The following is a 70623-nucleotide window of genomic DNA, read 5'->3' on the forward strand; positions in this document are numbered from 1 at the left end:
AAATGGATGATTTTCAGTTTGATTAAAGTGGGAAGCGACACCCGCTGAAGAGTCCCGCGTTGTCACCTCTCTGCCAGCAAACCCCCGCTGTCCGCGCAGGCAGCACGGACCGTTCCTCACGTGTTTAAACAATTAGCAAATTTAACTCTAGGGAAGGATGTGCCAGAAGCACAGGTTAAATTTTTTTAAATTTTTCTTCCAAAAACCTGGCCCTGTTAGTGAGTTTCAAATTAGAAAAGAAAAAAAAATGACAGCAGATCATATATCCCCAAAATATCCTGCTCTTGTTATACTCACAGCTGATACAGTGATCGCTCAAAAAACCCACCCAACGGAGGGCACAATTAATTTCTGTGTGACATGGAGCAGGAGGACTCAGGGACGTTTCCTTGTGCTGCGTGTCCGGTGACACCCTGAAAATGAAGGGACTCAGTAGTGTAGAAAGTCGAGCTGCTGAAATCAAGAATTAATTTCCTTTCACGGAAAAAGAAAATAAATCGGAAAGTAAAATTTGACACAACTTGTCTGTTAAGGTTTTTTGCATCAGAAAAATAAACCGCTTCAGTGTCTCCTACAAACGCTATAGACGGACTCTTGTGAGGAATGAAATTAGCTCCATATAGAGCTGGATGTGAGCAGCAAATAAAATAAAAGGTCAAATAAAAGATGGCAAGCAAACACACTGCCTACTTGTGGCAAAAAAAGATCATGGAAAAAAATCGGCCTCCTGTTGGAGTACTCACGGTACGGTTCAGTAGTACAGCCAATGCCATCAAACCAACAATCTCTCTGTTTAATAGCGAACGTACGTCCACAACAAGAGAGGAATAAACAGAAAGTTTAGGGGAAAGGGGAGAGACCCCAGCTGTGCTGCACGTCGAGTGACTTTTCTAAGGTCTCCTGACACGTGAGATGCTGTAGGTCCAGCACTGAGATCTTCGACATCCTCGTTAACTCCTGTTATTCCTCCTGCAGCTTCTCATCACTCATCATTTATCATCGTTTCGGTCTCCTCAGACTTGTTTTTTACCTTCCCGGTTGCAGAGCTCTCCCAGCTGCAGCACGTGAAGGTCTGGAAATCGCAGGGGCAAACGTGCCCAGGCGTCTCAGCTCTCACACTGGGTCACCAGGCAAAGAAATACAAATTATATTTACTTACTACATTTTTCACTTTGAGACAGCCTTAAATATAAGCGTCTTCATTTCTGGGAGAATTATTGTGTCTTTTAGTCGCGACAGAACCAGGGATAAACAAAACACAGATTTTGAGCCAAATTCTACTTAAGCTCGGCTTTTTTTTTTTTCCCCCTAACCAGGAATATGTAGAAATTCAGCCAAATGGGCGAGGCTCTTAAAATGCCATCCATAAAGGCTGTATTTTGGCTTTCTAACAGTACGTAAGACCTGTTTTAGAGCAATTTTCTAAGACAAAAGGAAGAACCCGTGAGCTCTCCTCGTCTCACAGCCTCTGCTTTCAGCCCCTGCACCCTCCCTGCGTGTGGACAGGGAGGCGGGAGGGAGATATTTGCATTTTATTGGGATGGCAAAGCGAATCTCTCCACCATCTGGCATGGCTGGGACACAAAGAAAACCATTCCTTGTTGTAAAAATAACGGTAGAGAAGAGTTTTGATAAGTTTGGGCAACCACAAGGCTCAACATGTGAGTTGAACCCCCAAAAGAGTTTTGGATTAACTCTAAAATTGCTGCAACCTCAGCTGAGGAGCTGCTGGAAGCGTTGGGGCTGATGCTCCTCCCTCAGCAGCTAAAAGCTCTCAGAATACAGAAAAATAACCTGCCAGAGCAGTAAATAAATGAAAAATAATTCACAAAAAGCCCCTGGGTACGGGGCGGGGAGGGAGGCTGGGGGCAGTTAGTAGCAATTTTTCCATGGTGAGCAAATAGCCCAGAATTCTTCTCAATTACCATCGGGACGTAATTGGCAGTTTCGGTTACTTCTTATTTCATTCAGGGCAACTCCCAAGCGCCCGGTGATTTCTCAAAGGAGAAAATCCACCGTAAATTAATAGGTAAAATAGATTTCTGCCGACCAGAAAGGCTGTATTTTCCAATTAATTCAAGTATAATGAGATTCACGTACAAAATCCGGTTGTGAAAATTAATATTTCTCCCGATATGGCCCCCAGAGAGCTGCGGCTGGGGGTCCCTCAGGCTGCACACCCCAGAACGGCGCCCGTCATCAGTTCCTTGGGGCACAGGCTGCCAACACACACAACTCTCTGCAATAAGTGGAGAAGGCGCCGAGGAGGAGGAGGATGCTGGAGGCAGAACCGCGCTCTGCCCCAAGGGAATAGCCCCTTTGCAAATGGAAATCTTCAATTTTTCCTTCTGGCTGCACCGGCTGACGTGATCAACCAAAAGTCACGGCACTCGCTGGGTATTCCAGAGCATCCAGGTGGATCTGTGTGAGCACAAATGATTGCCTGAGCAGGAGCCTTGAGAATTTGGAATTATTCCATTTGGAATCATTACATCTGGAGCACTGGGTCCAGTTCTGGGCTCCCCAGTTCAAGAAGGACAGGGAACTGCTGGAGAGGGTACAGCAGAGGGCTACAAGGATGATGAGGGGACTAGAACATCTCTCTGATGAGGAAAGGCTGAGGGACTTGGGTCTTTTTAGTCTGGACAAGAGAAGGCTGAGGGGGGATCTGATCAACGCCTATAAATACTTCAAGGGTGGGTGTCAGGAGGATGGGGCCGGTCTTTTTCCAGTGGTGCCCAGTGACAGGACAAGAGGGAACGGGCACAAACTGGAACATGAGAAGTTCCACCTAAACATGAGGAGGAACTTCTTTCCTGTGAGGGTGGCAGAGCCCTGGAAAAGGCTGCCCAGAGAGGTGGTGGAGTCTCCTTCTCTGGAGACATTCAAACCCACCTGGACACGTTCCTGTGGGACCTGCTCTGGGTGACCCTGCTCTGGCAGGGGGTTGGACTGGATGATCTCCAGAGGTGCCTTCCAATCCCATGTGATTCTGTGATTCTGTGTAATTGAGTAGTCATATGTCAGGCTTTTCTTGACCTGTTTTTTTGGCACACTGAGCGATGCGCGGGATTAGTTCACAGTTCATAAACAGGTTGCTTTTTGAGAGGAGAAAACTCACACAAGGAAAGTGCCCTGAAATAAGTTAAAGTCCACATCAGTGATTTAGGTTTAACGCGGGGTGAGGTGGTTGTTCTGGTCCCCGAGTCAAGCGTCACAGAACTTGTCACGTCAGCAGAAAGGAATCCCAGCTCCAGGGAGGGCCCCGAGGACTACGGCTTTGTCCTGCAGTGCCACCAGCAGGAAAACAACCGAACCCCTCTAGAAAACAAACCCAGTGAGAAATCAACAGGTGGTTGTTTTCTCTTTTAAATCACATCGAAGTAACAACTTGCAAAACTTGGCTCAGCAGCAGGAGCCGGTTGAGGACTTTTCAGTCCCCTCTTGATTGGTTTCACAAAACCGACATTTTTCTGCTGGCCACCGTGGCTACCTCCTGCTCCTCGGGCTCTCCAACACCTTTATAAGTTGTCGCAGGGCTGATGTTTAAACAGGACGTTGCGTAAACAGAATGTTGAGCAAACCAGATAGGGAGCGTTGCGGGGATCAGGTATTTACACCGAAGCAGGAACACGGCTATAAAAAGGGCCCTTATGCTCTATCCTGTGGTATAAAAGCCAAAGAGCCACGTACCCCGTAACCAAGGAGCCTCTCGCAGCGCTCCCGCTGCATCTGTAACCCTTGCAATGCTGCTGAAACAGCACATTTCTAGCAATAAATATCAAGCCCAGGAGTGCCTTCTGGAAAGCCAAGCTCCCAGGGAAGTCACGGCCCAAGGTGTTATCATCTCCAGTACAAAACCAGGGGGAGAATGTGTCCTGCTGGAAATGAAGCTATTGCACAGAAGCAGCTTTTACTGGGAGCTGGATCACTCACCCCGGTGACCTGAGAGCTCCAGAGCTCCTGAGCTGGTGAGCAGGGAGGTGCAGGAGGGCTGAGAATGGAGTCGAGGGGTCCAGTTTTGGGGCTATCACTGCAGGAGGGACACTGAGGTGCTGGAGCGGGTCCAGAGAAGGGCAACGGAGCTGGTGAGGGGTCTGGAGCACAAGTCTTGTGAGGAGAGGCTGAGGGAGCTGGGGATGTTCAGCCTGGAGAAAAGGAGGCTGAGGGGAGACCTTCTCGCTCTCTCCAACTCCCTGAAAGGAGGGTGTAGCCAGGGGGGGGTCGGTCTCTTCTCCCAAATCACAGGGGATGGGACAAGAGGAAATGGCCTCAAGTTGCACCAGGGGAGGTTTAGGATGGATATTAGGAACAATTTTTACACGGAAAGGGTTATTATTAAGCCTTGGAACAGGCTGCCCAGGGCAGTGGTTGAGTCCCCATCCCTGGAGGGATTTAAAAGCCGGGCAGACGTGGCGCTGAGGGACATGGGTTAGTGATGGTTTTTGTCAGCGTTGGGTCGATGGTTGGACTCGATGATGTGAAAGGTCCCGTCCAACCTGGGCAATTCTGTGATTCTATGATTTTGGTCTCTGCTTTTGGATGGTGCTATTGGAACAGCCCCAATGGCAGAGGGCAGCATCAGATCTAGAAGTTATTTGTGATATAAAACTCATTCCAGCCACGGCGTCAGGCTGGTTCTGGCTCTCAGGCATGTGCTGAATCTTGCACTCAGGCCGTGCTGGCAGCACCTTGGGCTCCTTCTCCACCCTCCTCGGGCGCTCGCCAGCTGGTTCTCGGTGGGTGACAAGCCTTTGTGGCGACATCTCCTCCTGCAGGTGTTGGTGTAGGGCTTTTAGATACTGGCTGCGTTTCTATAACTCTGTTTTCTTCACCCAGCTTCCTTCCGCCTCGAACACGGAACAGATGGATTTGTGGAGCAGTGGCGAGATGCTGAATATCTGCGTAATGCGGAACCGAGCATCGAGAGAAAGCCTTTCCTGCCTTGTTGCACTTGTTTCCTGTTCTTCATGTATTTGCCTTTTAAGAATTATTTATTTTTAGGAATTAAGTTATTCCTAAGCCTGGGGCTTAAGTGAGGCGCAGGTGGGGCAGGCGGCACAGCCTCCCCTTTATTGCTTCCACGTGGGAAAAACCGTTTGGGATCCTGTGCTCACATTGCCTATAATCATTTTTTATGGCATTTTTAATAGCAGCTACCTGCTGGCTACCGGAGATTAGAAGCTTTTGTTAACAGAGAAAGGAACCGTGCCAAGGGCAGAGTTAATCTTCCAGCTCTGCAAACCAAGGAAACGCGATCTCTGAGTTCGGGAGGAAACAGGCACAGCCATTGCACGGGAAGGGGGAGAGAAGGGAAATTTTACACCCGTAAAACCCTGTGTGCGTTAACCGGGATACACCATCAGGAGGAGAGGCTCAGCCTACAGTCAGTCACTTAGAGATATACGCTTAAACGATACGAACAGTCCCTTCCCCACCTGACGGAAATGGTACACATTAGTCCTGACATGAAACAGGAGAGTCTTAGTTACCCTTCTAGAAAATGGGACAGAGAAGAGATGGTTGTGTGTAGCACCACTCAGAATGATAAGCAGAACTTCCACAAGGAAGCAGAACTTCTCTGGAAGGAAAGGGAGAAGGTGAAGAGGCAAGAAGGATGAGATGGACACGATCCAGCCTTGCCGGTGGCCAGGCAGAGGCCCTGCGGGCTACAAAGCAGCAGCAGGGACCAACGGGACCCGGAGGAGCCGAAGGGAAAACATCTCCCTGCAAAGCTGACAGAAGATTTTAGGGTTGTGGGATAATTCCGGTAGGACCGCAGAAGTCGCCGAGTCCATCCAGGATTCCCGCTCAGAGGAGAGTCAGCCTCAAGGTGGGATTGGGTTACTTGAGCCTCTGCACTCCCACATACAGGCCAATATCCCAGGGAAGTCCAAACACCAAGTGATCCAGCTGAACACGAGTAATTAACCTTTGTTTAATTGCAAAAGCCATGGGAGCAGCTAACATTTTGGGTTCATTTATATGCTGCAGGAGCTTTCCCACTCTCTCCTGGGGGAGACAGGAGACATCCAGTCATCCATCCCACAAATATATTTGGCCTTTGTAGGGCACAGCAAATACATCCTTTTCCCAACCACGCTTTCATTTTTTCCATGCTGTTAAACATTTGTCACAGTTTCTTCATTTTACAGTGATTTCAGGGGTAAAACCCCCAGATGCTACCCATACGAGTAACTCGTGCTCCCTCTGCTCCTTCGAGGCTGACGAGGACGGAGCGCCGGGGGCGGCAGCTTGATAGGACCTTTTAAAATGCTTTGCTGAAAATATACCTGAAATCCATGACTCGGGACTCCCCAAAAAACCATTCAGCAATCCCGGAACTCTTTGCTGCAGGACTGATGAGTGCAGGAAAGGCCCAACCAGAGAGCCACTCCCATCCGTAAGGTACTGGTTTTCACTGGGTGTTGCCGAAAGCTCCGTGAACCAGAAGCTCTGGCCAAAGCCTGGAGTGGCATAACTGCATTTACAGAGGGATTTTTCAGCAATTACAATAGGATTATACGAAATAATAAAGGGTCTGTGAATCCCATTCTCCTGGAGAAAGTATGAGCAGTTGTACAGTGACTCATAAGACCCAAAAGCTACTTTTGCAACGATGGTTTTAAAGGCAGAAGATCCAGCTGATGCCCGAGACCTCTCCCGCTGGGATCGGTGTGAATTTGTGGACATTCAGATCTACGTTTGATAGAGCAACTTCTGCATTTAGAGATCGGGAAGCCGACCTCAAATGAAAACACGGCCAATGCCTTTCAAGAAATATTGACTCAAATGAGTCTGAAGAAGACACGTGAAAGGCAGCTTTGGGAGCTGGCAGAGCTCAAGCTGAGACACGTCAAGGCAGCTGACGGGGAAGTACTTCAGAAGCAGGATGCTGTTGATTAGACTGAGAAACAATGTTCTAATCCAGGTAAACAGACACCGCCCACTCCTGGCTAAAAATTGGGGTAACGTGGACAAACAGGAACAAAGGTTTCATTGTTCAGGTGGCAGCACTGCCAGGTTGTCAACAGCAGGGTTTGCTTTTCTCAACGGTGTTTGAGAACTGGTTCTGGACACCATTACCCTCCCCATCCTCCAAACACTAATTATATTTCAGATTCTACAGCAGAATTTGCAAAACCTGCTCTTTTCAATGGTAAATACGCAAACTGCTGGCGCTGGTGAGGAACTCTTCTGTGCTATGGAAAACTTCAGATCCTTGGGGGTGATTTTCATACGATTTATGATTAATCCCTGCGGAGTGCTCATCTGGGCTACAAATCCAGGATGGATACAGGCTCTGGTTTACAGCCACTTGAGATGGAATAGCCTGAGAACAGGCATTTAATAACACCGTCCTACCCCTAAATAGAGTACAACAAGGAGACTGGAGACAGCATTAATTTCAAAAAAATAATAATTACGGAGACATATCTATTTGTTTTGATTTTTACCAAGTACTCAGGATTTGGCCCTAAGTTAACATTTGTCTTAAACTTGATGTTCTGCATCTCCAGGGAGAGGGGGCATTTAACAGTACAACACTTGAATTCTTAACCAGGAATCAGTCCCACAGTGGGACAGTGGAAGGAAAAAGATAATCATCATCCAAGGTTCTAAAGGCTGCACATTAATTTCTAAGTCTTTTTGATTGATTCTTAGAAAAAGAAGAGTCAGGACCTTGACTACCTGCGACTGTGCAGGATCCAGAGCTGCTGGGGAACATGGAAAACACAGGGTGGAAGCGGGAAGCAGTGGCAGCAGGAGGCTGGTCCAGTTCCTCGGGCGACTGGAGTTGCTGACAGAGCTCCTTTCCTCGCAGCGAGTTGGGATTTTGTCCCAAGGAGAGGAAAGAAATCGGCAGAGGGCAAGGAGCTCCTGGAAGCTTAGAAATTCAAAGGTTAGAAATTCCAGGTTAGAAATTCAAAGCAACAAACCAGCCTTTTTGACTCCAAGATGCCAAAGCGATGGGTTCCCACACACCACAGTTTGGGTTTGTCCAACTGAAGAACTGGGCTGCAAGCGTAGGCACCTGTGCAAGTTTTAGGGTTGAGATGAAAGGGAATGAGCAAGCTGCTATGTCAGCTTTTTATTTAACATTCATAGAATCATGGAATCATAGAATGGTTAGATTTGGAAGGGACCTTAAAGATGATCCAATTCCAACTCCTCTGCCCTGGGCAGGGACACCTCCCACCACACCAGGTTGCTCCAAGCCCCATCCAACCTGGCCTTGAACCCCTCCAGGGATGGGGCAGCCACAGCTTCTCTGGGCAACCTGGGCCAGGCTCTCACCACCCTCACAGCAAAGAATTTCTTCCTGAGATCTCATCTCAATCTCCCCTCTTTCAGTTTAAAACTGTTCCCCCTTGTCCTATGGCTCCCCTCCCTGATCCAGAGTCCCTCCCCATCTCTCCTGGAGCCCCTTTAGGTACTGGAAGGCCGTTATAAGGTCTCCCCGGAGCCTTCTCTTCTCCAGGCTGAACCTTCCCAACTTCTCAGCCTGTCTTCATTCCTGCCAAACTCCCCAAAGAGATGGGAGGAAATTCCCATTCCTCCCATCTCTTTTCAGATCTAAATTTGAAACTGTTGCCACTCAGCTTTGCAAAAGCTCTCTGTGCAGAAGTGAAAAATAAGAGAAGTTTCCTTTATAAATGCCGAATACCAGCCTAACGCCTAGGAGTGAGATCCCATGACCCAGCTGTTTTCCCATGTCTATCTTAAATTATTTTACACGTGGAACAATGAAAGTGTTCACTGCAGGGCTCAGATTTTCTTATTCCTCATGTAGTTCTCAGAGTCAGTGCTTTTTGAGGAGCCCGTGATACCAGACAGATCACTGTCGTTTTCACACTCCCAAGTGGAACTCGCCACCAAACTCCTAGAACCCACAGAAGGGCCCCATTAAGGTGAAACTTTGTCAAAAAGGAGAAAAGACCGTTAAATATTTTGCAGCGTGAGCTGGAATCAGCAAGACGCAGGCTCATCTTCCCCACAGCTTAGAACCTTGACAGTCCACAGGTGGAAGATATTCACATAAATTTTTCTTTTTAGTTCACACCAGCGCAGAGAGAACTGTAGGAAAATTCCTGTGAGCCAGTGAAGCTTTCCAAAAGCGAGCAGGTTACCAGAGCTTACCTTCATTTGATGATATTCCAACTTCTGGTAATCTAATATGCAGAGTCTGATTAAAAAAAAAAAAAAAAGCAAGCAAAGCAAATCCACACTTACGAAATGATTTTTCTCCAGAGTAGTAGCTGGAGTTTTTGTTCCGCTCCAGTCCTCCCGTCACCCTGCAATTTGCTGGATCTGGTTTGATCCCGACAGTGGGAAGTCACAGCAGCATCACATAAAAGGGTAACCTCTGCCTGAAACTTCAGAGAAGAGCTTTTCTCCGCTGGTCAGTCGGCTGTGGTTCCTTAGCTAAACCAGTCTGCCTGCGGAGCACGCTTAGACGGGCTGTCACACACTGCCTGCACTTGGAAATGAAAGAGTTAATTAATCCAGGTTAATACTAGCAGGGTCTGTTACCTTACTTAAACTAATGAAACACAGCTGTGCCCTGCTTGTGCCTACCAACAACCAACGTTCCCTACCTAAAGACACCTCCCATCTGCCTACGTGGAATATTCTTTACCGCTGAATAATATTCTGCAGGAATAGCAGAAAGCCAGGTTAGAAAGCACATTTAAATCTTAAAGGGGAGTGGGGGGTGCAAAAGTAAGAGTTTCACTGAAAGAACAAATTCCTTTTTAAAAAAGATAGCTAATTCTGAACGGTTTGCTTTATCTTTGAGGTATCAGCTACAGTCAGGTCACTCCGGACTCTGTAACGAGGTGGAGACACTGAAAAATCAGAACAATGCAGAAATGAGAGGCTGCTCATGTGGATCTAGCGCTTAGGATTGATTTTACACTTTAAAAAAATACCACCTTTGTTTTCCAAGTAGCTTGCTATTTGTTGAGAGCATAAATATAACAACGTAAACCACAGCAAGTGTGAGAATGCTTTCGACTCTCCAGTACACACCCAAGAAAAAAGTAAGAATGTTTTTGTTGCATTAAATTGTGCCGCTCTGCTCTGCTGCTGGCACACAGGAAGGGTCAATGAGGACAGACATGAACTGGGTATCAGATAACTTATTTTATTTATTCAATTCTCAACTCAATTTTGATGCTAAAAATTGGTCAAAGGCACTTTAAAGAAGGTATTTAAGAAATAAATCCTTATGGTGATCATTCCAGACAAGTCACCAACTCATACCTGCCATGAGGGACACAACTACCTATAACTGCAGTGAACCATTCACAGGTTTGAAGTGGAGCACACTGCCCAGCAGCAACAGGCAATTCTCTTACAGCATTAATGACATTTGTGGAGTATTTTAAATACAATATGGTAAAACAAAGCAAGTTACACTTGTTGAGTTCCACAGAAGTTTCTCTTGGCAGAAAAAGGACAAAATTGCCTTTCCGAGTGGTCCTGTACTGAGGGATCTATGTTCACTGTCAACATCAGTAGTGGGTACATCGGAGAAATAACCCGCACTTTGCTGTCGTACAAAGACAAATCCACCTGCTCAGAGGGCAAACTGGTTATAAGAGGTCTATCCGCTGCTCACTAAAATCCAGACTTCTGGAAGTAACAGAACAAATGGCAACACGTGAAGAAAAAGTGATTTTTAATATATACCCCGACCAAAGGAAACCAGAGAAAGTGTCCTTAAAGGCAACAGGTACTGGGAAGAGAGCTTCTGCAAGATGAGGGATGGTGCTGACATCACCAGCGTTTCACTGCTTCAATAAGACCAATATCGACTGCAAAAATTAATTAGCGTGAAAGAAGATTCAAATTGGACTTTTTCTGCAGAGATTAATACTATCGACTGATCAGGAGCAGTGATCAGAAGGTACCTTCTTGGCATTCGCATTCTCTCTGAACTAAAAACCACTTAGCCCAAGGTTCAAATGGTATTCTTACACGAAGAGACATTCCCACATCCAAGAGCAAACAACCGCTGCTGAGTACTTCCAAGAAAACCAGTTCAAAATTTGTTGGTGGGTCATTTAAATCACTCCAGCGCCAATGGAAGCTTTTAGGTTTTATAGAATTAAGAAACCTCTTTCAGAAGCAAACCCCAAACCCAGGGAGCAATAACGGGTACAGCCTCAGAGAGCCTGTGTCACTGCGCTTCAGAAAAGTCCACCCACCTGAAACACAGCAGCCTCCTCGGGCTGCAGAAATACTCAACGCCAATAAATACTTTCTCAAAGCACAGAGACCTGAGAGTGAAATAACAAACTACTGACAGTAGTGTAATATTGGACATGAAAACAATACCAACTGTTCACATTCCAATCTTGTCTGCTGAAGCTCTGGAAGGGAGTGAGATACAAACCGATTATTTCCGAGGTATCAGCTCATTGTTACGGCAACACAATGCGACAGAGAACAACAGTCCTCTGTTATAATCACACAATGTAAAAACCAACACTTCTCTAGCTTGTCTGGAAGGAAAAAAAGAATTTCTTTGCAGTGCTGTTAGAGAGGCAAACGAAATAGATTCAGAGGCCTAAGAACAAGGACACTTGAAAACAAAGCGAGAATAGATGTTTGAAGAAAAGGCTATTCTTATTTCTCCAGACAGGCCACCTACTTATCACACGGTGGTATGTTCTCAGCCTTATTCCCTCAAGAAATGGAACTTGGCCCTTTCTTTCTCCATTCCCCGTGAGGTGCTGCATGTTTTGTGAACAGGGACATTCCTGCCGGGCTCTGCTAAACCCAGCAGCCCCAGCTGGGCACCGGAGAATAATGAGAACCGCTACTGAGAAAAGGCTTCACCCTGAGCCCAGCGGAGGCTGGTTTGATTTCCCACCTCAGCCACCAACCTGTGGAGGAGCTCAAACATCTCACCACCTCCTGCCTCTCCTCCACCCGAGGCTTACACACGATGAAATCGAAAACCCGCAAACGGGATAGTCAGGATAGTAAAGAACACAAAGAGGAGATGATGTTACTTCACAGGGCAAACACAGGACACAAACCTGCATAAAATACGCAGGATTAGTTCTGCCTATTGTGGTACAAAATCTTTCAATCCCCCGGGATGAAGTGAGGAAGAAAGCAGGAATAAAGCAACAGCCCAGTAGTTCAGTTCATCCTCTACACGGGCTGAATTTACAAAGAGATTAAACTGGGATCTTGATTGCGTTTTATAAACTTCCTGAAGTATTCCAGGAAATTTTAATTGCGTGTTTGAACAATGCCGCTGGATTTATCAATATTATATGGGTTTCTCAATTATTACTGGTTTATGTTGCACATGGGATAAGCACCTAGCTCAGAGAAGGAAGCGACTCTCAGCATGGCCCATTCTCTGCTGGACGAGCATCCTCTGACTACAGCAAACTGGAGACTTTTTCCTTTTTTGAGAAAATACAGTTATAATTTTCTACTTAAGTCAATTAACATAAAATAAAGCTCGTGTCCATTTCAATACTTGAGGCAGTCTTGCTCATAAAAGGCCAGCAGATTTAACCCTGCAGAAACTACTCCTTTAACTAATACTTGATCTATGAACCCAGTCTATATTTAGGCAGAGAAGATGTGAGTTATATTTCAGCCCCGTGAGATGTTTCAGCAATCGCCATCATGCCACAGAGCAACGGTCAGAAAGGAAGTCAGGACTCTCTCCTGTTGGATAACAGCTAGAACCCCAATCTGTACACAAACTATCTTTGGGAAAAAAATTCCAGTACTTTATGGTAACACCCTCTTCCAGGAACATCCTGAAGGACAGCAGCAGTAAATAAGGCTGTCGGCTACCAGTATGTGCCCTTTCCAAAACAATGACTGGAGGTAATTAGGTTATGTCCAAATTCATCAATATGATGAAGGTGAAAAGTGATAAAAAGATGAAGAACCTTTTGTTCAAAGTGTGGAATAAAGACACACTCCATCTCGGGCTTAACCCCATCCCCCCATACTGCTACTCACTCCATTTGAAAAAGAGAAAACCAGAAAGTTTTACATTAAACCGTATAGAACACAGGCTTGGCCTCTGAAAATTGTTCAGTAATTAAAACACCTATTTTGTCCCACACCAAGAAAGTGTTTTCAGTTAAGAGGCAGAAATACTCATAATGCAGCGGAGAAATTAATGCACTTTGAAAGATTCCTGCATTCAGGCTGGCTTACGTGAATAACTACATGCTTCAGCTTCAAAAAGAGTGAAATAAGGATCATTTAACACCTTGTTGTGAAACAGGTAACAAGAAGCAGATACAGAAGAAATTTTAAAAGCGGAGTTAAAAAAAAAAAGTGTTCAGAAAAGTGAAATGAAGTACTTTAGGTGTGTGGGGAAGCAGTCAAATTTGCTTTGCTGCAGTTTTAAAACAAGACTTGTTTGTATCTGTAAATTTTTAAGGAATAAAGTAACTCCACAATCTCAAATATAGTGATGTGAAAACTAAATGGAAACAAACTAATTATAATACTGGCCATAACCAAGTTATTATAATGCCATTGTAACTTCGCTAAGGTACTATTCTTTCTGGTTCACATGGAGGGTGTGATAGAAGAGAGACTTCTGTTTCAAAAAGCATCTGCCTTATCTTATGCTGAGAAATTCTGAGATGAATTTTTATATCCACTCAACCAACGGGGTAAGTTACTACCAAAAAAAAGCCACAGGCAAATATATAAGCAGCTTGTATGACCTCAGCCATTTAAACCTATTTCTGGGTTTCTCCCTAAAACAGTAGCGATCCAACTTCATATTGTTTTGTACAATAGAGACTTAAAAATAAAATTTCAAATAATTCATAGCAGTGAATTCCATTTCTGAAACAATTCAGGTGGATTTTTTGGGCGGATCTCTGCCTATTCAGAATAACCAGTCTGTCGTTAAGGCAAAGCACACTTGAGACTATTGTCACGCCTCGCCCTTCCTTAAAGGGCAAAGTACAGACAGGAACTTCAAGATATTGAGAATATTAGAGAAAGCCATCATGAAGTATCTGACTGTGCAGCATCCGACTGTTAATATTCGAACTGACCCAACAGAACATCTGGAAGGAACCAGACGAGAACAGAAAAAGGAACAGAAATACTGTATGATTATCTTTGAACCCATCCAGATGTTTTTTTTAATACAACTTCTTCCAGATATTAGTGTACCAGAACGACCTCCTATTTCACAGCTTTAGGGCCCCAAATCTTCATGAGCAGGGCTGCAAGGTCACGCTACTCCAAACAGTCAGAGCCAGCACTGGGCTCTGGTGGACACAGACAGTGACAGGAAGTACTGCCAACGTGATTTTGGAAATAAGAATCTCCACAAGTAGTTTCAGTCCACAAGCTTCATGCAGGAGTTTGAGGAGACTCTTATTCATTGTACTGGCTTCTTGTAGTTTTCTTCAAAGTCCAACTAATTCTCAGAAATTTTCTGCTTTAGCTTTTGATTACCCTCCAGTGCTTCATTTTTGCTCTGTTCTTCTGGATTCTTTGACAAATCAGGATTGTACCGATACAAATACCCATATGGACGGAGATGATAAATCAAATATTCTAAATGATACATAGTCACAGAATCAACATAGTGGAATGAAACTGCAAGATCGGAGCAGCATCCGGGACCCTAAAAGACAAAACAAATCAAAATAATCAGCAAAAATTGCAAAGCATGGCCTGGATTAAAGATCCAGGAAAAATTCAAACACGTACTTGACGTCATGGTAAGAAATTCACTATCATCACTCAGTCATATACTGCAAAACTTAATGTTGGCAAACAAAAAGTATAAGGCATATCTGCCAAAGCATCTTTCCAAAATAAAGTTGGACAAAGTCTTTTGCTTCTGCAGTCAAGCCTGTGAACAAACTAGCTGCCCTCATTAATGTCAGAGGTTTTTTGCTTTTCCATTCTTCTTTTTTTATGTTGGTGCTTAAATAAAACCAAGAAACAGCAAGCAAATCTAAATGCATTGTATTTACATACATTTACATATATTTACATATTGTTCTTCTTTCAATACTTACTAAGTTTGACCAACAAAGCTTAGTTTGGATACCAAGAAGTCTCTCTCCAAACACCAATACGACAGGATCAAATGTGCGATTTCCATTCTAGATCCCCACCACCACTGCATCAATTATGGAGATAACCGTCCACAGCTCATCCACCCATGAACTGCAACTGTACCTAAAGCTGCTGCATCCTGACGCTAATTAATACACTATCGTAGCTAGTTTAAGCTACAGAAATGCTCTAGCCGCTGAATACAAGTATAAAATAGATGCTTCAAAATGAAAAGAGTCTATCAAAGAATTAAAGTTTAGGGTGTTTTTCCAGCTTTACTGTGTAAAAAAATCCCACATCCTATCCTTGATTTCAGCCACTTACACTGATCTCAAAGCTTGCTGAAAAATAATATCTTTAAAAATGAGATTATAATCCTAACAAAGAAGTCACATCACAGATCATATGAACATCAAATGCAGAATACTTTCAGATCGCTTTAATTCCAAGCAGCGCCCTGCTCCCCTCTCCCTGCGTTTTTTTTTTTTTTTTTTTTAAAACTGGAGATTTCAGATGTGAAACACAAAGGACAAACTAAAGTTCTTGCAGTAAGAATGTTTCAGCTTGTAAATGCTCCTTTTTGTTGCTACAACAAAATAATTTTTAAAAAATCAGCTTTGCCAGCTGTCACGCTTTGCCTCCGCTTCTACAGAAGGTAGACGAGAGTCCAAAACAATTACAGAAGGAAATCTAATCATATTTCCGTGTTTGGGTCATGCTTTTATTTCACTCAACATTTACTCTTCTATAATCTTTTCAACGTAATTCATTTACATGTACATTTTAACAACCTTCAATAAAAAAGTGAGGGCAGGGCAGCTATCAAGTCAACACTGCCCACAGTTATCAGTGATAAGGGAAATATATTGCAGCACATTTCCACAGTTGCAGGGGAAAAGCTCAGCAGGCAGCACAGGGGCGCGTACCATCAACCAACAGCCCCTTCAGGAACTCGGAAATCTCTTAGATGTGATGTGGGAATCTTTTGTGATTTGGGAATCACAAAATCTTCTTTTCTAAAATATGTTGAGTTGTTATGAAACTGCTAATTCACACATCATACACATTCATACACATTATCAGATACACTCTATAAAATAGGTACCAGGTTCCTAAGGACTTACCTCTACAGCAGGATAATAATTGTAATTCCAGTACCAGAATGTTTTCGGTAGGTATCCTCTGATTAAATGATGTTCTGGAACAAAGGGATGAAAGGTTTCTCTACCACTTGTATCCCTAGAATCTCCTGCTTCCACATTAATGATCTCCATGCATTTTCCGAGTGCGAGGTCTTCAATAGAGGAACTGTGAGAGCATTTGTTCGTTTTAAACGCAGCAACAAATCTCTTCAGAGCTTCTTTGCTCAGAACGTATCCTGCTCCGCCACTCATGTAGCCCTGTTTCACGTAAGGCTTAAACCTTCTTCCGAAGTATATTGGCTGTTCAGGACTGTATTTTGAAAGAAGCCACCTCAAATTGTCCAATATAACATATGTATCATCATCTGCTTTCATAAACCAATCAGCATCATCAAAATAATGGTCATATACATATTGAAAAGCTTTAATAGTCTTCCAGTACAGTTGGTCCCTGCCTTCTTTGGTTTCTAGGCCCACAGTTGGGAAGTCTTTATTTTCCTCAGAGCTCATAAAAAGTACTTTATTACAACGTTGGGCCCAAGTGGCCTTAACATGCTTGGCTTTCTTTTCGAGATTTTGAGGTCCAGTCATGACCCAACACAGTATTTTCACCTTCTGATACAGTCCCTCTGCAATATTTTTATTCTCATCTAAAAAAAGAGTAAAGTTCCAAAAAAAAGTTCCATTAGACTTCATTGCAAAACAAACGTAAGAGCAACTTCCCCCCAGACATTCCGTTTCTAGATCAGAGAGAAAAGAGGCATTTGCTTCCAAATGTACCAGTTAATGAAACTGATGTTAGATTTAGGAAGAAAACAAACAAGACTCCCAAAACCCAGAAACCAAAATTCTTAAAGCTACTCCAACTTCACAGGATAAAGGAGAGCATAAGAGCCATATCAAAATGGTTATCTGTTCAGGGAAGTATGGCTTTAAAAAACCTCGATATGAGTATAAAAACTGTTTGGAGGCAACCTCTTTATGGTCTTGGAGGACTAACGAAAATTAAAAAGCTGAATATTTTTGCCATTCACAACGAACACAATTTAAAAGCTAACAAGCTCTGTTGTATATATAATATACATATATATGTATATATAATATCCATATAGATATGTGTAACAAAACCTAATAAATATTTCTAAAACAGCAATGTATTTTTGAAGGAAAGAGAAGCTAGATCAAAAGTTAGAATTGGCTTCTTGAAATTAAATTAGCTTCTTGAAGCTAAAAAGCATTTCAGCCACACCTGCAGCACTAGCAAATATCTCTGCTTAGCAAAACCACCATTAGACGTCAGTACTTCATTTGAGAAATTCCTGCTCCAAACAAGCCTGGATACAGAAGCTGGACAAACACTTGGGCTCTAAGGAAAAAAATCATTACTGTAATAAAATTGTAAAGAAAGAAAACCACCATTCAGTAGGCCTCAGGAGAAAAAAAATTATTTAGATGTAACCTGAACACGGGGAAAGTGAAAGAAAAGGATTCATACAAATTCTTGGCAGTGAAGAAAGCAGCATTTTGCAATGCATGAAAAGGGAGGATATTATTTAATTAGTCAGGCGTAACAAAATACCTTTATGCTGTCCAGAGTCTGCATTAAAATTCATTTGTCCTTGCAGCTGATTGTTATCGATATCTGCCGAGTGTTGACCGTGTGGATCATTGTGAAGGATGTGAGGCTGGATCTTAACCTGTTCTTCTAGTATAATGCTGAACAGAAGATAGCATACAAAAAACCCTATCGCTGATCCAAAAGTGAAGGTTAGAAGGTTCATCCAAGACTTAGAAGAGGCCATCTCCTGAAGGTGATACACTGTCAAAAACAAATGAAAAACACCTTAAACTTAAAGCCGCTTAACGCAGAAATCAAATCTACAGGAAGAAATCAAGGACTACATCTCTGGAAGTAGAGATCTCAGTTCTAGCTCAGATTCAGCTCCCCTGGGCTTGCATGGAAGTTTAAGTACAAGGGCAACACAAATATTCACATAAAATTGTACAACCATTGATAAATTTAGCAAAAAAGGGCTATCATATATTCTTTCAGCTTAAAATATAAAGGTCAGAAATCACAACAGTGACTGTACCTAAAAACCCATTAATTATATTTATACGAGAATGTTTACATTTAAAGTGCAATACCTTAATCATAAAATTTAAATAGATGTTCACTTTGTTCTCTTCGTCCCCAAAAATACGTGCTTTAAAATGTAATACCCAAGTCTTTTACAAAGCTAAAAGATGATGATCAAAGGACAATCTACAGGTCAAAATACAATATGGTCATGAGATGGACTTAAACTCCAAGAGTAAGTCTATTACAGGAATTCTTTAACAGATGTCAAACACAAGCAGATTTTTAAGAATTATAAAAGCAATTCTACTCTTAAAGTAGGGCAGTTTTCCTTCCACTTTTAGGAAGTACTGAGGGTAAACTTGCAGAAGAAAGAGTAAGACAACATCTGAATTTTCATACAGAAATGCCCGATTTTAAAAGGCATGTGGAGGGAGAGGAGAAGAAAACACATTAGCCTCAAGGCCTCTTCTACACATCAGAAACCTTGTATTTCAGGAATAAAAAACACCCTTCACTTCAGCCACACCCTTGCTCCTCAAAAACTGAAGGATTTGGCAACCATTTTTATAAAATTAAACAAAACCAGCATCTACGCCTGAATAAAGCAAGCTTTATACATCCGAAACAAGCGTGAATTTTTATATATTAAACCCTTGCAAACCAATTTCAGGCTGTTGAAGCTCGAGGCCTTTTAATCTTTGCAAAGGGTTGAGACATTTTCTAATAATTCATGACTAAACTACAAAAACATTGAGTGTGAAAATATATCCTGGATTCAAGCCAGAGCCTTACAAACAAGTTGATGATGTTCCCTCCGTTAGGATCATTCTTAACGTCACTGGGCAGGACCCAATTTAGTTAGTTAGGGAGCCAAAAAAAGAAAATTATGGAATGTAGGGGAGCATTGATGAAAACCATCGATCAGGAAAGAGCTGCAGCCACCAAAACAACTCATTCAGCCTGCACCCACTTCCCTCATTGGCTATGCAGAGTCTATTGGAAATAGAGTGTCTCCAAGCAAATTAATCACTTCGCAGCAACACGTGCTCCAAATACCAGTTTTCTCTCTGTCTAAGCGCTCTTTAGCGCTTTAATATGAAAAAGCACATTATACAATTTTCTAATCATACATTGTATTCCCTCAATTCAGCACTACATCTTGGTGGAGACTAACGATTGCCTTTAGATAATGCACCGTAGAGTATAAAATTGGCTCTATTATCATTTGTGACCCAGGCCTTGGAAAAATGACTTGGTTTCCAGCTTTATTTTCTTATAAGCCACTAATTTGGGAAGAAAATATGAGGACTTAGATGAGGTGCCTTCCAAAAAAATAAAAAATAAAATAAAGCTAAACCCCAAAACATTTAAGAACAAGCCTATATGCACAAGCAGCCTGTGACAATGAAAAGTACCCACTGTACTAAAATGATTATTTTTGTTTTCACTTTCCTCATCTATCACCAGAAAGTCCCCTCAAAATTTGCAATACACAAAGGGAGAGGGCCAGAATAAAACAATGCCTTCCTTCAGCATATTAAAGGGGGAATAAATAAAAATCCATGCGTGCACACAGCATTGCTACAGCACCTTCTAGAAGTAAAAGTCTCCATTGTTCCACTTTTCAATATTAGTTGTCTCTTTGCCATACAATTTCAGTTATCTGCTCTAACAGCTGTTAAAATTACTCTTGCTGGCAGAGAAGAAAAGAAAAGCACTTGAAAATAACTGCTGCTTATTAAACTACGGAATTACGTTCAGTTAGATTCTTTAGGAAAAAACCTTTAAGTGTACTGGAAATGTTAAAAGATAAAAAAGTGCATTCATCACATTTGGAAATCAGAAGTTCATTTGGCAGTATTCCACAAGCAAAGAGGATTTTTGGGAGCAGGTAGGGACAGATGCACTTCATATTTGATATGAAATGGTTCTAGTTACAGTTTTCAATCTAAAATAATCTGCTCATTGTTCTATCAATTTTGTATCAACAGACTGGACCACTATATACATGTGTATCCTTATGTTTATAAACTCCATCAGTAAACAGGGCAGAAATCTTCATTTTTTACATTACCTTGATATTTGACATAAGTACAGTCTTTTAACTTCCCAGCGAAAACAATGGAATTCTACAGCATTAAACTAGAACCAGAAAATGTCTAAAGGGAAGGTCAGTTCCGATTATGACAAGCATCCCCACTCAGACGCTTTGTTGACATTCTTTTCTATACAGGGATTTATTCAGGGGCAAGACAAGCAAAACGTCTAAGTGCTGAGCAACCCGGTGTAGTGAAAGATGTCCCTGCCCATGGCAGGGGATTGGACTAGATCATCTTTAACAGTCCCTTCCAACCCAAACCATTCTGTGATGCTATGATTCTGTGACATACAGAGAGGGAAAAGGCAAGTGCACAACCTACCAGGTCACTAAAAGATTCCCAGTTTTATTTCTGTTTTTACATCTGTTGAGTTAAAAACCAAACACTACTTTAAAAAAAAAATCACCTACAACAAAAGTCCAGGTTTAAATTTAAATCATGCTCCACTGCTCAATCATGGCAGCTTAAACAAATAGATCTATTTAGATATTCATGTAGGTAGCCCTATTCACATCAAGAAGACCAACAAATGTTTTAAAATTATATCACAACATTCACTGTAGATTTGGCTCCAAATTTAAGTTATAAGAGTCAATGATTTCTGCATCTTCAAACTGACAGAAAAAGTAATTTTCCTGTGTTAGGGGCTGCCGAACGCGGCAGCCCAATGGAGACAAGGCTGCTGTGACTCCACATCCCCAGGTCCAGATACACACACAGAGCTCTCCACAGGCGTACCATGATCCCCCAGCAATCGCCTTAAACACTCAGTTTACTCAGTAACCGGCCCTTGGATCCTTTTGTCTCCAGTTGCCTCGCTCAGAGCCTCCAAAATGACTCACAGATCTTGCAGTCCCTCCAGTAGCTGGCTTGGACCTCCTGAACTCTCCTATTGCCAAACTGAAGACCCTCTGATCTCACTAGTACCTGTCCCACACTTAAAGCTGCCTCAAAACCTGGCTCCGAAACCTCTTGTCCTACTCACTGGCTAGTCCTGTGTGATATCACTAGCCACCACACACTGGTATACTTGCCAAGACAATACACATGCTCTCTGGTCTCCCCAGTTACTGGCACTGCAGACATAAAGCCTCGATGACTCATGGCCTCCACTCTGGTTGCTGGCATTTTAGACCCTCAGTCACTCCAGTTTCTCCAGTTGCTGGCACACCAGACGCAGAGGTCCCTTTAACTTATGGTACCACTCCAGTTGCTGGCACTTAGACCTCAGCATACACACAGGAATACAGCAAAGAGTCCCCTCTTCCAGAAAAACAGTTAGAAATGGAGCTTACTGAGGAAAGGGGACAGGCTGTGGTAATCTGGCACAGGGCACGGCCAAACATACTGACCAGCCATTTGTTCACAAGTCACCAGGCCCTTTTATGCCCCATACCTGTTCCTCCCCAAACCACCTTGTTTCCTCCCTTTGGTCCCTCCCCTGAGCATCCCATAATAGGTTCTGTACAATCACAGGATGCTCTTCTCCTGCACTCCATAATATGTCCCATATTCTGTAGATAGTTTCCCCCCTCAATCTTGTAAACTGTCCCAGAGAACAGCTTTCTGTTGACTCATCTCTATGCCTGTCGTGCCCAGGTAATGGGGCTGATGGCTCCCCGGTGACGGAACCAGGGGCTGCTTCCTCTGACGAGATTCATGGGGTCCCCCCACCCCACTGTGTGGTCCTGGTGATGAGCCTTTTAACACATAATCTAAAATACTGGTCTCGCTCCGCTAGCTCATTCAACAGGGGGTAAGGTCACCTTCCTAATCCAAAGCAAATTTAGGGAATCCCCACGCAATAGGAATATATGATACTGGAGCTTGCCTCCACCCCTCAAAAAACCCAAATCAAGCCACCTTTAAAATTGATACTTTTAAACAAACTCAGACCATGTAACTTTCTGAATTTATTTCAAGAGGAAAGACATTCAACAACAACAACAAAAACCCCAGCAAACCCAAACCTGAGATTTTGAAATTTACGGAATGCAGGACAGAATTCTAGATATTTTTTGTACCTGTTTAATCCCAATATCATTCCACAATCACTTTAAGATTTGATAAATTAACTATGAGAAATATGGCTAGCCTACCCGCACAGCTGGCTCTCCCTTGTATCCCTTACTTATGAAGCGAGGAAGGGATTCATGCGCTGAGGCCCCAGCGTGAAACAGAATGTAAATGTCCTCTGAGAGCTGCATAATTAGCAATGAAATTGATCTCTGCTACCATGTACTTAACAGTTGAGCAACACATCAGAATAATTAAAGTCAAAACGTATAAAACACAGTTAGCTGTGCAATGCCCAATAAAGGCCTTCTGCTCACTAAATCCCATTATTTCTAGAAGCTATATATGCACATATTCATATGGTTCTAAAATGAAGCTATATTCAAAACTCGCTAATGTTGCCTGTATCACGGATTACCGTGAACTGCTGCAGTTTCCTATCAACTAAGCATAGATTATATTTTTCCCTTTTAAAAAGTCATTGTATTTTTTTTTTCAAATCTAACGTTGTAAGCATTTCTTTGGAGAGGAACTTCTTCCACCAAAACCTCTTGGTTGTTCTACCCAAAAAATCTAGACAACGGCAGCAAAGTACGTTGGTCCAGGTGGCCAGCAACAGCACCCAAACGAGATGTGCACCAACGTGAGAGGGGAGAGGGATCCTGGCAACCTCCTTCCTCATTCCAGCCGCTGACATCCTCTTTCAGCAACAAGTCACCGCGTCCAACGCACGCAGAGGCTTTCTAGACCTCTACTAACTTACTAAAGAGAACTGCGACGTCAGTCCAGGAAGTCCCCGTTACGAGGAGCAGGAGGCGACGGCTGGGGAGCACCGAGCGACTCCCCCCACTCCAGAATGCACCTTCCTCCCTCCGCTGCCGCTCCGAGGGACTCGCCGTCTCCCGAGGAGACACCGCCCGCCCTTCCTTCGGAGCCTCTCCTGACAGCCCAGGCACCTGCTGTCCCCACAAACCGCGGCTCCTGCGGGCACCTTTCTCGCCGCCGCCGGGCTGACACGCACCGCCCCGGCCACCTCCCTCCCGCCCCGTCACCGCAGGGAGGCACCTTCCTTCACCTCGCCTCCCCAGACGGGGCGATGCCCTTCAGGGGCCTGCCTGCCTCCCCCACGGCCTCTCCTCACCGACGGCCCGGCCTGGCCCGGGCCCCGCCGCCGCCCCCTCAGCGCCGCCCGCTCCCCGCTCACCTCCTCAGCCGCGCGGGCCGCAGGCAGCCGTTGGCCGCGCGCAGAGGGGGGGGAGGCCGCCGCCACGCGCCGCCACTGACACCGGCACCATCGCGCCGCCGCCGCGCGCTGCGCACCCCCACGGAGCGGCGGGGGTGGGTGTGGGGCTCCCTGGCCCCGCCCCCTTCCCCGCCTCTGCCGCATGCTCATTGGGTGGAGGGCGCTGAAGGGGCGTGGCCGGGCCCGGCAGGCGCATTTAACCCTTGCCCGGCAGGCGGGCCCCGCCGCGTGGCAGCGGCCGGTGGAGGGGGCGGGAAGTGCTGCAGGGTCGTCCCCCCTCCCCGAGCGGGAATCGCGTGTGGGGACGGGGGTCCGTCTGTTTGTCCGTCCTTCCGCCGGGAGCGCGGCCACGTCGTCGGCCCAGGCCGCGAGTAGAGCCCGCCCCTACCGTGAGGGGAGGTCGGCGGCGGTGGGTGAAGCCGCGGGCAGGAGCTGCGCCGTGAGGGCCGGGGAACGGGGGGGGTGGCCGCAGCTCGCCTGGAGGCCTTGATGGCGGCTTGGTCGGGGCCTTGAGGGGTAGGGGGGGTGTGTGTGTGGAAAAACGGTACAGGGGGAAAGGGGAGAGCATGAGGGGGTGGGGGAGGCGGGGGAGGGAAGAGCATCGCCGTCCCTGGAGCACCCTAAGGTTTGTTAATGAGGTGTTGGGGCCGTGGTGCCTCTTCGGGCTGTTCCCCCCCCGACCCCCACCCCTGCGATGGCCTTACCTGGCTCTTGTCTGCTTGCTGTCGCCTGTGCCGTGTGGTCGGGCCGGGCTCCGCCGCTTCCCAGCCCCTGGTTCCCTTCACCTCAGCCGGTCTGGAGCCTCTGCACTTCCAAAATACCATTAGGCAACTGGAAGGGACGTTGCTAGGTAACTGCACCCTCTGAAATCGCTCCTTATCTCCCTCTCCTAATGCTGCCTACCTTTTTAACATCCCTGACGTTGCTCTCTCGATAGCTTTCCTCGGGGAAAAAAAAAAATCTATTAAATATGAAGAGGGTTTATATATTTAAAATGTATTTTCCATTATATCATAACCAAAGGATAGCATTTTGCAAACAGTGGGTAGTTAATGCAGCTCTGTAGCTAATAAAGGCTTCTTTTTTCTTATTTTTTTCTAAAGGACTAGGGTGCAGGTACATGCAAACAGGAGCTGGCCCGTGCTGAGGACCACCAGTGTCTCTGTAAATGGAGGTCACTGCACACACTGCTCTCAAAGTCTCACCACATCTTCTCCCTCCCCATGGTTCTCCTTCCTTCCTCCAGCCTCTCCAGAGGTTCAGTCCAAACCACAGCTTTGTTTCTTCATGGCTATAGATTGTTTGCTTTCTGCCTCCCCTCTCTCCAAAACAATTAATCCCTCGGTAGTGTGCCCTTTTGTCCTCTATTTTCAGTTCTTTTTCTCTGGATGATTGGTCATGCAGGAGATGCTGGCTTTTTTTTTTAAGAAGCTCCCATGTCCCACATGGCTCCGGTCATAGTTTCTCACTCCTGCCCCATCCCACAGTTTGCTACCCCCTTAAAATAAATATTACAAGCAACTTGGTGAATGATATCTCCTTGAGATAGTTTAATGATAGAAGAAAGGGAAGAAGTGACGTGAGCACACTTGTTATAGGGGTTTGGCATGAAGAAATTCAACTATAAACAATAACAAAGGCAATAGAAATCACAAAGGCGTCTGAAAAAATAGAGGTGTCTTATCTTCTCATTTCCTTTCCTTCCAGATTTTGATAGTTCTGTCCACCCATGTGCAGGGCACGCCTTAAAATTCTGAAATAGATTAAGCTGAAGTTTTCAAAATGTCTCATATTGCAGGTAATGCAGTATGATCGAGCTGAATGTGAAACTTGATGTTGCTTGGTGAACTCAAAAGCATCATGGCAGTTCTGCTGTCGAGGACTGTGGCCCGTGTATGTGACATACGTGTATATCCACGCATGAAGTGCTGTGCTTTTTCATACCCGGGTGGTCATGGAGCCGTTTCACTCTTTGTTAGGCTAGTTTGAAAGGAAGATTTCCAAAAGAGAGAGGCTGGAAGGTACTGTCATTTAACAGAAGTCTGTAATTATTGGTGTACACAAAGTTGGCTTTAACAAATGTGACAGGTTTGGCCGCATTGTAATGGCTTGTCTAACACTTTATGGAGATATTCACATACTGTGCATACAAACAGTTGTGGGTTTTTTTTTTTAAAACTCAGGGATAGATGAGCAGTCTCTGGCTGTTCAGAGTAAGGGAAGGTGCCCCTCCATGGGAGCAAACACACTTCCACCCTTTCTGCTGTGCAGCGCTGCTTTGCATAACAAACTCCCTCTGGGTGGCCATGCAGAGGGAAAAAGCCATTCTCTTGCTCTGGGTCAGAGAGGGGGAGCAGGCTCGGTGCTCTCTCGTGCTTGCAGAGCCTGCAGATCTGCTTCTCCATCGTCCCTATCCATATCAATGTGCCACATCTATGGGAGATTCTCCTCTGTTCCTGAGAAAGCCCAGGGACACGCTGGTATCACAGTAATATGACAATGAGACTCACATCACTTACTTACCTCCTGGTGTGTGTGGCTGGGAACAAACGAGGGAAAAAGGCCTGGGAGTCCTGGGGGACAACAGGATGACTGTGAGCCAGCAATGTGCCCTTCTGGCCAAGAAGGCCAATGCAATCCTGGAGTGCATCAGGAAGAGTGTGACCAGCAGGTGGAGGGAGGTCATCCTCCCCTCTGCTCTGCCCTGGGGAGGCCCCATCTGGAGCACTGGGTCCAGTTCTGGGCTCCCCAGTTCAAGAAGGACAGAGAACTGCTGGAGAGGGGTGCAGCAGAGGGCTACAAAGATGATGAAGGGCCTGGAGCATCTCTCTGAAGAGGGAAGGCTGAGGGAATTGGGTCTTTTTAGTCTGGAGAAGAGAAGGCTGAGGGGGGATCTGATCAAGGCCTATAAATACTTCAAGGGTGGGTGTCAGGAAGATGGAGCCAGTCTTTTTTCAGTGGTGCCCAGGGACAGGACATGAGGTAACAGGCACAAACTGGAACATGAGAAGTTCCATCTCAACATGAGGAGGAACTTCTTTCCTGTGAGGGTGGCAGAGCCCTGGAAGAGGCTGCCCAGAGAGGTGGTGGAGTCTCCTTCTCTGGAGACATTCAAACCCGCCTGGACACGTTCCTGTGGGACCTGCTCTGGGTGGACCTGCTCTGGCAGGGGGTTGGACTAGATGATCTCCAGAGGTCCCTTCCGATCCCATATCATTCTGTGAGAGGGAAATTAAATTTTTAGTCATTTAATTTAAAAGGAAATAAATCACTTTGGTCTTCATGTCAGTATATAGCAAAGAAAGAGATCTTTCCCTACCTAGGAGGGCTAGCCGTATTCAGCATAAAGACTGGTTCCTGCATGCTTCCAAAGGGTGCAGGGAGCAGGGTAGCAGGCACTTAATCTCTTTACTCCTCACTAGGTGGGTCTTTGAGAGCTTCACGGCTGATCATCTTCACCCCTAAGCCCTCTGGAGAGCCCTCCAGAGTACGTACCTACCACAAAAGCCCACTCAGATCAGCAGTTGCTCTCAACTCTCTTCATTTCCATGCGCAGGAGTCTGAGAGTGCAGGTTTCTAAATAAGAAAGGTGGAAGGTAAAATGCTATGGCTGTCGTGAGGCTGTGCGATCTGGCAAGTCACTGACTACATGCATAACATTTAAATATTTAATTGCATATCTAGTATCTGTGGTGAAACTGTGACTTCCTCCTGTAAGCAGCTTTCTACACGCTAGTGGCTGACAGGGAACCAATTTCTACATACTTCTACTCGTAAGTATTTTGTTTTCTTAACATTTTATCAATTGTAAATTGTCTTCTCTTGACTCTGTTTATGCCATTACTTTTCTGGATCGTCAGGAAGACCATGAAAAAATATATATTAATGGGTAATTTCCATATATTTTAACTGAAAGCTACTTTTGTGTTCTCTGTTCGCTCCTGTTCAGTCAGACAGACAACCTAATAAAATGTAATGCCTTATTTGCTTAATATTATCTATTAAACAACCCTACTAACTTGACTGATTCTTCTCTAAAGACCCAATTACCTGTTCTGTGTCAGCTTGTGAACCCACAAATTGTACTTGCAGACACACCGAACCAGCTCAAGCACGAGTATTATCCATGCCCACCCTGATTCCTGAAACTCAGACATCCTGTTATGATACGGAACTTTACTCACTGTATTTCTTGCACAAACAATAGCGGAATCGCCGTGTAATAATCCACATTAGTGATCTGTGAAGTTAGAAGTACTGTCTGCTTTTAAACAATGTACGCTCCCTGTTACCCAGATCTGTTGGCAGCAAATAACTGACTTAAAACAAGCCGTTGTCAATTTACAGATTAGTATTCAGTGTGTGCCAAAAACTTGAGTGATACATTTTGAGTGGCAGAATAAGAAATTAATCACTGGATATTGCTAAAAATGTAATATTTTAAAGAATAGTTTAAAACAAGTGAAGTAAAGGGGATTTGTTCATTACCGAAATTAAAGAATATTAAATGTATTCTTTGTATTTTAGTTTGAAATAACAGACAAAATGTAATAAGCCATCATTCCAGAAATTCTGCAAGGAAAGCAGTTCCCACAAGGTTTCTGTCCTGCTTACAGACCTGCCCCAAAGCCTCCTTCAGAGTGCTCTGGACTCCATCCATATTTCTATGGCTGAAATGGCACCAGGGACCATTCCCTGACATAATTATTTTACGATATTTTTCAGCTCACAGTAAGTTGAGGGCTGTTTTGCAGCCGAACGAGATCTTCCTATGGTGAAGCTGAGGAAATGATGCTGATTTTCAGGGCTGTGGGATGCGGTGGGAGGGCAGGCGGGAGCACCGAGGGGTTAGGAATTCTGCTGGGATTCCTTGGGAGGGCCGGACCGCGGACGGGGTGAAACCTCAGCCATGTCTATACTGCTTTTTAAAATCAGCTCTTGGCAAGTGTTACTTGGTAAACCGTGCCCAGAGGTTTTTCTTAAGGAATGCTACTTGGCATGGACATAAATCACACCGATGAGTCTGTTAATAATTAGCCTCTCCCGTACTTAAATGTACTTTCTGGCCCTGATTTATTTATAGAAATGGCCTGGCAAAACCTACTTAAGCACTTAGGAAAATGCACCTCTCTTATTCGTGTTACTGATATATTTCTGTATACATATTTCCATTTATTTTCAATATACAGACACCTTAAAAGTTAGATAGGGCAAGTGTGCAAATATTTTCTCTGTCAAATCCTACAATAATAGTAAAATAATAAATTCTGGAATAAATAAAAGAGATGCATTTCAGAACAGTTTGAGGTGTAGCCAACACTTGGGGATAAATGCTTTTGTTTGCCTATCTCATACCTGTTCCTGGCAAAAGCAAAGAGGTTCAGCGGATTGTTGTCAGCTAAAAAAAAAAAACAAAACAAAGCTTAATAAAAATGTTGGAATTAATACTGGAAATTATCCTGCTAAATATGGCCAGGGAAGTGCTTGAGTCACCATCCCTGGAGGTATTTAAAAGTCGGGCAGAGTTGGTGCTGAGGGACATGGGTTAGTGGTGGGTTTGTCAGTGCTGGGTTAATGGTTGGACTCGATGAGCTGAAAGGTCCCTTCCAACCTAGAAAATTCTATGATTATTATCTGGCATCTGTGACAAGAGATGAGGTATTGTTCAGTAAGAATTAGAAGGCAGAACTAACTCTTCTTCTACTTTGCAATCATTAATAGTTTAATTCTTCTAATCCTTTTGAATTGACACTGCATTTTGAGCTCCTTTAGAATTGTTTTTCTTCTCTTTAGGATTTCTCCTCTTTTTCTAATTAGAATTCTCATTCTTCTCTTTATACGTAAAGACACAAGGCTACAAGGTCTGTTGTTAGAGTTCCTAACTAGAGAAGAATAGGGAGGAAAGGCATTCCATTTTACTGTTCATATATCATGGCAGTACCAACAACAGTTTACCTCTGTACAGAATTCAGAATTAATTCCTAGGAAAAAAGCAGAGTATCTATGATAATGAAACAAGGCGATCATTTGAAGGGTTCAGTGCTACTTGATTTAACAGAATTAGAAAGAAGTCAATACATGCTGTGAAATGAGCTGTATTTTAGTGTGTACTTCTGTGAGAAAATGGGAAAAAATTACTTTCGCTATCATATTTTTTTCTTTTAAAGCAAATAATTGGCTTAGGGTATGTGATAGCGCAGTTGTTTATTTTCCATGCTGCAAAGTGTTACATTTTCCAGTCTGGTTATTTCATTGCAGACCTTTGTTCTATTCGTTCTACACCTCTGTTTCTGATAACATCAGGGCTGGCAGGGTGACGGTTTCTCATTTTGAGGTAATAGCTCGACCTAGTGATGGGAAAGAGCAGATGCAGTGATATGTTTTAGAATAGTTTCTCAGTCTTTTATAAACCAAAGACCATCTAACTTCCTTTAAAAAAAAAATAAATAGATCCTCGTGCAGTGCTCCATAATTGTTATTCTTCTTCCTCTTGTTCTTAATTGTATTTAGGAGAGCATATATATGTATTTAAGCACATTTAACTGGCCACTTTTGATGTCTTCCAGACACAAATCACAAAATTAAATACAGTGCTTTAAAAGACTAAAGCAGCACAACTGGTGTGTGTCAAAATAACTTTCTTAGAATTATGTCCAGTTATTCCAGCTGAAAAATACATTCCAATGTATTTTAAGTTTCTGGTACATATGTTCAAGCATGGATTTAGCTGTTGCAGCTTTATACCAGCCAATCATGTCTCTTACAGCTGAATTTAGCTGTATTCTAGATGAAAAGGATCTTGTTTGTATTAAACAAAACACCTATTGAACTGGGTAAAATCTCACAATGGGTGAATTACAATGAAAAAGTGAACTGGAGATTGTAATTTGCAGTTAATCCTGCTATATTGACTGCAACAGTTAGTCTAAATGCTAATTCAGCTGACACCTAATCTTTCTTACTGTATGAAAAAGAACCAGAGTTTAAATTATTTCTACCATTATGGCTCAAAAAAACCCTCTAGAGAATTATTCCACTTTCTGTTATAGAATCAATATCAGACTGACTAATTTTTCTTTCTTATTCCGCAAGTGGTTAAAAAAGCGTGTGTAATAGTTCTTTGGGTTTGTGGTTTGTTTCCCACCCCTTCTCCCCGGGAGGAGAGAATAAATTACCCTGGATTCCTTCTCATTAGCCAAGACCACTATTCAGTTAGAAGTCAGCAATGTTTCATTCCTCTGTGGCCTTGGGCCAGTGACAATAGAGCCATTGGTGTGCCATATGCCGGGCCTGCCATGTGCGCCGGGCGGCCAACAGCTCTTTCAACACCCCTTTCTCCTCTGGGCTGAGAAACACGGGGGATGATGGAAGGGCTGGGATGGTTTAAAGTTAAAAAAAAAAAAAAGGGTGCAGCATTCTTTTGTGCGGGGAATAACAAATCACCTTACTCCGTGTTCTCCCTTGCTGCTGCGCTAGACGTGCCTTCCTCCTGCTCTACTGAAGTTCTCAATGCCCGGGCTCTAGAAAAGATTTTCTTTTAGCGCTGTGACCTCTACCTCCGAGGTCAGAGGGAGTCTTATTTGTTTTGAAGCTTAACATAATGAAGCAGAAAGAAAAGAAAAAAGGATTAAATAAGAGAGACTATAAGCAAAAGGAACTCCCAGGGGGAGAGACAACTACTTTTCATACCATGAGAGAGAGGATTTTGTCTGGAGGAGAGACAAGGAGTCTGCGTGTCCTTTAAACGTCTTCCAAAAGGAAAAGAACAGAGAGGAAAAAAAGAAAAATAAACATATTCAAAATTATAGGAACAAACAGCTCTGTTAGGTGGGTAAATTCTTTAAAAGCTGGAAGCTCGGGGCTCGCTGGCATGTGGTGTGGTCCCAGTGGGCAAAAGGCAGACTAGGAGACGCAAACGTGAGCCTCCCGCGCCTCAAGCTACAGATCTCCAAACAGCTTTTGAATTTGACGGTTTCTCTTCTCGCTTTTGTTTCCCTGCTCAGATACGGGGACTAAAGCATGGATCTGCCTGAGGCTTCGAGTGCAAGCACTCAAACTTTAAGAGCACATCGTGTTACTGTTCTCCCGGGGAAGGAAAACCAAAATAGGAAAAGGCCTTTGCTCTCTGCGTATGCGTATCCCTGAGATAGAACTCTACGTTTCAGATGCCAGATGTGGTACCAGAACACCCAGCACTGCAGCGGTTGCCTGGTAAATGTACAGGTATCCAACATGCCTTTATTTTTATAAAGATAGCCAGGGTAGGAAATGTGTTATTTACTGTCAACCCACACGATTGAGGAGGAGGAACTGATCCCCACCTTCCCGCAAGTCCTGCCCACCACCGATCTCTCCCAGTGTATAATGGGCTGCTGTGGGGCTCCATTAGGAGAAAGAACCTTCTGCCTTCAGGCTTAGCCCCTGTCCCAGAAAATCTACCAGGCTGCTGCCAGAAAGAACATTTGCCAATTGATTTTCTGTTATTGCTACAATGCTGAATCATGGAGCAACGTCTGTCTAAAGTCACTCTTTCCTGGCAGAAATGAAGCTGTCTGCTAACTCCCAGCCCCAAGAACGGCATTAGATTACTATTAGGGCGCATTCAGGAACAGAAGATGTAAACGCATAAAGGATGCTACACAGACTTCAACACCAAAGTCATTTGTAGATGCTGACAAACAAAAAAATCAATAACAGCACATCCCGCTCAGCTGGGCCTGTGATGATGGGTAGTGACATTTTGTGTAGCAAATACATCAAGTTAAAAAAAATCAAGCTGGAAAATACAGACTTCATGGTGATCTATGCCCAGCTCACACTGTGAACATTCAGACACCGAGAGCTGAGAAAAGCATAGTTTGAAGCATCTGGAAACTTGAAGCCGCCTATTCCAAGGACTCCGTTACGACACAAGTTAGGACTGGAGAAGGAAAAAACAAAAAGCATTGCTGTTGCAATTCAGGATGTTGTCAAGGCCAGATGGAAAGTACTTGGCCAAGCTAAAAATGGATACTGGATGCAAAGGGAGTCAGGAGAGTGTAGACAAGATACATCCCCCTTCTTCCCACAGCCAAACCCTCCCATTTTTCAATGGAAATTTCAGCATTACCCTAATTATCCCTCAAATTGTTGGTGCTGAAGCATCTTTAGTGGTCCACAACTGTGTAGATGGTCCGGCGGGGTGCAGAGGGCGTGCTTGTGTTCTGCTGCTGCTCACTAGCAATTGTGCAAAGGGCTGGTGCAAGGCCGAGCCGAGGCACATGGATAGAATTCCTGATGCTTGGATGTCCTGCCCGTCATAACGACTTGGCCTGTGAATCCACTCATGGCAACCTTCACCATCAACAAAGGGGGTTCAGTTCCTGTCTGAGAACCTGGAGGCTACATGCATTTGATTCTGACAGAAAAAAGGAAAGTCTTTCTCTAATATTTGAGTCTGGCCGTTGTTTTCTACTTCAGACCTTGTTTTCTTGCACAGCTCCGGTGAGAGCAAAGGATGAGGACAGAGAGCTGGGAGAGCCCCCATCACAAAACCAGCTCGATCGTGTTCTCTCAGGCAAAAAGCCAGAAACCATGTGAGGTACCTTCAGGAGGCTACTTCCTCCCTGTAACCCCCCCAGGTACTACAGGTTGTTAACTTGTTAGTCATCACCATGACAGCAAAAGACCTTCACTGTTTGTCTCTCTTGACAGCCTCTGACTTCTCCACTTTCCCCTCATTTCTGCCTCCTCGCCAAACAGATTTCACAAAACTCGCACGTTTCCAGTCTTCCAGGATGGATGCAGCAAAGATACTCATCTTTAGTGGGAAAAAATGAGGAGCACAGACTTCAGTTATGAGCAAGGCTCAACTGAGAGCTGAGCTGCCAGCGACCAGCTCCGTGTAAGTCATCTACCTCCAACGGTTCGTTCCATGTTGTGTTCATTTACCTCTTCTCTTTGACCTTTTATTTACGTGCTGCCTTCAGAGAACCCTCTTTGCTGAGAAACAAAACTAATCTAAGCACTTCTTAAGTAATTAATCAGGAACTTTCTTACAGTGTTGTTCTGCCATTCTTAAATGGTTTTAGCCTGAGGCCAGATGGTTACTCAAAGTGGAAAGTCTCTTAAGTACTCAGGGCACCTGGTATTTACACTCAGACCTGTTCTCTCCACCCAGGTGGCATCAACTGCAGTTCCTCTCAACAAAAACGCAGGGAAAAAAATCATCTTTAAAGGAGTATGGTGGGAAAGAAAATGCTTTGGAGAAACTATTACGTATGGTAATGTCTGCAGAAAGGAGAAAAAAACGTGAGGGAAGATGTGACTGAGAACAGAGCTGTGCGACTGGGGTGTAATTACATCTAGTGCTGTCCACGGATACGCTGAAAGAGAAGACTGGATATCAAAGAATGACACTTAATGTGAAGGGACTGTACCGGGCTACTTGGCGATACCAGAGAAAAGGTCAGAAAATGAAAGGAGCACATCAGTTATTACCTGCACTATTGTAACTACCAAACAGGAACACTGCCAATGTTTAAAAACAGATTGTGTGTGGCATTTCTGCCATTAGTCCCATATATAAAACTCTGTTAAAATAGGGGTTTAAACATGCAAGACATCATAAAATGCAGCAGTTATCCCCGGTTTTGAAATGTGGTAGTAAAGGGGAAGATAAATATGTGGCTGTTACCCAGTGTACCCTAAGGGTGCAGACACTGAGGAGGACTTAGAATCATAGAATTGTCCAGGTTGGAAGGGACCTTTAAGATCATCTAGTCCAACCATCAACTGAACTCTGATAAAAACCATCACTAAACTGTCTCTAAGCGCTATGTCAACCTGTCTTTTAAATACGTCCAGGGATGGGGACTCCACCACTTCCCTGGGCAGCCTCTTCCAAGGCTCAATAACCCTTTCAGTGTAAAAATTTTTCCTAATATCCATCCTAAACCTCCCCTGGAGCAACTTGAGGCCATTTCCTCTTGTCCCATCACCTGTTCCTTGGGAGAAGAGACCGACCCCCCCTGGCTACACCCTCCTTTCAGGGAGTTGTAGCGTGCGAGAAGGTCTCCCCTCAGCCTCCTTTTCTCCAGGCTGAACACCCCCAGCTCCCTCAGCCGCTCCTCACAAGACTTGTTCTCCAGACTCCTCACCAGCTCCGTTGCCCTTCTCTGGACCCGCTCTAGCAGCTCAATGTCTTTTTTGTGGCAAGGGGCCCAAAACTGGACACAGCACTCAAGGTTTTAGGAGGTTTCACTCTTCCCTGGCTGTGTTTGCCCAGCTTTTCTGAGCTGCTTTCTGCAAGTTGCTTCCCTCTGCTCTTCCAGGCAGTGGGCAGCTCGGAGCACTGTACTCACGGCACCTGCAGCTGCCCAAAGCAAGCCTGGGTCGTCCAAGATGTTCAGGTGAAGCTGTGCTCAGCAGAAACCTCCCACCTCTATTCTGGACCAGCGCCGGAGTCTACTTCTCATGCATAGGACACTTCCAACACATTCTTCTTTCTCAAGCCTAAAAATATCCTTTTAACAGCTTCTTAAAGGCCATTTTTAAATTCTTCACACAGACCACACCTACTGCTGACGGTCTGCACAACCTGAAGAACTTTATGCACAGCACTGCAGTTTTACACTCAAACCCACTGAAGCTGGCTACGAAAGTGCATCGCATGCAAATTTCTACTAATGGCTCTCTTGAAGTATGTGTGGAGAATGAAGGTTTATATTTAGCACTTCACATCTAAGTCTTTCATAATCGAATTTCATTTACTTTAGTGCTCTCAAAGGCAAAAAGGCAGAACTGTCCAATGGTGAAGTCTGGGCAGGCATCAAAATCCCTTTCCACCCGTAGCATCTATTATTCAGAACTGAGTTTTGCGCAGCCAAGTCCTCAGTAAACGCTTCCAAAGGTGCAAGCGCTCCCTTCCGAACCACATAAAGCAGCTTGAAGGCAACCACGATTCACAGAATCACATGGGGTTGGAAGGGACCTCTGGAGATCATCTAGTCAAACCCCCCTGCCAAAGCAGGGTCAGCCAGAGCAGGTCCCACAGGAACGTGTCCAGGGGGAGTCTGAATGTCTCCAGAGACGGAGACTCCACCACCTCTCTGGGCAGCCTCTTCCAAGGCTCTGCCACCCTCAAGGTAAAGAAGCTCCTGCTCATGTTTAGGTGGAACTTCTTACATTCAAGTTTGTGCCCGTTCCCTCTTGTCCTGTCCTTGGGCACCACTGAAAAAAGACTGGCCCCATCCTCTTGATACCCTCCCTTCAAGTATTTATAGGCGTTGATCAGATCCCCCCTCAGTCTTCACCCACGATGTGGGTATCTGAGCTCTTTAGGTGGCAACAGGCAAAATGCCAGGGTTTCTGATGGCTGCAGGTTGCCCACCCGAGCCCAGCAACGCTCCCGGGGAGGCGGCAGACCCCCGCACTTCTTGGCCTGAGAGGGCCCCCCACAGGGAAAGGCCGCGGGGCCCACCGGGCCTCGCCGGCCCTCACAACCAGGACAGGCCGCGGCTTCCTGGCCCAGGCCCCGTTGCCCGACCCCCGGGGAGGCGCATGATGAAACTTCGCGGCGGGTTTCAACAGCAGCAGCTGCCGGCGGCGGGGGAGGAGCCGGCACCGGCGGGAGCCGCCTTCTTCATCACCCGCCGCGGCGAGGCGAGGACGAGCGGCTTTCCCTGCACCGGCGGCCACGACGGGGTAAGGCATCCGGGCGGGCGGCGGCGGCTGCTGCTGCTGCTGCTGGGCCTCGGGGCCGCGGCCTGTCCCGGTAGTGCGGGCTGAGGGGTGCCGCCGGGATGGCGGGCCCGGCCCAGCCTCCCGCAGGACCTGGCCCTGCCGCCGCGCCTGCCGGCGTGCGGCCCCCCGGGTTGTGAGCTGGAGGGGGACGGTGGGCCCGGGGCGCGCTGCAGCCGCGGAGAGGGGAGCCCCGGGGGTGGCGGGCGCGGGGGGAACCTGTCCGGCTGTGAGAAGAGTCCCGGAGAGCGTGGGGGCAGCCCAGCTGGAGGGAGGGAGGGAGGGAGGGAGGGAGAGGCCGGCTCCATGTGCTGAGCCTGAGCTCCTCAGCGCCATCGCTTGTCCAGGTGGGAAGGAAAGGTGTGGAGGGAGCGATGGCGGTGCGGTGCCGTGCTGCCCTTGGTGTGCCTTCTCCAGCCCCAGTGTCCCTGGAGCTGTAGGCTTTGTGGCTCTCCGAACCCTGATGCTAATGACAGCTGGGGGCTGAGGCTGAGGGCCCCAGCACCATCACTGGACTTGTAGGTCCCCAGCCTCAGCCCACCTTTACCGTTAGGGTTCGGGGAGCTACAAGGGCTACAAAGATGATCAAGGGGATGAAGCACTTCTCTGATGAAGAAAGGCTGAGACCTGGGGCTGTTTAGGCTGGAGAAGAGAAGACTGAGAGGGGGTCCCATTACTACTGATCAATATCTAAAGAGCCTTAAAGATCTGCCCACTGTGTTCTGCTCACTTGTCCCTGAGGGCAGTTTCTACAATGTTATTCAGCAGATCATAACCCTATGCCCTGTAACTATTCGTTCTGTTTGTGCGCTGTTAAAAAAAAAATCATAGACAACCTTGATGTATGTAAAGGTAAACTTAAGCCTAATTTCTTGCTGGCCAAAGTTTGCTTGTCATATTCTGGGCAAACCGTGTTTTTTCCTCATGTTAGTGCAGTCTGCCATCATCCTGATCAATCCTCTTGATAGTTAAACGATTAATAGGCTACATTTGTTATATATGTTTTCTAGGTGTCAGCTCTTGCTTGTAACGTTCACGTTTTTATTGAACAGGTTCTCCGCTTCCAGGTAGACCAACAGCCTCACCATGTGCGGTATCTGGGCTCTGTTTGGGAGCGACGAATGCCTTTCTGTCCAGTGTCTAAGCGCCATGAAGATAGCCCACAGGGGTCCTGATGCCTTTCGTTTTGAGAACGTCAATGGATTCACCAACTGTTGCTTTGGTTTCCACCGCCTTGCGGTTGTCGATCAGTTATACGGCATGCAGCCTATCCGGGTGAAGAAATTCCCCTATCTGTGGCTCTGTTACAATGGAGAAATCTACAATTTCAAACAGGTACGTGTTGTATGGATCTTACAGTATTTTCCTTTTTTTTTTTTTTTTTTTTTTAGTTTTGAAACCAGCCAATATTCAGAAAATGTTTAAAACACGGTGGACTAGAATATTAGGGGGAAAAAAAAGTTATCAAATAACTAGTATTTAAAAGAAAGTAAATTGTCTGGGTGAGCTGTGTATCTTAGGTGGCTTAGACTGTAACATACTTAGTCTTTAATACTGAAAAATCACTTTTTGATTGACAGGAAGAGGAACGTGTATTTTCAGGTTTGATCAATTTAAAATAAAGATACATTCTTTATTTTTCCCCTGGGGAGGGGAACTCCAAGCCTCTTTCTCTCCCTCTTCTCTCTTCATAATGCAAATGTTTTACACTCACCCTTTAGATATTGATAATCATTGATGAGGTCCCCTCTCAGTCTTCTCTTCTCCAGGCTGAACAGCCCCAGGTCTCTCAGCCTTTGCTCAGCAGAGAGGTGCTCCAGTCCCTTGATCATCTTCGTAGCCTTTGCTGTACTCTCTCCGGCAGTCCCCTGTCCTTTTTGAACTGGGGAGCCCAGAACTGGTCCCAGTGCTCCAGATGTGGCCTCACCAGGGCAGAGCAGAAGGGGAGGATGACCTCCCTCCACCTGCTGGTCACACTCTTTTTAATGCCCCCCAGGATGTCTGTGCCGCCTGCGTTACTTGTAAAGGAAAGTGATTCAAATAATCCAAATTCGATATATAAAGCAGCTGACAATTCTGACTGCTTCTGAATCGTGCTGAAAGTGAGTGCTTAAAATGAATCACAGACTGAGCATGGTAGTATCAGAAATGTATGAATAATCTGAAATGACATAGTACTTCTAATACCACATTTTTGAAGTCAGAGTTAGGCTGCTATTAGTGATGTCAGTGATACCAGCAACGTCATTGGGAAATTTTTTTTCCAGCTGTTAGGTGTCTCTTTGAAATGTAAGATACGCTTTTTCCTGCAATCCATGTGAAATGTATTGAACCAACAGTCTGTAATATTTCCCATTTCGCATTTTGTTGTTTCTGCTGTTGGAAGCAGTAGGAATTCCTCTCGGTTGTGCTACACACACAACCCTGAGGGGAACTTAATTACGCAAAGCTTGCATTGCCATCAACAGGAATTTGTTTGGTTGTTCTCCCCACATTTTATACCTTCTTTATTTATAAAGAGATTTTTCTTTCAGGCTTGTGGCTGAAACCTGCCTGGGAAAGGTTCATTGGTGAAACAGGTGTTTTGTTTAGGGCAGTGACTTAGTTATTTTAATACTGACTCAACTTGATCCAAGTCATTGCACCATAAATAACAATTAAAACCAAATAACTTGTTAACGTGCTAAAGCATTGGGTTTGTGGGGTTTCTTGGCTTTTTAGTGTTTTATTGAAACCTCATTTTTACCCCTGTCTGGTAGACATTGAAAGAACTTTAAGAATATTGAAGGATATTTGGTCTGACTTAAGTCTGGCAGCTAATTTCTTCCTCCCCCACTCCATCTGCACAGGCAGAGTGAAAAGGTTAATTTAAGGAATGGAGGAAGATTAGGCAGAAGGAAATTCTCTGTGCTTTAAAAAAAAAAAGCCCTAAGGAATTGCAGTGGCTGGTTAAGTAAAGCAAAGTTTATTTCTGATGTGTTTTACTCTGCAGAGATGCTGCCAATGTCTATGTGGTTTGGGGTGGGGTGTGTTACTTAAACGTCATTATTATTTGATAAGAAAGTGGCGCCGAGTGGTTTGAGACTACAATTAAATGATGTCTTTTGTTTTCTGGTCCTGTTTCGAGTTAGTTTTTTGGAAGCAGTGGTTCCCTGCTTCAGCTGTTTGGCTGTGGGAGATGGGGAGGCTCATGCTCCTGAGGACCTGGGTCATGTATTTGCAGTTTCTCATCCACAGATAGAAATGTGTCCCTGAAAACTTGCTGTAATGTGAGTTGCTTAAGGCTGCAGAGTCCCATCTGCATTGTCTGAGAGATGACCCTGGGTAATATTTTGAACACAAAAGTATAATATCCTTCTTTGGCGGAACTTTTGAACTGTGATTTTTACAGAAAACCCCTCAGTTTCCTTATTAAACAATTACATGAATGGCATTGTTTGTTTGTTTGTTTTTTCAAATAATAAGCAGTCAATGTTTGCAAATGCTTATTCATGGTTTTCTTTTTATTTTTTCCTTAGTTGCAGAAGCAGTTTGGATTTGAATATCAGACGTTAGTGGATGGTGAGGTTATCCTTCATCTTTACAACCGAGGAGGAATAGAGCAAACAGCATCCATGCTGGATGGGGTATTTTCTTTCATCCTTCTGGACACTGCAAACAGAAAAGTGTTTCTGGCGAGAGATACCTACGGGGTCAGACCACTGTTTAAGGTGCTGACTGATGATGGATTTTTGGGTGTCTGTTCTGAGGCAAAAGGTAAAACCAGTTTGTGTTCAGTGCCTAATTAATCCTAAGTATCGTTGTCAGAGACAAAACTTCTTTGTCAGGCTTTTCCTCTAAACGTGAAGAGAAAGTGAACTGTAAGTTCAGTAATAAATTAGCTGAATTTAGTAGTATAAGAACTACACATCATTAAAACAAAAACCACAGACAGTAAACCTTTAAGATGTTTAATTGTCTTTAGTATCTCTAAAATAACTTGATTATTTAATTCTGTAATTCTTTGTGTTCTGGAATCGCAGGAGTATTGAGCCCAAGATGTTTTATATTACTCAAAGTTAAACATAGTCTATAAAGTTCATTTAGATGTACCCTACAATGAATTATATTAGAATTTGTTCCTGGTGTTCCATGGTGAACTGGGAAAGAATGCCACAAGAACTGCTGATCTGTAAAAACAAAGAATTTTTAAACCCTACTGAAATTTCCTGCAGCACTGAGTAATTTTCTAGTGACACTCGCTTTATTTGATGATGATCTTTCTCCTTTGAGATGACACACTCACTACCCTGTTGTTTGGGTTTTTTTCTTTAGCAATTATCTCTAGTCTTGACACTTGCAGAAAAAAAAAATCCAAACAGTGCCAAAAGGGAGTTTATTGCCGAAAATATACTTTGGCTAAAACTGACTTTCACGATTACTTAATGCTCACAGGAATAAATTGCTACTTGCCAATTAGTAAAACTTGCTGGCTCCCTTTCTCTGCTTTCTGCCTCAGCTTGAAATGGCTCAGATCTGTGTGTGCAACCGGCCAGAAGCAGAGTCGTGCTCCAGCCAGGGCAAACTCAGACTCAAAATGATATTCTTTAATACCGAACTTAGAATCTGGAGAAAATATTTGTATATAGTTTTAGTACAGAGGCTGTTGAGTGAGGTATAACTCAACCATCCTAGGTTAAAAACTGACCTTTTTTTTTCCCATTTTATCTGTAGGACTTATCAACTTAAAGCATTCAACATCCTTATGTTCTAAAGTGGAACCGTTTCTCCCGGGTCACTATGAAGTGTTGGATTTAAAGCCCTCTGGCAAGGTTGCATCAGTGGAACTAGTAAAATTTCATAGCTATAAAGAGGAACCACTCCATGCTGCATGTGATACAGTGGAAACTCTGCCTTCCGGTAGTACAGCAAAGCATTTGCTACTTATTTTTTTTTACTTTTTTAACCATATATAATCTTTTAATATAAAATTTGCATTGTTTGGTTAAAAAATGTGTCATTTAAAAAAAAAAACCAAACGTGGAAGAACCTTTATAATGTAGGAACTTGAGAACTGTTTCTGTAGGCAGTCATGTACAAAGATAGTTGAAATCTCATGCCCTCCTTATCAAAGGAAATTGAGACAAATATCTTTATTTTCCTAATTGCATAATCCAGCAAAGTCTTAAGTAATACTTTTTGGGGTTTGGGGGGTTTTGTCTTCCTCTGCTTTTCTGTACAGGCTTTGATCTTGAAACAGTGAAAAGCAACATCCGTATTCTGTTTGAAAACGCTGTTAGAAAGCGTTTGATGGCCCACAGAAGGATTGGTTGTCTTTTGTCTGGTAAGTAGCAAGAATCACAATTCTCATGTTTTGTCTCTCTTTTGCCCATGATCCACCAGTCAGAGGAATGTACGCTGGCTCTTCTGCTGTGATGCACCTGAAGCGATCTGAATCTTCATTTGCTTTTTAGTTACAGAGAACTTGTTAGTTTGTGATAGAGTTCTCAAGTTTATAAGTATCTTGAAAGTGTCACGCTTTTAAAGTTTACTCTGGGATGGTATGTTGGCTTGTTGAGACACTGAGCATTTTTGACTAAGAAAGAAATACAATTCTCTTACTGTAAAATCACCCAATATAGTGTTAAACATATAAAATTTATGCTTAGGCTGGTGTCTAAGAAAAAAATGTAATTTTTGTATTCACTGTGCAGTGAGTGAAGATACAAAAAGGCCTTGGCGCATTCAGCTTGCAGGAGGAACTGAAGTTCTTACTTCTCACCTCCTTTACTTTACCTTCTGTCCTAGACTGCCCTTGATTTACCAAATTACGGGGCAAAATTATTTGCTACACTCTTTTTTCAGGTGATGTCATGGCTTGTGGTAGAGGAAGTTGTTCTGATGGGTGTTGCGATCTGGTGGTTACCAGATCGGTGCTTTATAGATGGAAGACTTTGTAGCCATGGGACTGGCATCTTATTTACTGCGGTTTTTGGAGCACTTTGTGCTCGTGGTTGGAGTTCTGATATGCACTGAACATCAGTAATTACGTTCATTTATCATGAACCCTATTAAATGTGTATTTGAATGAGAGAGAGCTGACTGGGAGATACTGTTGGATCATGGTATCGTAAAAAGCAGGAGGGAGGTAAATGAAACTGGGAGATAGGCAGAGTTGGGAGATCCCAGCCCCAGTAAAAAGCCTGTTCAAGACCCTAATTTCATATATGAAATTAGATCTCAGTCAGCAGCTCCTCAGATGCACCTGCAGAATTTATTGGTAGCAAAACCAAATGCTTGTGCTGGTATGATACCAGACTATCTCAGTGCTTCACAATCTTGGGTATGCTTGGAGCATCACTGCTGGAGAAATGCTTTTGTTCCCAGCCGTGGTGGGAGTTCTGCAACTTCACAGTGGGAGCTCAGGTGTTGATTTCCCTGATTTCCGCGTCCTAAGCGCTCTGTTTGATTTCTGGGCTCTCCTTTTCTCAGACTCTGCATGTGATTTCTACAGAAGGAGATTTTTCTGTGGGTAGCACGCCCACAGAGGGGATGGGGGTGGGACTGGATGCTAATTCACTCAGCTGAAAAACCACATGCAGGCCGTAGAAAATGAAGAGAAGAAGATTTTGCCTCACTCTTGTCAGAACTGCAGGTGTGGGAGAACAGGTACTGTGCTTTGCTCAGTGCTTCAAAGGGCAGCAGCAAGCAGAACTCACCAAGGGTTAGCAAAACCAGCTCATGAAAATAAAAAGGTGGAGACTTAGAGTACATCTGGGCACCTTGGGCATCTTTTGGTTGTTTTTTTTATTTATTTATTTGTTTTCCAAACTGTTCATCCTTTCGCTGTCACCCTCTGAGAAAGACGAGGGGGGGAAAAAAGAACATCACTAGTGTGAGCCTTTTTGCTTTGAAGTGATATTAAACAATTAATTCCACTCAAAATGTATGAAACACTTGAAAAATGACTGGGGAAGAGTGGAATCCTTACACTAAAAGTTCTGTTCTTCTACTTAATTCTCTTTTCATTCAAATACCAAATCACAAAAATGTACCTAGTTCTGTCAGTAGAGTATCGAACGTGTAGGTAAGAAGAAGGTAGGGAACAGTTTTGAAATGGAGAATAAATCCCGTTATAATGGAGTTGAGAAGGGTCATGTTCTGCAGTGGCACCATGTTTTCAGAACATTTTCTGTGTAGCTTAAAGAAGGATTTCCACTGATGCTTCTGGCACCAAAAGCACTAGCAGCTGTTACTGAAGATGTTCCACTGAAGGTGCCTGATTCTCTTGTTAAGCGGAGGTGAATGTGCACTTGTAGAAGTACCTTGGATTCACATGGCTTAAAAATGAAGCCCACTCATGAGATTCCAATGTCTAGATCCAGTGCCCTTAAGGGGAAATAAAAAAACCGGTCCAACACCTAACCAAATAATCTGTTTTATGGGCAGGGGGCTTAGATTCCAGCCTGGTTGCAGCAGTTCTTCTGAAGCTGATGAAAGAAATCAACGTCAGTTATCCCTTACAAACCTTCGCAATTGGAATGGAAAACAGCCCCGACTTACTGGCTGCCAGAAAGGTACGGTCAGTCTTGCTTTCAGTTCATTCTCAGCTGCTGAATGCTAAACAGTCTGTATTAATGGTGCTAAATTTCACGGTATGGTATTAATAGTGATACTGAATATTCATGCGTTGCTACGAAGTAAATAGGTTTGCAGTAAATCACTTAGTACAGCGTTTGCTGCTTAGTGAAATCTTACGAACAAGGTGATTGAGCCTTACCTGTCTTCACTTGCGTTTGGAAGATATTCATGACAGACTCCCGTTGCTTTGTTACCAACAGGGTGATACTTTGGAGTTGTCTGAATTCTGCCTCTGGGTTTCAGGGTAAATCTCCGTGCTACGATTCCCATGTTATGGCATTTGTATATGTGTTAAATATTGTAAGTTAATCGTTAGCTTACTGAGTTAAGAGCCTTGTACAAACTGTTTGGCGTCTGGGGTGCCCCTTAGGTTTCCAGGCTGTCATGGCTTTTGAGCTGCTTTTTCTCTTCAGGGCAAATATCCGGGGTATTTAGAGCCTCTGCAGATTTTGTTATGCTTTGGGTAAGCAGCTGGATGGTCTGTTGTAATCATGATTGAACGCTGTAATTAGGGAGACTGTGTTCCCTCTGGTGAATGTACCCCTGTGAGTCAGGGGGGCTGCTTTGGTATCATCTTTTTTGGCCTAATGTGATATAATTCTCACTGTGGCAGCTGATGCTTTCACTCAATGTGTGTGTTTTGAACACACCATGTATGTTTAAAAGATGTTTTAATTGAAAAGCAATACATTCTTGTGACTTTTTACAAACAGGTGGCAGCACACATAGGCAGCGAACATCATGAAGTGATATTTAACTCTGAGGAGGGAATTCAGGCAATAGAGGAGGTTATCTTCTCCTTGGAAACCTATGATATAACAACAGTAAGAGCTTCAATTGGTAAGATTTTTTACATAGCAATTTTTGCTTTATATCTAAATTTTTGTGCAAAATCATGTGGTTATCTACTAGATCCTTTAGCTGTCACAGAACCTGGGAACTGTGATCCCAAGTTCTGCTCACCGGTCTCGTCTGGGATGCCATGCTGAGGCAAACCCAGTTAGTAGTTTCAAAGTCACAGACTGTAGAAAACAATTGTCAAAAGCTGAAACTTTGGGACAAAACCCAAAAGTTGTGTGAAGGAGAAACATTAGATCGACAGGTCTAGGTTTTCTGCTTTAAGGCTGAATCTTGGAGGAAGGGGGGAATTTAGAGCTTATCTGGGAACTGAATGTTATGATGGCAAAGCAGCTGTGATGACCCTATTCCTTGCATAATTTTAATACTAAAGTATTTATTTATTGTCACTGTCTAGTAACACACGTACACTCAGGCCAGGTGGCTTCTTATAGTGTGTGTGTGATTCTGAGAAATGAAGGAACTCGCCATCAGCTTTTCACAAAGCGCTGCCAGACTGATAAGGGCGAAAAACCCTAATCCAGTGTGACCTTCTGTGTAACACCAGCCACATTTCACCCGGTTAATCTTGTGTCAGCCTAAAACATTGCAAAAAATGTTAACAAGCCAAATAGACAATACAGCTTTTAAAACCCAGTTCCCTGAATGGAATTTGGTACGTGAAGCTGGGACTTTGCAATGGGAAATATTGGAAGTGTTTGTTTAAAAAATGAAGTTGACTTTTCCTCTGTCATCTTCTTTTGCGATCGCTACTTAGTATCTGAAATAACAAACTAGGTCCTTTTCATTAGATCTCTAATACTTTTGTTATAAGAGCACGTTGTCTGGAAAGATGTAATGAGGGGAAGGCATAGTTCTGATTAATTAATAATTCTTTTTTAAAAAAAGATTGAGAAAAGGGCTTCATCCAGTTCAACCCACTGTGGCAGAGCATGAAGCAGAAACTTTTGCTGGTGGTTTTGTTCTCCAAAGCTAGAAAGTTTGTTCAGGATTGTGCTGGAATTAATCATGTGCTTAATTTCGAACTGAGTCAGAACAACTCCTGTACCTGTTCCCACGGGAATCCTCCAGCATTCCCACCCAGGGTCTGATATTTTGAGGGCTAAGTGTAAGTACACAGTTTAGATGTATTTGCAGCACTTAGTTTGTGTGGCTGTTGATAGCTTTGAATAACAATGAGATGTTATTTTAGCATACTGCAGTTGTTTGCTGGAAGAAAGTAGTGTAGGAGAGAAACTTCTAAAATGCTAAATTTGCAACTTTACTACCTATATGTAGCATCATACATGTAGCTGTATTTTAATAACTTCTTTTTTTTTAAGGTATGTATCTTGTCTCCAAATATATACGGAAGAAAACGGACAGTGTGGTCATTTTTTCAGGAGAAGGATCAGATGAGCTGACACAAGGATATATATATTTCCACAAGGTAAACATATTCCCTATACAGAGAGCCCTTGAGCTGCTTGTTCTCCCTTTCAACTGAAAAATCTCAAGGTGTGATGTTTGACAGTTGCCACAGCCATATATTTGATGAGACTTTCTTCTGAGGTGGCATAAAATGCAAGGCATTTCATTTAATCGCCTTAAAAAATAATATTCTTCAGAAATGCCCGAGACTGTTAGTTCATGTACGTAGTCTGAGATGACTCGGTAATCGCTACAACTCAAACACAGGACAGCAGGTAACGGTTTCCTCTGCTCAGCTGTGTGATGTCTGTGTGCTACACGCGTGTGTCTGGTTACAGGCGCCGTCTCCCGAAGAAGCTGCAGAAGAGAGTGAGAGGCTTCTCAAAGAGCTCTACCTGTTCGATGTACTTCGTGCGGACAGAACTACGGCAGCACACGGGTAACACCTAGTCTCCTGGATGCTGAGGACTCGTGTGATTTAAAAGCCTAAGGAGATCTTAAAAGTTCTGCTGCTGTTGAGGAAATTCCAACAGTTGTTAGAACCATGGAATTGCCTGGGTTGGAAGGGACCTTTCAGATCATCTAGTCCAACCATCAACCCAACACTGACAAAACCCATCACTAAACCATGTCTCTAAGCACTATGTCAACCCGTCTTTTAAATCCCTCCAGGGATGGTGCCTCAACCCCTTCCCTGGGCAGCCCATTCCAAGGCTTAATAACCTTTGCAGGGTGAAAATTTTTCCTAATATCCAATCTGAACCTCCCTGGCGCAACTTGAGGCCGTTTCCTCTTGTCCCATCGCCTGTGACTTGGGAGAAGAGACCGACCCCCCCTGGCTACACCCTCCTTTCAGGGAGTTGTAGAGAGTGAGAAGGTCTCCCCTCAGCCTCCTTTTCTCCAGGCTGAACAACCTCGAGTTATTGACATGTTGTTACCATTTGAATTACTAAGTGATTCAGAATATTGCGATGCAGGATAATTTCATTCCTACTGTCGGGGTCTAAACTGCTCTAAACAATCATCGTAGTAGTAGTAGCAAATGGGATGCACCAGCTGTCCACCAGATGGCATTGTAAGCCATCAGGATCTTCATTTAATATGTGCAGACCATATACTTAATTTTCCAAATTGATGAATTAAATGCAGATAGTCATGAATATGCAAGTGTAATTTCTTCACAGTAAAAGCAGAAGACCTTGTGTTTATGTGAAAGACAGGGAAAGCTTAACTGTTACTGAGTTTGTAAGTAGATGACTTGGATTAATTCAGTATCTTTTCTGGTTTTTTCCCCTGTTTAGTCTTGAACTGAGAGTCCCATTTTTGGATCATCGGTTTACTTCTTATTATTTATCTCTACCAGCAGAACTGCGAATCCCAAAGGTATGTAAAACTGGAGTTGGACTCAAGTATAAGCTTACAAGTACGTGTTCTAAGCATGACCAAATTGCTGAATTCAATGGGCAAGTCCTCTGTCCAAAACCAAGTACACTCTTAAATATTTTGCTGGACTGTTGGACCTACTGGGAACCCTTTTCCAACCAGACCTTCTGAAAGGAAACCCTTGCTTAAGTTTTTTAAAGCCAGATCTTTGTGCTGCCATTCGTGAGACTCACAACCTTGTTTGTTGTTCTGCAAACAGAATGGAGTTGAAAAATACCTTTTAAGACAGTCCTTTGAAGATTCCAACTTGCTTCCCAAAGAAATACTCTGGAGACCCAAAGAAGCTTTCAGTGATGGTATAGCATCAGTAAAGAAATCCTGGTTTTCTATTCTGCAGGACTATATTGATCAACAGGTAAAAAACCCCTTCTTTTTTTTGTCTTTCACGATTAGGTGTGTTGGATGTGGCTGCCGAGGGGAGGCAGCTCACACGCTTAGTTGGGAGAATAAATTTGGGTGTGACAGTAACTTGAGCTTCATGGTGGAGGAGCAAGATAAACTTTAATCAACGGCCTTCCAGCCCTCCGAGTTGGTTAAAGGCATTTGAGATCCTAGAGAGAAAGAAATGCTGGGGCCTGACAGAAACGGCTGTGTGAGGAAATGAACATCATTTAAGTATCCGGGTTGCAAATTAGATTGTGTGTCGGCAGAAGCAATGTCTGGGTTACACGCGAAGCAGCTGCCTCAGCTGAAGGCACTTGCGTGAACTTACTCTGCGGCTGGGTAATAGCACGATGACTTTGTAACGTCCTTTCTTGTTTATGTCATTCGTTTTTCCTAGCCATTTTTGCTTTTGAAAGCCCCTGCTTGCGTTTCTAACCAATGAAGTCTTACAGCATTTTTGGTTTCAGACACAGGATAATCATCTCTGCTGTACAGAGGCAGCTTAATAATCGAGAGGAAGGAGTAACACCCAATTTACACCAGAGCTCTGTTATATGGAAATAAGCGTAGTTGAGCCTGTGGACGGGCTGTCCTACCGCCAGCTGCTTATTTCCCATTTTTTTCCTCTATGTCCACAGGCAGGAAAGTAGGGGCAGATTTATTTCGTGGCAACTATTCCACCTCCCTTTCCTAGCCAAATTAGCAACTGCAGGTGTCTGCCTGTGCGTCCCAGGTCTTTTGTTGCTAAGAGCTTGGTTATTCCAGCAGAGTCAGCAGCTCTCTCTGAGCTGGAGAATCAAAAAAAACAAACCAGGAAGCCACTTATATGGCAAAAAGATGGCTCTAAGTTGTTCCGGTTGATTCACAGCAAAGAGAAAGGTAGGAGATAAGTTTTTGTGAGCTTGCTAACAAAGGTGATAGTAACCCAAAGAGAAATGGGCTTCGCATATAATGCAGAGAGAAATATTAACAGCACTAGAAATCAGTTATGTATTCATAAAGATCAAGGGAGCCTATGACAAAAATTCACCTGTCACAAACCTCTGCCTCTAGAATAGACTTTTTTTTCTTTTTTTAAACCCATTGGTCCTGTCAGTGGTTGGTGAATTTTTGTATGTCTTTAATGTGCGGCAAATTGACTTGTAAAATTTTAAATGTATTTGCAGCTAAACTTGAGTTTTGCTTGTGTTGCGTAGGTTGATGACCTCCTGCTGGAAAAGGCAGCCGAGAAATACCCTTTCAATCCTCCTAGAACAAAAGAGAGCTATTATTACCGCCAGATCTTTGAGAAGCATTACCCAGGGCGGAGCAACTGGCTGCCCCACTACTGGATGCCCAGATGGGTTAAAGCCACGGACCCTTCTGCTCGCACGCTGAAGCACTACAAATCGGCTGCCCAGGAGTAGGCTGTGGAAATAAACCCCCAAACCCAAGCGCTGCAGTTTGCAGGCACTCTGCTTTAAAAAAAGCTAAGCAACTTATGCAAACCTAAGGCTTAAATGGTCTTTAAGATGCATTTTGACAATGCTGTTGGAAATAAGAGCTTTCTGTGGTTAGCATATGATGAAAAATCCACCCTGCTGTACCAAAACTTTGTAATTCATGGGGAAAACACTTTATGGCCAAGGGAACTACATTATTTGGCAGCTCTGTTCCTTATGTGACCTCGATTGTATTCATTTGCCTTGCAGCCATTTAATATATTTTAATGTGAGCTCTGTTTTCAGGACTTGAATAAGGCTGAGCGACACGAACTGCAGGCCCTCTGAGCAAAGGGGGATTTGATGCTACCTATTTAGTGATTTGTATTCCTGGCTGTGGGATTTGGATCATTTGTCTGCATTATTCTATTCTGAATGTCTTTCTAAGAGTTCCTGAGAACCTTGGTCTGGTTTTCAAAAGGTATTTAGATATTCATGGCTATGCACAGGTGCTTACTAGAGTTCATCATGGTGGGGGTGCCGGGTGTTACTTAATTAAATGAATGGGAATCTTATTTGTTATTGTGTTTTGAATCTTGTAAATATACCAGCAGTCTGAAGATGCTGTGACTGTTTAAGAGCAGAACAGACAAGAGAAAGTCGAGTTCTATCTTTGTTTCTAACTCAAGGGCTTCAATTTTTAAATGTATTTATTACTGTTGAAAGTAGCGTGTTAACCGGATGATTCGTGTCAGTCTGATGGAAGTTACATGACCACTTTAAGAATTTTTTTCACTTCCTGTGGGGGCTTTTCCATCCGTATGATGAAAAGGTGGACCGTGTTGCTGCTCAGCTGTGTGTGGCCAACTGCGTGGTGAACCCCCCCTGTTAACCATAGATTTTAGTCAGACAAAGCATCCTTGAAGACAACGGCATCAGACACCTTGCTTGGAAAAAATGGGGAAAAAAAGCTGCTTCAGAAACCTCAAGAACTTCTCATACCCTACTGAAAAACACACGACTTTTTACCCAGGACAACTTTTTATTAACTACTTAGGCATGGGGGCTGCTTTTTTTAAGGTAATAGAAGGGTGGTCAAAAAATATATATGAGAGCTGCAGATAGACTTGATCAGCGTCATGCTCTTTGTGAAGACAGAAGTCTAGTTGGTCGTCCCTCTTGACTAGGAAACCAAAGGCAAATGTTAATTAAAAGATTAAATATAAGTAATTCTGGTTTAAAATCTTCATAAAATTGTCTGTTTATTACTCCTTCCCCCTAATCGTGCGTTTGAATCTCTATTCCAGAAACCTTACGGAACCTCTTGGTGGTACCATGGAGCCCATGAACTCTCCAGCTGTGGCCCGTAGTGCTTGTCTTTTTGGATTTTCTTGAAGTAGTAAAGTATATTTTGAGTTGGGCCAGGAGTATAGAGTATGTTGAATAGGTACTGATGTGTAAAGATTTACTGCTCCCTGTAAACTTCCTAAGGCTGACGTGATAAGAAAATGGCATTTCCTGGAGTAAAAATTGGCTCAACGCATTTTGGGGTCATTACTCCAGCACACTTCCTGCTGCAACATTGTCAGGTATTTAAGGAAATCCAAATCAATTTTTTTAATTCCGAAGACGTTGGGCATTTATGTCGGGAGGCAAGATCCCAGACTGGTGATCTGAATTATTTTAGCTTTTTACTGACATGCAGAGGAAAGATACAGTGATTGGTACCTTCTTATTGTTACAGGTATAAATGCTGCCTTTCAGATCATGGAGTCCAACCAGCGACCTCACACTGACAAAAACCCAGCATTGACCCGTGTCACTCAGCACCACGGCTGCCCAGCTTCTAAATCCCTCCAGGGATGGGGACTTCAGCACTGCCCTGGGCGGCCTTTGAATCAGCCTGTGTCTGGGTGCAGGCAATGCACAAAAATAGTTACTCGTTTTTATTTAAAGTCAGTAATTCTAATTTAGTTTAATTGATTTACATTTAAATTGGTAATTCTGATTTTTTTTTTTCTTTACAAAGCTTAAGGAAGGAATCGCAGAATGATATGGGGTTGGAAGGGACCTCTGGAGATCATCCAGTCCAACCTCCTGACAGAGCAGGGTCACCCAGAGCAGGTCCCACAGGAACGTGTCCAGGTGGGGTTTGAATGTCTCCAGAGAAGGAGACTCCACCACCTCCCTGGGCAGCCTCTTCCAGGGCTCTGCCACCCTCACAGGAAAGAAGTTCCTCCTCATGTTTAGATGGAACTTCCTATGTTCAAGTTTGTGCCCGTTCCCACTTGTCCTGTCCCTGGGCACCACTGAAAAAAGACCGGCCCCATCCTCCTGACACCCCCCCTTGAAGTATTTATAGGTGTTGATCAGATCCCCCGTCAGTCTTCTCTTCTCCAGACTAAAAAGACCCAAGTCCCTCTGCCTTTCCTCATCAGAGAGATGTTCTAGTCCCCTCATCATCTTTGTAGCCCTCTGCTGTACCCTCTCCAGCAGTTCCCTGGCCTTCTTGAACAGGGGAGAAGCTCTTCAGGCACGTTTTTCCTGTGCTGTATCCTTAGGTTTGGCTCTTCCAAGTGTCCCATGAGCTACACCAGAAGATGTTGACAGTACCGTAGGGTCCACCTAGCACTCCTGCTTCTCCAGCGGGTTGGAGCTGGCTCCATGCTGTGTCCCAGGAAGCCAAGAGGGCAAAAAAGAGTATGTTGAAGTTTGACTTCGGATCGAGAGGTTTCTTAGGGGGATGGTTTATTTTTAATTTTATTTTTCTTGCCAGCAGATGGCAGCCGCTGTCAGCGTGTCCCCACCAACGAGCCCTTCATCCCTGGGGAAGATGCTCTCCCTCCTCTTATCCTTGTGCTTTCAGCCTCTCCCTGTTGGTGGGATTTGTGTTGTGAGCTTGGTGGAAGGGAATTTAATGTGTACTAGATAAGAACAGGGATAAAACCAAGCAGAAAAGAAAAAAAAAAAAAAATGTTAAATTGATCTTGCTCAGAAGACGCTGTGCAGAGCTTCTCGTCCTGGCGCTGCAAGTGAGCAGGCAGCCAAGAGATAAATGCATTAGCACTGAAGGCATTCAATATTCAATTTGAACATAATTAAAAAACAGTGATGATATACCTGTTCTAATTTCTAATTTTTAATAACATGCCAGTTGTAGGGAAAATGGAAGGTAATACCAGGCTGGGGAAGGAGGAATGTTAATTCCTCTCAAGTTATTAGGCTTGGGGTTTTTTTTTTCTCCTATTTTTGTCACGTTTAATATATGGATCGCAGGATTTCAGATAGTCGTACGGAGAGAGGACACCACGAGTCCTGTTGGCTCCTACACCATAATCATCTCATGGAGGCCAAGAGGAGAGTGGGGATGATCTGGTTGCAAAAGCAGCCTCCATTTCTACTGCCATAGAGGACAGAAGCAGTTGTCTGTATTAATAAATTGTATTACTTAACAGCTCTCACCACTGCTCTTGAGGGCTGCTCTTAACACCTGGGGCAAAATGTATATTAATACAAATTACTTTTGATTAAAACCATTATTATTTTAGCACAAAAAGGAAGGGGGTGGTAGAAAGGAACGTTCTCTTTTTAAATATTTAAATACTCATTATTCCAAAGTGATACAAATTACTGGCTGACTGACAACTTGCTAATAATAGCTTAAAAATGCAAATAGAGCCATTATCCCAATTGACACTAATTGGGACTCCTTTGGCAGCCCGGGAGGGCAGGGCAGGAAGGTTTGATTGTTTCCTCCAGCTGAAACGGGGTTGGTGAGGAAGCAGAGGGGAAGATGTGCCCTGGATAAAACAGGTTGCCATCTGCAGACATCAGGATTCATGATGTCGTGTATCAAGAAATACGTTCTGAAGGTGCTGTCTTCTGCTCAGGTAGGATTTTGGTGAGGTTTGCTGGGGCCTGGGGCTGGTCCCACTCATTCCCGGGTGGTGCAAGGCTTTGCCATGGGAATCTAAGCTGCAAATGCTCAGGTCTCACAGAAGAGCTACCGTGTCTTTTGTGAATTATAAAAATTCACTGCCTTAAAATTCATAGAATGACAGAATGGTTTGGGTTGGAAGGAACCTTAAAGATCATCCAGTTCCAACCCCCCTGCCCTGGGCAGGGACACCTCCCACCAGAGCAGGTTACTCAAAGCCCCATCCAGCCTGGCCTTGAACCCCTCCAGGGATGGGGCAGCCACAGCTTCTCTGGGCAACCTGGGCCAGGCTCTCACCACCCTCACAGCAAAGAAGTTCTGACTGAGATCTCACCTCATCTTAGTCTCCCCTTTTTCAATTTAAAACCATTCCCCCTTGTTCTGTCACTACATTCCCTGATCCAGAGTCCCTCCCCATCTCTCCTGGAGCCCCGTTAGGGGCTGGAATTTTACAATTCACCGAACTGTAAAAAATTTTCACTGCTAATAGCCCAAAAAGTCTGCACTGCAGGGTGACCTTTATCGGGGGGGGGGGGGGGGGGGGGACCCCATAGGATGAGGGGGAAGGGTTTGACACTGAAAGAGGGGAGATGGAGATGAGATCTGGGGAAGAACCTCTTTGCTGTGAGGGTGGTGAGAGCCTGGCCCAGGTTGCCCAGAGAAGCTGTGGCTGCCCCATCCCTGGAGGGGTTCAAGGCCAGGTTGGAGGGGGCTTGGAGACCACCTGGTCTGGTGGGAGGTGTCCCTGCCCAGGGCAGGGGGTGGCACTGGGTGGGCTTTAAGATCCCTTCCAACCCAAACCGTTCTATGACAAGCACAGGCAGTGGTGGGAAGGTATTGACTCCGCACAACATTTTTCATGTCACGCAGCCGCTACCAACTCCACGTGTGCGCGACCTGCTCTGTGGCACGGCAAAACGAGCACCGAGGAATTATCCAGGATTCAGATGGCTGCAAATAATACTGCCCTGCCGGGACAACTTCTGTTCACAGGAATAATGCAGGCATCTCACATCCCCCTCCCAGGAACTTCGATAGCGCCAGGTCATCGCTGAAAAATATTTGCATATTTAAACTGCTTCATTATCTCGTAAATGCCTCTAATCAGTCATTTGCATGCTAAGAGAAGAGGAATGGAAACAAAACTGAAGAGGCATAGGAAATTAATGCAAATACCTCTTCACAATCTCATGGAGCAAAAGATTATTATTGTTTTTTAAAAAAAGTGTATTTATGAAGAAAAAAAAAGGAACAAAATTATAAAAAGTCTGTTTTGGCCATGATGATTAAGCAAATCACACCATAGTAACAGTTTCCGTAATAGACTGTTTCAATCAAACATTTGTGTAAAGGACACTTGCATTTCTACAGAGAGCTACTTACCGCGTTTATCGTTCCTATTTGAAGCTGGGTCAGAATGAGCCACGCTTCATTTCAAACACGACAGGAGCACCCTCTGACAGCTCCAGCTGTTGTAGCTGCGCTCTGCACCAGAGCAAAAATATCTGAAGCAAACTCTAGATTAATCACCCTGAGCTATATCGAATCCGGTTAATTCCTTAACAGTGAAGGAGGCGTGATTTAAAAATAAATAAATCACGCTGAGATGTCTGAACAAAGCTCCTGTGACCTGGCGTCCTCCACAAGTGCTGTTTAGAAGATGCAGGGAGACCAAGAGACCTCCAGATCATCGTACATATTTCATGTTGTTTCTATCTATACGGAGCAACGTTACACGCGATTCCATTTATTCAGGGTATCTTTACTATCCTTACACAGAACTGTAAAGCACTGAAAGACGATGCTCCTGCCCTAACCGTGATCCACCAGGGTTAAGCCTGAAAAGAGAAAACCTTGTCCTGTGGGCCTTGCCTAAAGCAGGACAGAAGCAAGGAGAGCCTTGCAGTGATTTCAGCTGGCTGTCGGTGAGGTCTCAACAGCAAAACCCTACATTTTGCTCCTGTTCCCAGCAGCAGCCAAAGAGCTACGTGGCAGGGAGCTAAGCTTCTTTTTCCTTCTTCCAAACCTGAGGCATTCCATAAAAATCAGCATTCAACCCAACCCAACAGGCATCGATACTAACTCGTTAATCAGCTCACTTTTACAGACCCTGCCTGGTGCGTGGCTGGCCTGGCTGGGGCTCTGCTCTGGGGATGTCGTCGAGTCTCTTCCTCAAGGCCCTGAGCACCATCAGAAGTCACTGGGATCAGACGCTGAGAAAGTGGAGCGGAACAGTAGAAATTACTGATTTTCCATCACTAGGCTGGTCTGAAAGGAGCCTTTTTAGCTATCTCAATGAAGTACTTGAGAGACCTACTTCTTACTTCTGTGTTTATTTCATTAGATGTGAGCATAATTTTAAGGCAGATGCCTTTCCAAAGATAAACCAGAAATGTTTTCCTGGAGATCATGGCAAAACTAAGTTTTTCAAGTTTTCTTTTGAATTAAATGATTTTTCTAGAAAACAATTTCATGACCCAGAACAAGTCTGGCAATGCTGTGCTAGAACGGAGAGCTTGACCAACAGAAACATTCGCCTGCATCTCGTCAGCGTGTGGCTAATTTGAATCCTCAGACCCTGAGCACACTTAAGGAGAAAATAAAGTAATTTCTCTAGCAGACAAAATTCTGGGAGACTCCTTGCATAGTTAAAATTTCTCCAAATTGATCCTACGTGCTTCTGAAATAAGCATAAAAATACCAGGCAAGTGCACTCTCCGTCCAGCTATTGCTTTCTGGTAACTTTTAGCTTGATTTCCCAAAAAGCTGTAACACAATCTTCAAATGACACTAGTCTGGCTTGAAAAAAAAAAAAATCAGAAAAAAATTATCAGTCAGTAAGCATAGTCAAACCTGGTGTTCACAAAGGCTCAAACCTGGAAGGTCTCAGAGTTACCTTGCTGCCCCCAGCTTGGTGGTCCTGTCCCAGGAGGGAGCATCCCAGAGGACTCGTCGTCTTCTCTGCCTTACCATGAGAGAGAAGTTCCTCTCATCCAATTTAGGTATTTTCCTGGGGCTGCAGAATAAGGAGAGGCATGAAAATGTCCTTCCAGACTTGAGTGCAGCTTTTTCCTGTAGAAGAGGAGGTGAGACCCTGGCCCAGGTTGCCCAGAGAAGCTGTGGCTGCCCCATCCCTGGAGGGGTTCAAGGCCAGGCTGGATGGGGCTTGGAGCAACCTGGTGTGGTGGGAGGTGTCCCTGCCCAGGGCAGGGGGTGGCACTGGGTGGTCTTTAAGGTCCCTTCCAACCCAAACCACTCTATGAGCCTATGAGACATGAGCAGTCTTTAAGAACTGGATGAGAAACAGGTGGGTGGCCCCCACCACAAGTTGAGGATAAATATTTTTAGCGTTACGGTGCTGACGACACAATATTATTTCACTTCTGCCTTTAAAGCACTGGCTGATGTCTGCTAAATCCTGGGAGTGATGAAGCCACCTCAGAGGGGACATCTGCTGCAGAGCAGCGAAGGGGCTGGGAATGGAGCGGAGCTGCCCTCGGCGACTCCGGGAACTGGGGAAGAGGAGTCCTGCTCCCTGCAGCGCTGTGTTTCAGCCATGAAGAGGTGTCTGTGCATGCAATGCTAAGCAAAAAGTGGAGCAAGATAAAAGATTATTTATTTCTGTTTTGTTTCAAACACAAGAAAAGGTGACAGGTAAATAGCAAATTTAATTTTATCTGAAGTGATCACATTGCTCGGCAAACAGAAATGGATGGCTCCATGTGTCCTTCTACTCAAGGCTTATCTTTACTCTGAGTCTCTGGATTTTTTTATCGGCTTGCTTAATTGTATCTATTTTAGGTAAGTCTGAAGGAATCGATATCAAAAAACAAAGCGTAGGAGGCATCAATCGTGATTTTCAGTTGAGCTGCCTTAAAACAATGTCGCAACCGCTCAGGGGCCTTTTCTGTTTCCGTTATAACTTTGATCTCCTTTGCTCTTTGGAGACAAAAAAAGAGAAAGGTTCAGAGGCGGTTCAGCAGAGCTTTAGGGCTTTGAAGAGACACTGAGCTTTAGAAATTTGCCGTAATCACCTTTAAATGCTCCAGCAGCCGCCTCAGCAGGATCAAACGCTTAAGGCACGTGTCTGGGGGGGCGTCAGGACTATTCTATCTTCTGAGGTGTGTTTAAAAGGAGAGGGACGGAGTCACTTCGCTGCTCGGAATGGCATATTCTTTGTCTGCAGTGGCCTCTGTTTCCAACCGTGGTTTTCTCGGTGAAATCTGGTTGAGGGAGAGGGGGCTACGGCTGCCGGGCAGCGCCGGGGGTGCCCTCCTAACACCTAGTTTCCTTTAAGAAAGAACTTGTGTAGATCTCAAGAAAGCAATATCATGATATAATATAAACAATTACACTTTTTTTTTTTTTAAAAAAAAATTGTTTTATTTTTGGTAACCAAAGAGCCTGTGCCTTGGTTGCCCCGAATCTCAGACAACTGAACTATCATATTCAGATGGAGCTGCTCGTCTCTGCTGCAAACAGAAATAACGTCTCTTTCTTAGTTCCTGCAGGGTCTATCCCTTAACGTCACCACGCCAATTAAAAACAAAAAGCTAACAAAGATGAAAGAAGCAATACTCTATGGCAGTTCCTGCACCTTCTTTCTCCGTCAGGAAGGGGAAAACTCCGTCTTTACAATTCTAATAGTTCACCCAAAACTTGAAAGTTCAAAGCAGAAGTCCTCCTGAGAAGCAAGGAGAAAATCATTATGCCAGGCACTTTGGGGCTTTTTTGTTGTTTTTTTTTTTTTCTCTTTTTGGGGAGGGGCTGGGTTGTTTGTTTGTTTGTTTGTTTGTTTTTAAAAAAGCATATATTAAACCCATAGAGTTTTATAAAAGACTGTACCTGGAATTTCTCTTTTCCTTCTCCTTTCTGAATAATTTCAAAATTTTCCTCTTAACCTGGAAACTTTACTTCTTTTTCAGCATAAAATGTGAGACTCTCATAAAACCACGTCATTATATGTGATATATGTGATCATCCAGGCCATGGTGCCTGGGGAAAAGATCAGAGAGAGCGATGTGGCAGCAGTGTGCTGGTGCTGGTCGTCTTTGTGAAGGAGTCCCTTGAAAAAGCTTTTGGGAGAACTAGCATTAAGGGTTATAAAACAATTTTAGGAATTTAAATGATTTAGGAATTTAAAGGATGTTTAAAGGAAAAAAGACTAAGAGGTTCCATTCAGCTATGTAGCTCGCTTATAAACTCCGCTAGTGTTAGATAATTATCTTTGAAATGCACTACTAATATCATATCAGTAGTAAAGAAAGTCTGCTTGAGCCATAACACTTCCCCCGATGGGTAATACGTCGTGGGCTCATGGGTTTGTGTTCAGCATGAACACGTCCTGATAGGAGGCAAAGTAAATAAGTAAATTCATCATTTTGGTATCAGGTATTGTTTTGTTTGGAAAGTTTTACTTTTCTGTGCTGCAGCAAAGCTCTTTTTTTTTTTTTTTTTTTTTTCTTTTTTCCCCTAATATAAGTAAGTTGTCTGAGCTGGAAAGTGCTCTAGCCCAAATCCATCCCGCTGGTGTAATGGTATACGCTGGATGAGACTTGCTTTTCATACTCAGTGCAATAAATCATCTCCTCTGCAGCGCAGGCAGCTGTTGACTTTAGATGCTGCAACACCAACAGCGGTGGTAAAACAAATGTTTCTTTAGAAAACACTTGAAAAGGTAAGTGAATGAGCTCTTCTCTGCTCTAAATAGAGGCAGGTGCTCTAAAACTAAGCTGTTCATATATTTAATGCAGTTTGTAGAATCATAGAATGGTTTGGGTGGGAAGGGAACTTAAAGCCCACCCAGTGCCACCCCCTGCCCTGGGCAGGGACACCTCCCACCAGACCAGGGTGCTCAAAGCCCCCTCCAACCTGGCCTTGAACCCCCCCCAGGGATGGGGCAGCCACAGCTTCTCTGGGCTCCGTGGAAAGGAAAGGGGTGTGTTACTCCTGCTGACACAGCCGGGTGGGACGGAGGGATGATCTGCTTCCCTGGTAAAAATTCGGCTCCTCTTCCTCCTCCTCGACCGTCGAAGGCTGCAGCTTGGGGAGAGTTTCCCGATGGATGTTTTTAAAGCAATGCAGCATCTACATTTCTGAGTGTAGTCCCAGTGTCCCATAACCCACCACGGGGTGGTATCTCAAAAATGAAATATTTTTAGAAAACGAAACAACACGCAAAATTATTTCTTCGGCTATGGGTTCTACTTCTCTTAAAATAAACCCAAGTTTATGGGTGCATCATATGAGCAATAAAACCCCTCAGCTAAATGCATATGCAGAATTTTTCATCTACAAACAGATAACTGCAGGTATATGCAAAACATCTCTTAAAATATCTATCACTCTGAAAATTTCATTTCTCGGTTGTACCCATCGCATAACTTAACAGACACAAATATAGCCCGTTTTTTTTCACACAGCCATGCAGAAAAATCTGTCACCATTGTTTGACTCCCCACCGACGGGATTATACTTTTAACTTCTGCTTTTAAATGCAGTCCTAATGTAGCCCCACTGTACGTGTATGTTCCTGCGGTAATTAATGTGTATCTTCTCCAAGCACGATTTGCTTCCAGAGGGTGTTGCTTGAAATTTAATGCTTTGGTACACAGAATTACAACGTGCCTATTGTTTTCTGAATTTTCTGAGTGAAAATTAAAAAAGCATTTTTATGGGCCAAGATTGAATGTTTGTGATTTAAGGTAGTTCTTCTGGGGCTCAGTTCAGTGTTTTCTACCCAAACTGGTTCAGGTAGAAAGCAATGTTAAAAGTATATTGATATACGTTGGTGCAGGTATGTCTTGGTTTTTATTTGCCAGAGATTGTTTCTTAACACTCAACCTTATCCTTTATCATTTCCCGAGCTTCCTACGTTTCTTCTAAGTGGTGATACTGTTTAATTTGGAGATGGGTGTCATAAACAAGACGGAGATGGAAGTGTTTGTCACACGTGCCCTGCGTTCCTCTCTTTAAAAAGGAGTTTCTGAGCTGCTGGGTGGCTGTTTTATTCCGGACAGAAACCAGAGACCTGTCAGGGATGGAGCAGCGACATTTTTTAATGAATATCATCAGGAATTTCATACAGCCCAGATGCCCCTCCTGTTGACAGATGTTTCAGTCTCCTTCAAAAACGTTAAGAGAATAACACAAAGAGAGTCTGTTTGTCTTCCTCAAGAGATGCAGAGAGGTTCGAGGACATTTGTAGGCTCGCTAACAGAAAAAATAAAATAAAATAAAAATTAAATAAACCCCTACTCTTCCAGTAACAGCTATTCTATTCCTCCAGTAACAGTGAGGACACGGAGCTGTATCTGGAATGGCACATCCCAACGCAGCACAAGTCCAGGGAAGGAGCCACTGTGTGCTCTCGTCCCCGCACTCTGGGGGATGTTCTTTAACATCTAATTACGGCTGAGGGACCTGTTCAGGCTCATCAGGAGAAAATTTGGTCATTAGCGAAGTTTGCACTAGGACTTGCTGGCTATTTCGTTATGCTGAAGCAGTTATCTAAGCCGTGCTTTAAGAAGGTACAGGGACAAAGTCTGTGTTTAAATAATGGCTCTTGGTGGCTCTGCAGGAGCTGCTGGTGGCGTACTCTGAATAAACAGCGCTTTTAAGAATCACTTTAATAGCATAAAAAAAAAACCCTCTTGTTGTTATTCTCTCCAGCTAACGGTGGCTTGGGGCTGGGCTCCCCGCAAAGATCCTCCGAGCCCAGACATTTCCAGATTCTTCCTTTCCTTTTGGGTAGGACCATGCGGAATAACACCAGGCTCCTGACGTGAACACAACCAAGGACTTGCTCACGGCAACATATGGGGGGACAGACCCTCCTCCCAGCTCCCCGGTTCATGGCGGGGCTCTGTGCACAATGGCTCTGGCCCCCCAAGGTATGTTTGGCTGCATCTGCAGAGTGGAGGACCAGTCTCCATACAATGGCAGAGAGATGGAGATAATGGGGTTGTTCAGCCTGGAGAAGAGAAGGCTCCGGGGAGACCTTAGAGCCCCTTCCAGTCCCTAAAGGGGCTCCAGGAGAGATGGGGAGGGACTCTTGATCAGGGAGGGGAGCCATAGGACAAGGGGTAATGGCTTCAAACTGAAAGAGGGGAGATTGAGATGAGATCTCAGGAAGAACTTCTTTGGTGTGAGGGTGGTGAGAGCCTGGCCCAGGTTGCCCAGAGAAGCCGTGGCTGCCCCATCCCTGGAGGGGTTCAAGGCCAGGTTGGAGGGGGCTTGGAGCAACCTGGTCTGGTGGGAGGTGTCCCTGCCCATGGCAGGGGGGTGGAACTTGATGATCTTTAAGGTTCCTTCCAACCCAAGCAATTCTATGATTCCATGGATGGAGCTGATGCTCCTCTGGGTCACGCTCAGCCAGGCTGACTCCAGCATCCCCATCTGGGGAAAAGGGGGGATGCCGGTGTGTGTGAGGGAGACAGTGCCTACCAGGAGAGTAGCCGCCTGTCATGATGCAGATGGATGGTGTATTTCTGAGGGAAAAGAGGAGCAAAAAGGGGGCAGAGCATGTTGGAGGCGGGCTGTGATGCCAAACTGCCTGTGGCAGCTCTCCAGTGGGGACAATTACCAGCATCGCCCTGGGTTTACTCTCTGGGCTGGTTTCCTAGAAAGATTTTTGCTGCTTTATTTAAAGCTCGCTTGCATTCCTCTGACAGGTGCCCTTGCTTTATCGATTAGCTGATGCAGCCTGAGGGATGTCAGGGATGTGGCCATCAAAAAAAAGAGCCTGTGTCTGTGTCACGGTGGCGGGTGGCTGTCGCAGGGATGGTGGGGGTTTAGTGAAAGCCTCCCCAAAGCCTGCGGCGGAGCTGGGGGGCTGGCATCGCCCAGCAATCTGAGGTGCAAGTGGCCTGGGGCTGCCAGCAATGCTGTCCAACACATAAAAGTGTTTAAAAGCCAAAGGAGCCTCAAAAGGGAGATTAAAGACCACAAAAATTATTAAGAAGTCCCTTTGAAGTGCTCAACAATGTATAGGCTGTATCGCTTACTGCTAAAGGCTGAAAAAAAGACAGAAGAATAAGAATTGAGTCTTCAGGAGTCCTGGGGGGAGAAAAGTTTGGGCTTGGAGGGTGGTGGGACCAAGCCCGTGGTGGGGACAGGTGGCTCAGGAGGCTCCACATCTGCCCTGGACCTGCTGGGTAGGGGCAGCTCAGCTGAATGGTCCCCAGCACTGAAATGTGATGAGGGGGTTTTGTGTTGTTGGTGGAGTTATTTGGAACATTTCAGTCTGTGCCTTTTGGCGTGTGTTTGGTTTATTTCTAGCTTGGACTATACTTTGGTACAAACACATAAAGCAATGCCAGTTTTAATCTTATTGTTCAGAACCTAAATTAGCTCAAATCTGACATTATTTTGCCACCAGAAATTAAGATGAGCTGTTTGAAATGCCAAATTAAACCCAGTCATTAGACAGCCATGTAACAGGACAATATTTTGATGCTGGAGGGTCGGCATTTCCTTCTAGGGAGAACAGAGATGGTGCAGTTGATACATTTGAGGGAAGGGATGCCATCCAGAGGGACCTGCACAGGCTTGCGGAATGGGGCCTCATCAAGTGAACCTTATCACATTCATGTCTTGAACTTCTGCCCCTCTGCTCTGCTCCTGTGAGACCCCATCTGGAGTTCTGTGTCCACTTCTGGAGTCCTCAGCACAGGAGGGACATGGACCTGTTGGAGTGGGTCCAGAGGAGGCCGTGGGGATGCTCCAAGGGCTGGAGCCCCTCTGCTGTGAGGACAGGCTGAGAGAGTTGGGGGGGGTTCAGCCTGGAGAAGAGAAGGCTCCGGGGAGACCTTAGAGCCCCTTCCAGTCCCTAAAGGGGCTCCAGGAGAGATGGGGAGGGACTCTTGATCAGGGAGGGGAACGACAGGATGAGTGGGAAGGGTTTTAAACTGAAAGAGGGGAGATTGAGATGAGATCTGGGGAAGAAATTCTTTGCTGTGAGGGTGGTGAGAGCCTGGCCCAGGTTGCCCAGAGAAGCTGTGGCTGCCCCATCCCTGGAGGGGTTCAAGGCCAGGTTGGAGGGGGCTTTGAGCACCCTGGTCTGGTGGGAGGTGTCCCTGTCCATGGCAGGGAGTGGGACTGGATGGGCTTTAAGGTCCCTTCCAACCCGAACCACTCTGTGATGCTGTGGTTTTGCCAGAAAAATTCAGTCCCAGCCCTTGGCTGGATGCTGTTAACGAATACCTGCACTGTCCTGCAAATGTTTAAAACCCTCTGTGTCCCGTGTGGCTTTCTCTGGATGCCGATACGTTTGCAGTGATTGCTTCTGCGGGGAGTTTGGGAGCTGCACAAGCTGCAGGGAACAAGCAGCAGGGCTATTTCTTTCTTCTCTGTGGCTCACAATTCAGCTCTGGGAGCATCGTGAGACTCCAGGCTCAGGGGGACAGCATTTTAAAGCTTTTCTTTCTTTTTTCCCCTTCGCTGAGTGTTATTCACCATGTATTTCTGCACTCCTTTTGCCGTGCTGATAGCCCAGCAACCAGCCTTCCCTCCTCATTGAGCTCGGCGGGAGCTGATACAGCAGTTTATTAGTCTGAAAATTAGCCCTGGCAAGACAAAGAGCTGGCGGAGCGGCTGGAAAACCACCACGTCTCAGTTTTCCCACTGTGTACGCTCCCCCCCCCCCCCCCCCCCCCATTGCCAGAGCCGGCTCTTATTTAGTTGGAAATTGGGTCTATCTTAAGCATGGGGTGGCTGAGGTGCTGCTCCTGACCTGGCAGGAGGGAGGTCCTACATCCACCCCTCTCCTAATGGGTGCAGTTGTGGGGATGCCTCAGGTAAGCTGGAAAACGGAGGTCACCGAGTTCCCTTCCGAAATCGAAAACAGCCACCAGTTAATCACTTTGTACCACTTTCTGTAAACGCTGGCTGTTTTCACCGCTGATCCGTCTGTGGTGAAAGCTCGTACGACACCATCAAAGACAGAAGTATGGCTTTTAACAGGTGGAAAGAACAGAGATCTCCAGATGCCTTGGCATCTGGTGAGATGTTTGTGATATTTTGGGACTGTCCTGGAAATAGAGCAACGAGACATTTTAATTAAAAAGATAATTACACTCACATATTTTTTTTTTCTCTTATATTGCATGGACTCAAGCCAACAGGTGCTTTTATTGCGAGTCTGAGGGCTAGAATTTATTCGAAGCTTGGCTTTCGAATAGTAAATCTGCAGTAGTGGATGAATTCCACAGCAAATTATTCCGCTTGGAGCTGGGGGATACATCAGGCCCTTCACGCTTCTTGTTTTCCATGGGGTTTAGGATGGATGGCACCTTGTGTGACCCAGAGCGATGCCAGGAACGCCTGTCTCCAGCAGCAAATCCCCCAAAGCATCCACCAAACCTGCCCTGGGAGGAGGCTCACAGCCCCCCCTGAAAAAGGAGGGCATCGATTTGATATTTCTTTCCTGTCTCAGACCACTGCTTCTGGGATCCCAGTCTCATTCCGGACCCACTCGGGAAAAAACGCCATCACTATCACCCAAGAAAAGTATCTTGCAAAATCCCCAGAGCAGTTTTTATTTAAAATGTTACTATCATAAAATTCCAGACTATGAAATGAAGACCTCGGATTCACATTCAAACCTTACCCCCCCCCACCCCTCTTTTTTTAAAATATATAGATACATAGTCACAAAACGTAAAACATGCTGCAATGATACAAATATATTTTTTTGATACGGAAATTACAGTACATTATAAACCATGAAAACAAATTGAGGCACTAGACTGTACACCAGCTCTGTTCGGCACTCTGTTCGGCTGTGAAGCTGATTGATAGACTTGCTTTCCATGAACAAAAGAATATTCTCTTTGTTTGGTGAAGGTAACTTTACGGGTCATTATGGGACGATGTGCTTTGTTGTGAGACAAGGTCACCAGGGTTGCCGGTCCTTTGGGAACCACAACGCACCTACACAACACGTATCGCTGCCACAATATGAAAAATAATCATTTTATTGAATGTACAACTCAAGAAAACCCCAAAACCCAAAAACCAAAAACAAACAAAAAACCCCCCCAACATCGGTTATTATTAAATAAATAATTATTCAGTACAGTGGTTAGTTTATATTACACTGCATTGGCCATTGGAACAAATGAAGTTTAATAAATAATAGGCGGGAATGTCTCATTTACGCCTCCGTTCGTAATTCTGTGCTATGCTCCTTTCCGAGGATCCTGCAAGAAAAAGAACCAGAGTGAAGCACACGGGGCAGCCTCGGGTCAACCCCAGCACAAGGAAAAGTCAGACCTGCAGCCTCCCGGGCCACCGCCAGACCCCGTCCCAGCCTTTGGACCCCAGATGAGGGACCCTGGCACAGCCCGGAGCTGCTTTGACTTGCTTGGACCCCTCAGACTGCACTAGTTCCCCAGGAGGGTGAAGGTCTGAGCAGCGATTTCTGCCTCTCCCCTCTCAAATTCCTTGAAGCCCCATTAAATCAGAGCCCTCTAACATTCCAGTGACCCCTCTAACTGGTGGGATCTGAGTGCTCAGACCAATTTGTGGGTAGAGACTTTCTGCGTCGGTGTTGCCACCTTCCATCCTGCAGGGTCAATTCTTTGCCAGGTTTAAACCCTCGCTGTCCCCAAGCTGTGGGGACTCAAATCTGCTAAGCAGGAGCTAAGCAACCCCCAGACTACCCTGTGGACCCACAGCCTAAAGCCTAAAAAAGCCTTCAGAATCACAGAATCACATGGGGTTGGAAGGGACCTCTGGAGATCATCCAGTCCAACCCCCTGCCAGAGCAGGGTCACCCAGAGCAGGTCCCACAGGAACATGTCCAGGTGGGTTTGAATGTCTCCAGAGAAGGAGACTCCACCACCTCTCTGGGCAGCCTACGATCTCTCCTTCTCTCGCTTTTGAAATGAGAGGGAAACCCAGCAAGCCCTTCTGGGGCAGAGCCTGGCCACCGGCTGATGTAGCTGGTCACCAGTGTCATCTTCGCTCCCACCCCAAAGAGAGGACGGCTTCCATGGAGCTTATAATTGCCTGACTATTCCATGGAAAGGCACAGCTCGTCTGGGGGGGATTCAGCGCTGCATCCTGCTCAGAGCTGGCCTTCTGGACCAGTGGTTTTAGATTTAGATGACTTCAGTCTTCACCCAGCCAAGTATAAAATGAGTTGAGCTTTCTCAATACAGGTTATTATGATATCTTATGGACTATTATAATATCTTTACTGTACACATTGCTATTTTGTGGCTTCTTCCTGGAGCACTCATCCAGGACTCCCATCCAGGAGGACAGTCGGTGTCAGACCCCATTTTACCAAACCAGGGATGGGGACACCAGCATCCCCACCCCCTGCTTTGTCACAGGAGGCTTTAAACCAGCACCCAGCAGCGGGGTGGTATAAAATCCTGCAGGTCGCCAGGGAAATCGGGGGTTTTCCTGCAGAAGAAGAAAACCACAGCACCAAGAAAAGGTGCAACTAATTCCTGCTCAGTTAAACATCTTCCATTCCGGAGAAGTAAGGACAGTCCTAGCACACGCTCCTGACCTCGCTTAGATGACCCTTCCTTAGGAGCCGTCTTCTCCTCTAGAGAAGCAACTTCTTACCATTTTCCTCCCAGGGAATCGGACAGAAAAGCAGGGATTTCTAGTTTTACCCGTCAGGCGGGTATTACGTAGCCCGACGGGGTAAAACTTCATTATTCCCCTGTGGCAAATACCACAGAACAGTGTCCTGACTATACCAGCAATTTTGAAATTAGGACAATCAAATCTTTGCCTTTTTAAAACATTTGCTACATTTCACATTCTAATACTAATGTAAACATTATCCCAATGGAAACCAAACCCAATTTATTACTTCCAGGCTATTTACCTTTTGTGATAGCAGATATATTTACAGGTATTATACACTTAATAGCTATTGCCACCACAGATGAAATTGTACAAAATTATTCATGATACATAGCAATTTGCAAAATGATGCAGAGAGCAATATTACTAGTCTGAACAGGCTTTAATTGAAAATAAAAGTTACTGACAACCATAATTGCAGAATATAGATCACAGCGAGTATCCACATAATATAAAGGTGTCAGCTAGTAATTTAACTTTTATCATCCATTTAACAAAACTATTTCAGGGATGTGAAATATGCATTAGGGTTTTTTTTATTTATTTTTTTTTTTAATTCCTATTCTAGGGAATTAACTGACATTTTATGGTTCACAGCAAGGGATTTCCTCATTCCAGCCCTGTAGCACAGGGAAGGTAGAGCTACTGGTGTCCGCAGTTACTGTGCCCAAGTGGGAGGAGGATTCTGCCCTATAAGGATGCCATGGGAAAATAACCAAAAAAAAAATCACAGTTTTGGTTCAAAGCTTAAAATATTTTTTGCCTTTTTTTTTTTTTTTTTTTTTTTTAAGGTAAAGTAAAAAACTGGAGGCTGGGAATGTTTAACTGCTTGACCTGCAGAATGAGGTGGTGTTAATGGAAGAGCTCTGCTCTTTCACATCCTGCTCAGGTTTGAAGGAATAGTGATCTGCAGAGACAATTAGGGTATCCCTTTATCTGGGGAGATTTGGATTTGGATCATGAGTTTAAAGGAGCTTTACATTTTCAGCCTCAGATTTTTTTCCTGATTTGTCAATAAAATTTCCTATTTTTTTCTTGTAATAGCACTTTGGGGTCTGGCAGAACATGCTGCTGGGAAGGACTTCTACCTGACCTTGCCAACCTGACCACCTCAAGCATTAGAGTGAAGCAGACCCTGAAATATCTTGGTTAAGAAAGACCATCCTGGTCCTCTTTCAGAGAATTCTAGGTCTATGCTGCATAAAAGCTGCTTCTTCCATCCGCTGGGAGAGAACAAAGAGGCAACGGAGTGACGAGGCCGTATATCACCGAGTACCGGATTTAGCCATATACATACCAGAATTTAAAGATCTTTTGCCCATAAGTCCAACAAAGGAGTCTGTTTTATGCCCTGAAAAAATATATTTTGGGGTGTTTTAATACATTTTCAATAGGCAGGCTTTTAAGATAACACGTTCTCACGAGGAAGGAAGACAGGGGCTCCAATACTGTTCATCTCGCACACGAGTTGTTCACACCACTCTCAGGCAACAGAGAAGAAACATCAGTCTGTCTAATCACTGCGGGCAGGTTAGATCAAGGCACAGACCAGTTAGTGGTCTCCTCATCCACACACTGTCTCAGATTGATTTTGTTGGTTTGTTTTTTTTCGTTTGTGGTTGGTTTTTTTTTTGCATTTTCATGGAAAAACGACAGCAAATAGCCGATTCTTATTCCTCTCCCAGTATAATTCCTATCGATTTGAGCAAATGCACAGAAAGGCAGTACCTTGGCACAGCCTGCATCTCTGCCATGCATCTCTTCTACTTGTTGGTGGGGGTTTTTTTTCTGTAATGGGGGGAAAAAAAAAAATCTTCCTGGCAGGTCAGGCAGAGCCCTCAGTGGAGAGGAAGCCAATGGGACTCTATGTCTGGACACGTCTGAGCGAGACAGTCTGGCTCTATTTTTGGAATATTTATGAGTTCAGATATTACCTTCCTGTCCCATTAGTACTCCTCGAGGCACTGGATGTGTAGAGGATAAATTACTCCAAGTTTTGGCCTACAGCACGTATCAGATATAGAGGTAGCTATAGTTTCAGATAGGGACCAAAAAGGAGCCATTCTTTCTTATATGAGCTGACTTTGAGGCAAACTTAGAAATTTCTCTTTGGAAAGAATTTTGCTTGGCTAATTCATCTACAAAAGGTCCTAAGAGCTCACAGGTATTAATTCAAAGCTGAAGCAGTTTCAGAAAGCTATAGTTTTTTACTTTAGGCAGCCGGTTGCTTGGCAGGAGCTTTGTATCGAACTCTTTAATTGGTCTTCCAATACATAATCCTAGTGATATAATCCTGTGGCTCACAGAACACCGGGACAGTTATTGACCCCCGTGGACAGAAGAGGTCTCACAGAATACAGGATCGTTTTTACTTATTGTGAGTCTTCTGGCTCCTGCCTAAGCATCTCCAGATAAATTCAGAGAATAAAACTATTGCCTTGCAGAGCAAGGTAACGCCACACTGCTGCTACCATGTCCTGCTCGGTGTCACACAGAAGCAAAGCAAGGAATGCTTATTAATGGGGCAAAATACACTCATTTTTACAGCAGGAGATCATCAATCAGCGCCTGCTGGGAGCGGGGGGTGTGATTCCCACCCAGACAAGGCTGCGAGCACAGATACAGTGTCTCGCATGCGATGTCACGGGCTCTCCCGTGGAATCGTTCTTGGGGATTTGGGACTTCACTGTTCTAATTTTCCAGATTTTGCCGTCTTAATTGCTCCTCTCCGAGCCTGGCATAAGCCTGCCTTGCCTAGGAGAAAGGCGTGCAGAATGGCCCCCCTGGGAAATAAAAGAGAGCTGCAACATCCGCACATTAATGGGGATTGAAATCTCAAAGTTGGTGGCGGCTCAGACGAGGGACAGGCTCACTGCTGCCCGGGGGGGGGTTTCAATCCTTTAACACAACATTCCTCCACCTCCGGTGCTGCCAGTCCTTAGCTGAACCCAGCCACCTTCTAACTAATCCCCTCAAACACACTATTCCCTATTACTGAAAATATTTGCATTTTTTCAACTTACTTTTGTGAGAGATCTGGCCATATCCTGATTGGAAGAGGAGAAGGAAGAGGAAAAAAGGAAAAAAAAAGAGTTGATGAAAAAGGACTGGTACAGACATATGATGCTACTGCAATGCTCTGAAGAATCAAATGCAGAAACTACCCCATGCATGTTCCGCGTAAGAGAAATTAAGGTGATCATTTACAACTGCATTTCTCTTCGAAGAGACTACAAAGAACTTGGAGCTAAACCCACACAATTCAGATCTGTTTAGCTCCAATTTCTTAGCTCAATTCTTGCATCAGTAAACACCTAGAAAGCACGGCAGTGATTGTATACACAACCCATTTCCACGCGCGGGCAATTCAGTGGCACATAAGCCAACCAGCGAATTATCGTGATGCTCCTTACTGGTATTTATGTGCTGTTAAGTGGTGTTCACTTAGCACTTTAATATGCTCTTTTCCAATCAGTGAGCTTATCAGATAGGAAAATTGCAAAAAAAAAAAAAAAGAAAGAAAGAAAAAACCAACCAACCAAACAGAAAACACAC

At 44.5% G+C, this 70623-nt stretch overlaps 3 protein-coding genes across 6 annotated transcripts in view; 1 reads left to right on the forward strand and 2 right to left on the reverse strand.

Moving 5' to 3' along the window:
• Positions 1–10134: 10134 nt before the first annotated feature.
• C1GALT1 (core 1 synthase, glycoprotein-N-acetylgalactosamine 3-beta-galactosyltransferase 1) lies at positions 10135–23755 on the reverse strand. 2 transcript variants are annotated; one of them, XM_074150918.1, is made up of 4 exons: positions 23629–23755; positions 17806–18045; positions 16209–16876; positions 10135–14644 (listed from the first exon to the last, which is right to left on the reverse strand). In XM_074150918.1, exons 2-4 carry the CDS (start codon positions 18026–18028, stop codon positions 14435–14437), a joined length of 1101 nt encoding a protein of 366 aa, XP_074007019.1. In that variant the 5' UTR covers positions 18029–18045; positions 23629–23755; the 3' UTR covers positions 10135–14434. The 2 variants fall into 2 exon arrangements, with proteins under 2 accessions (XP_074007019.1, XP_074007020.1); XM_074150919.1 differs by lacking the exon at positions 23629–23755 and having other exon boundaries at positions 10669–14644; positions 17806–18046.
• Positions 23756–37439: 13684 nt separating this feature from the next.
• Positions 37440–50771, forward strand: ASNS (asparagine synthetase (glutamine-hydrolyzing)). Its single transcript, XM_074150778.1, has 11 exons — positions 37440–37722; positions 39906–40143; positions 41101–41286; positions 41609–41710; positions 43816–43943; positions 44721–44847; positions 46188–46294; positions 46614–46714; positions 47577–47658; positions 47918–48073; positions 49299–50771. The coding sequence occupies exons 1-11, from the start codon at positions 37474–37476 to the stop codon at positions 49506–49508; spliced, it is 1686 nt and encodes a 561-aa protein (XP_074006879.1). The 5' UTR covers positions 37440–37473; the 3' UTR covers positions 49509–50771.
• Positions 50772–65610: 14839 nt separating this feature from the next.
• Positions 65611–70623, reverse strand: part of TAC1 (tachykinin precursor 1) — a 6488-nt gene continuing 1475 nt past the window's right edge. For 2 of the 3 annotated variants that reach the window (XM_074150802.1, XM_074150800.1), the window contains 3 exons: positions 70092–70115; positions 68366–68419; positions 65611–65660 (listed from right to left, as the gene is read on the reverse strand). In XM_074150802.1, the coding sequence (XP_074006903.1) occupies positions 65611–65660; positions 68366–68419; positions 70092–70115 (128 nt within the window). The remainder of the gene's footprint in view (positions 65661–68365; positions 68420–70091; positions 70116–70623) is intronic. The other variant, XM_074150801.1, reaches the window with a different exon arrangement.

The sequence above is a fragment of the Numenius arquata genome, chromosome 7 (assembly GCF_964106895.1).
Source record: "Numenius arquata chromosome 7, bNumArq3.hap1.1, whole genome shotgun sequence".
Lineage (NCBI taxonomy): Eukaryota > Metazoa > Chordata > Aves > Charadriiformes > Scolopacidae > Numenius > Numenius arquata.

Bases quoted from the DNA above. Each gene is read 5' to 3' on its own strand.
- C1GALT1 (XM_074150918.1), bottom strand. From the start codon at position 18,028: ATGGCCTCTTCTAAGTCTTGGATGAACCTTCTAACCTTCACTTTTGGA. The intron at 16,877-17,805 runs GTATTTTGTTAC...CTCTTTTTTTAG, and splicing joins AGACTCTGGACAGCATAAAG to ATGAGAATAAAAATATTGCA. The intron at 14,645-16,208 runs GTAAGTCCTTAG...TTTGTCTTTTAG, and splicing joins ATTATTATCCTGCTGTAGAG to GGTCCCGGATGCTGCTCCGA.
- ASNS (XM_074150778.1), top strand. From the start codon at position 37,474: ATGTGCGGTATCTGGGCTCTGTTTGGGAGCGACGAATGCCTTTCTGTC. The intron at 44,848-46,187 runs GTAAGATTTTTT...TTTTTTTTTAAG, and splicing joins AACAGTAAGAGCTTCAATTG to GTATGTATCTTGTCTCCAAA. The intron at 46,715-47,576 runs GTAACACCTAGT...TCCCCTGTTTAG, and splicing joins AGAACTACGGCAGCACACGG to TCTTGAACTGAGAGTCCCAT.